The following is a 66769-nucleotide window of genomic DNA, read 5'->3' as shown; positions in this document are numbered from 1 at the left end:
GTACATACTGACACAATCGATGGCCTTTCCTATTGCTTTGCAGATTAATTTACCTAACCACCTAACGATCCATGGGTAACTGCTTACACACTTAAGGTAAACTTTCATCTTGTTCGTTAGACACTGAATCAGAATATTACTACCAAGTTCTTGACACACGTTGAAGTTTTTGAATACAAATTTCTTCTTCATCTTGGTTTTTTCTTTGTGACCGCCTCTGCTCTCCTTTCTCACCTTTGCAAAACGTTGTACTTCATACTCTCTGTCTACTGCGCGGTTCTTCTTCTCAGAAACCTTCTGTTCGCCGAGCTTTTCTCCCACGGCGTCGTTGAGCGTAGTATCAGCTTTGAGCTTCATGGCTTCCTGGGCCATTTTCATGTCCCTCTCCTTGACCAGCATCACTTCAGCATAATCAGACTGTTTCTTAGTAACAGGATTGAGATAGGCCAACATTGATTCGCGAAACATGCTAACGTGAATCTGCGACACACACTGCACCTGCAGCCCCACCTGTACGAGGTTGGCGGTCACAGCGTAGGAGGCGTTTACCACCACTTCAGTGGTCGAGACGGCCAGGAGAAATATACCCATGTTGCTCAGCATGCCCAAGACCGTCATCCAAACCGCGGCCCGCACCCTCGTGTGGCTTCCGTACATGTACGAGACGAGAGTGACGAACAAAACCATGAACAGAACCTGAAGCAGTCGAAGAAACTGCCCTTGTATATTAAAGTAGGCCATCAAGGCGAGACTGATGCACAGCCCAACCAGCATCTGGAAGACGCGGTTCAGTGTTCTGAGCGGTAGCCACATGGTAACTCGGTAGTATATCACAATGTCCCACTGTTCCCTGGCTATTCTGGCCACTTTGTTGTACACCCTGTTCATCGCGTGGATTACAAACATGGCCACGTACATGAGCACTACCAGGCCCAGGCTCTTGGTGACGGCGTTCGCTAATTGTCTCTGCGACGCCACAGAAAACATGTTCACCGCCACACTGATGGGCAACACTTTTTGCTGCAGTTTGTTCCGTGCAATCAGCTTCAGACCGTCCTGCGCCATCTTAAGAGTCACCTGCCGCAGCTGTAGCTCGTACACAGATTGCGTGGGCGTGATGCTCGTTTCGTTAAGAGCCTCGTAGTGATTTCCTAAAGACTCGCCAGGATTAATGTCGGTCTTCTTCACTCTCCATATAATCCTGGGTTTGGGATTGCCTTCCACTCTCACTCTGACAGACACAGACTCGCCCATGTCCCACCCTAGCAGTGGGGACATGCTTTTGCCCGTGATGAGCTCTTTTTGCCTCTGAATCAGTAAGTACATGAAATAAGCAAACAGGCTTCGTCCCTGGTAAGGCAGAGTCGTCAGCATTGTGATTCTTGGCGGGAAGTCTATCTCCACAAGTTTTGTCAGGAAGATCTCCTGTTCCAGAGTGGCCAAGTGAACATGCAACTTCTCACCTTGGCGGGCAAGTTGCGCGCTGCCAGACTTCCACACTGTACCGGCAGAGCCAGCTGGAATCAACTGTTGGCTTTTACCTCTCTCCTTTGACTGCACCGTCAGCGTGATGTCATCCTCGCAGTTCCCCACCACCTCGACTCTCATCGTGACCGCCTCGCCCTCCTCCAGCCTCCATACGCTGTCCCGCGGCCACAAGTGCAACTTGCACCTCCCCACCACAACTTCCTTCGGCTGTTCCCGTTCAGCATATTCTGCGTCGGAGAGGTAGTGGAGTCCATGAATCCTTCCCGTCTCCGACAGCGGCACCGGAAGGGCGGCGGTGCTTATTACTTCCAACACAAGGTAAACAGCCGCCAACATCACAGCACCTCCACGCTTCACTAAGCGAACTCGGATAACTTGAAGCATTGTGGAACTCACGGTTGAGGTACTTGCATACTGACTGATGGATATGTAGAACATACGTAACCTCAATATTTCGCATGATTTGAAGAGAACTGAGTCCTGCTCCGGTGAGCTTGGAGTTACTACTGTAAGGGAACGCGATCCTGACCAATCATGAGGAGGTTCATCTTGAGTATAAAATCAACACACGCAGATCAATTCCGAATGCTCGAGAAACTGTAACTGAACCTACGAATGTGCAAACATTTTGATTCTACTGAGAGTGACTACAGACCAAAGCGACCCCTTCTCCCATCGCCTCTCTCTCTCTCTCTCTCTCTCTCTCTCTCTCTCTCTCTCTCTCTCTCTCTCTCTCTCTCTCTCTCTCTTCTTTTGCTGATTTCTTCCAAAAGTTTATTAACGATATTTTCTATGTGTGAAGTTCTTCAAATACTCTTGTAACAAGTAGTTCGAATCCATCTTGCCAGACGTCCAGTCGCGCGAGTTGACCAGGCAAGGAGAGTCCCTAGGAATGAAGGATTCTTATACGTTCCATGGCCAATCACCGATAACCTATTACCACTCTCACCACTACCACAGCAGTATTGTTATAGTCATATGAATACCTCCGATATTATCACCATCATAATTGCTACTGATATTATCATCATCACAATCAGGGCCGGCCCAAGCCTCCATGGGGCCCTAAGCGAATTTGTATTTGGGGGCCCCTAAGTAAATAAAACGGTAGACAATGTTCTTACTGTAAATGTGTCATGTTTAATTATTTTTGGTTTGAAAAAAAGGTCAACGGCAATGTGGAACAATAAATTGTAATGCAAGATCAATAAAAACAAATAACACTTCCAAATTTCAACTTTATTAGCTCACAAAAATAATTATAAATTCAATTGTACAAAGACATAAAGAATAAAATAAAATAATGAATAAATACCACACAAATATTTAATGATATAAATGAACAGAGCTACTGTACTGTACCTAAAACAAAGTAACACAAATGGTTTATTTCACTCACTCTTAGTGTCCTTAGTGGTCACGCGGATTAAGGCGCCGCATTCTGCCACGATGGTGGTAGATTGCGGGGCATCGATTCGAATCCCACTAATGACATCTAGCAGCTATATGGCCTTTGTTGCCTAGCAGCAGGACAAATTACTTCATTGGAGAGGGGCTCCCATGGTCCCATGGAAGAATATTAGAGGGTGGTGCCCGGTCTGCAATACCCATGAAAAAAATGGCCGCCCGAAGAGCATTTATGATCCCATATAAATACTACTTGATTGGATTTAAGGGTGATTTAGCACAATCTATGGGTGATTTAAGTACAAAGAACTACATAACATTACTTATAATATATTTTTACAACTCCATATTGTCTCCATATCTTTGATCATATAGAAATAACTATTTATACATGGGCGAAAAATAACAAATAGGCTACAATATATTTTTTATTGCTCTTGGGGCCCTCCTTGTGGCCTCGAGCCCCTAAGCCACCGCTTACTTCGCTTATGCGTCGGGCCGGCCCTGATCACAATTACTATTTACATCATTATCATCACCCTATCAATACCATGATTATATCACCATCATCACCACACAACTACTGCCAATAACACCACCGTAACTACCAGTAACAATATTAACATCATCACCACTACCACCACCACCACTACTATCACTGCAGACACTCTCCTCATTCTTCTTCGCACTCTATTGTCGCTTCGCCAAATCACGCCGTTAGTCAAGGTAATAGCAATATATTTCAACATTCTTACAACCCCAGGGAAGAGAGTTGAAGCTCTCGCCACAAACACCGCCGAATTAGTGACACCATCGTCTCTCCGCACGCCTTATACTCTCCTACTTCCTCCTTTTCTCCTCTGAACATGAAAATCAGGTAAACTGTTGCAAGAGGAAACACTCAAGTGTGGGAAGATAATAAGAGAAGGAGAGATAAAATGGAGGAAAGTTGTATCTATTCATATTTACCTTATTTTTTAGGACTATTCCCGTTAAGGGTCATATGTCTTGCCTTACCGCATTAGGGGAGAGCAGTTAGGGGATGAAAAACAGGGCAAAAGAAAGCCTCGCTCTGAATGCTTCTATTGAAACCGTTCAGATCGAAAGACATCCGGAAATTGAAAGTGTTCCAGAATTTTACCAAGAAAAGGCTTGAAAGTCAAGATATTGGGTGACTTTTGAAATAGTGAGATGAACAGAACACGAATGACAGTAAGTAGACAGCCGTATTCCGTGAAACTGCTGAGGCGAGGAGAGAAGTAATTGCAATTTGCCAGGTTCGGAATAGCATAAAGAATAGTAATGGATGACACAGTGAGCAAGTCAAGACAGTCTGTTAGAGAAGAGGAATCGATGAATCACAAAGCTTTCAACTCCCCATACTTAAGAGGGCTGTGCGAGTTGGGTGTTCATTTATGTGGAGGCAGTAATGGGAGTTTTCAGAACTGACATGGCCGCCGGGTTGTCTCCTAGTGACATGAGCTAAAATATTGTTCTAGTAAATCCCAGCTGGGTACAGATGCATAGAACATTGATTATCATGATAGTATTGAAATGATGTATCGACTATTAAATATCATGTGTGGATAATGTAGGGAGAATATGGTCAAAACAGAAATATTTTTTTTGTGATTATCGAGTAAACTGCTAGCAATATCTTAAATAAGGGATACTACAAGTATAAAATCTATTGATTTGGACAATGGCAAAGATAAATAATCAGACTGCGCTATTTAATATGACACAGCATACTCAGTAAGATCATGATAAATGGATCTAGTTATTTTCGTGGGGATTTTAGCATCTCTTCTCACGAAGCGAGCGACACGGCAAAGTAATCGAGCAGCAGACGAGCTGTTGTAGTGTCCAGCTACCGTAATCCATTGCTCACGGCGTAGTGGAGATGGGCACCACATAAAAGAATCAACTTCTTGTATAACAACGTGTTTTCCAGGTTCAACCAGCATGGCTGAGTCAGGTGTTTGTTTTGGTTAGAGATACAGCATTACTATCGCCAGGACACTCGAGTTGCCTATTTTTAATTCATATTGCTGTTTTCATGTACTAGGAAGTAGATCTATGTAATTTTGGACTTTTAACTAGCACAGACACGTTATCTTTATGTCTCCTGTCGTCTGGATTATTACATTTCCGATCAAGGGTGTGCTGTTTTGGAAATCTGAGATGACCAAATAAATCTAAACTGCCGATTCACTAGAAAATCAACTTGTATACATTTGTTCATGAATAGAGTTTGGTTTTACATGTGTTACTACTTTGAAGGAATTATGTAGAAAAATATGTTATATAAGCTCATTGCATCTTTATGTATGTAGAATGACAGTGTAGGTATATCTGATATTGCTCTTATGAGCGACAAGGGGACAACCCTGGTATAAATAAAAACAAGAAACGTAGAACACAATAAAAAGAAAAAAAAGAAAAAGCCGAAAAAAGAAAAGAACGAAAGAAAAGGATATTAAAGAAAGCTCAAAGAATTAAAACAACAACAACAACAACAACAACAACAACAATACAAACAACGTCTTTATCTTTCCACTTTGACGCTCCTTGCCTCGCCAACCTACAAGCTGGAATTGTTCGTCTACACATACAAACGGCTTGTTACGCGCTGCCAACCGTGATTTACAGTAAGGCGACGTAAGTTAAAGTCTGGACAGATCTGATTAGTTCAGGTGAAGTGAGGTAAGATAAGGTCAGGTGAGGTGAGGTGAGGTGAGGTGAGGTGAGGTGAGGTGAGGTACGGTAAAGTAAGGTAAGGTAAGGTGAGGTGAGACGAGGTAAATCTAATAAGGTGAGGTGAGGTGAGGTAAAATAAGGTGGGGTGAGGTGAGATGAGGTAAGGTAAGGTAAGGTAAGGTAAGGTAAGATGAGGTGAGGTGAGGTGAGGTGAGGTGAGGTGAGGTGAGTTGAGGTGAGGTAAAGTAAGATGATTTGAGATAAAGTGAGGTGAGGTGAGGTAAAATAAATTAAGGTGAAGTGAGGTGAGGCTAGGTGAGGTGAGGCGAGGTGAGATAAGGTGAAATAAGGTGAGGTGAGGTGAGCTGAGATGAGGTAAGGTGAGGTGAGGTGAGGTGAGGCGAGGTGAGATAAGGTGAAATAAGGTGAGGTGAGGTGAGCTGAGATGAGGTAAGGTGAGGTAAGGTGAGGTGAGGTGAGGTGAGATAAGGCAAGATAAGGCAAGGTGAGGTGAGTGAAGTGAGGTGAAGTGAGGTGAGGTGGTAGGTAAGGTAAGGTAAGGTAAGATAAGGTGAGGTGAGATGAGGTGAGGTTAGGTAAGGTGAATTGAAGTGAGGTGAGGTAAACAAAAGTAACGTAAGGTAAGGTAATATCGGGTAAGATGAGTCGAGTCGAGTTGAGTTGAGGTGAGTTGAGGTGAGGTGAGATTAGGTAAAGCAAGGTAAGGTAAGATAAGATATGGTTAGATCAACGAAGCTTAGGCAAGATAATATTAGGTTAAGATACGTTAGCTTAGTTTGGTTAGGCTGGTGTGAGGTTAGGTTAGGTTAGGTTAGGTTAGGTTAGCTCAGGTTAGGTATAAAATGGTTAGGTAAAGCTAAGTTTGGAAAAATAATGTCTAATCTAGTTTAGGTGTGGCTAGGCTGTGTCAGGTTAGTTAAACATAGGTATGGCTAAATAAACTAAGATTAATTAAGGGATTATTGTTAGGTTTAAATTACAAGATTAGGTATGCGAATAGTTTGGTTTAATTTGGTATGATAAGACAATTTGAAACATGAAGGATGAGAAAGTAGATAACTCCAGAAACGATAAATATTCCCACTGAGATCAGAGAGTGAGTGCTGTGAACTTACCGATAACCCAGCTGAACAAAACACAATGGGACAGTCGCCGCCACCCCTCTAACACATCTATCTCCTTCATGCACCTAAACACACACACACACACACACACACACACACACACACATAGAGATAGATAGAGAGAGAGAGAGAGAGAGAGAGAGAGAGAGAGAGAGAGAGAGAGAGAGAGAGAGAGAGAGAGAGAGAGAGAGAGAGAGAGAGAGAGAGAGACAGACAGACAGACAGACAGACAGACAGACAGACAGACAGACAGACAGACAGACAGACAGACAGACAGACAGAGAGAGAGAGAGAGAGAGAGAGAGAGAGAGAGAGAGAGAGAGAGAGAGAGAGAGAGAGAGAGAGAGAGAGAGAGAGAGAGAGAGAGAGAGAGAGAGAGAGAGAGAGAGAGTGTGTGTGTGTGTGTGTGTGTGTGTGTGTGTGTGTGTGTGTGTGTGTGTGTGTGTGTGTGTGTGTGTGTGTGTGTGTGTGTGTGTGTGTGTGTGTGTGTGTGTGTGTGTGTGTGTGTGTGTGTGTGTGTGTGTCAGCATTTTTCACTTGTAAATTAAAAGTGTCAGGAGTTTAAGCCTTCCTAAGCGCCATAAATTGAGATGAACTTAAATTTGAGACTCGTACATTTTTCTATTACCAGTGAATGTATGACGCCATTTGTTCGGCACCATGCACTCCTACTTTTATGTACTGGCAAGTTTTATTTTCGGTCTACTTGTTACCCGTCATTTTTCGTTCTTCTCTGCATTTCTCCTATTATGTGACTTATCAAATTAATCGTTTTATCTACATACTCATACTTATCCATGAATCCGTAAAACTTCATCACAAACACTTTTTCTCGGCATTTCTTATTCTTTATGTAAGTTATTCAGAGAGAGAGAGAGAGAGAGAGAGAGAGAGAGAGAGAGAGAGAGAGAGAGAGAGAGAGAGAGACGAGGGGAGGGAGCAAACAAAATAGACAAACAAGCCAAACACACACACACACACACACACAGGGAAACAAACCAAGCAAACACACTCCAAACACCCGCACACACGCACACACGCGCGCTCACGCACGCACGTACACACACACACGCATGCACGCACGCAGGCACGCACGCAGGCACGCACACACACAATAATCTACAAGTAATCACTGAAGCCTTCCCTGCGAGAGTGAGGAGGGCTCAGCAACACGCACCTCTTGACGTACTGTTTACTGTCCTGAGGCGACACCATGACAACCTTGGAGCTCCTTACCTTAGCCTTTATTGGACACATCGAGTAAAGTGAGAAAGTGAGGAAAAAGAACAAAATAAACTTCATCATCTTACCCTCCTCTCTCTCTCTCTCTCTCTCTCTCTCTCTCTCTCTCTCTCTCTCTCTCTCTCTCTCTCTCTCTCTCTCTCTCTCTCTCTCTCTCTCTCTCTCTCTCTCTCTCTCTCTCTCTCTCTCTCTCTCTCTCTCTCTCTAGTATATGGAAATGAAAAAGGAAAATAATGTCATCAGTATTGAAAAAGATAAACAGAAAGAAGAAATAGATTTAGAGATAGAGTGACAGACAGACACAGACAGACAGACACAAGATGTGTGTGTAGGGTGAGGAAGTGCGCTCATGCGTATGAAATCCAGCTAACATTTTTAATACTTCTGTGCATACTTGAAACTCTGGAGAGAAAGCCCAAATACTTGACTTGAAAGCGAGATAAAGAAAGACAAGGAACGTGAAAGAACTTGAGCAAATAAGACGCTGATAAGACCTCGGGCACAACTTGAGAGGCGTATAGGAGAGGCGGTTTCGAAGTCTTGTGTCCTCTCCAGTGATTCCTGGAACGTCGTGACAAAGTTGTATGCAACTAGTTGCGGGGAAGTGTAGAAAGAAGAGAAACAAAGAGAGGGAGTTTCTTGACAGGAAGGCGTCGAGAATTTCTAATAACTGGATATCTTGAGGATAAACTATTTTGCTACCCTTTTCATTTTTTGTCTACAAAAGAGAAGTGCTTTCATCTCATTTTAACAAGAGGTGACACAGAAACAATAACGGAGGAGGTTATAGAATATATATATATATATATATATATATATATATATATATATATATATATATATATATATATATATATATATATATATATATATATATATATATATATATATATATATATATATATATATATATATATATATATATATATATATATATATATATATATATATATATATATATATATATATATATATATATATATAGTGTTTCGAACATTCAAATACTGATTTGAGACCATAATAATCAACTACTTGACTTTCCAATTCAATAATCATAACAAAAAGTAAAGTGTGTTTTCATGTGAGGCAGGACTATAACACGAAGTGACATTGGAGGTGATACTGGACCACGTAACAAAATTACACAGGTAAAGGCGAACAATCAAATACTTTCAGAGACAAAGCAGCAGTAAGCAAATGATGGCAGGTATACAAACGGCAGTGATGAGCAGGAGACAGGGTGCGTGTGAAGTCTTGCTCAAAGTAATGAATGTTTCGTTTGATTCGAGCAATTAGTGAGCTAAGCAGGTTAAGCAGGATGGAGTCAGGCTCCTGTGGACATTGTGAAAATCGTAATACTTCCAATATTTTTTAAGCTAAGATGATACAGCCTAGGCAGCGCTGCCGTCACGTAGGATGATTAAGGCGTGTTAGCTAAGGTTAGGTTAGAAGAGAGGTGAAGGTCAGGTCAGGGCAGGTCAGGGCAGGTCAGGTAAATCAAGGTAACGTAAAGTAAGATGACGTAAAGTTTCGTAAGTACAATTCGCTGGTGTATTTATTGTATTTCGTATAATAACATTAGTATTTATAAATAAAGAAAAGAAAAGAATTCTACCAAACATTAAACAAAAAATTAATCATACTCAAAACACCATCAATATTCTTGCAATTATCAGTACCATAATAACATCAATATATCTCGTGCATTAATTGATGATAACGTTGTTAAGTATAATCCTGCTAAAGTTGTTTGAATGGTTGTCTTAAATATGGAAAAATATATCTCGACTTTCCCGGAAGTCAGAAGTTAAAAGGAAATTTTTTTTTATTTTCAATGAATACACTAAGGAATCATAGACTTGTATGATAGACTGAGTGCATGTGATGGCTAGCGGAAACACTGAGAAGCGGCAACAAGATCCTTTCCACGAGTCGCCTCTGTCATGTTGGCACCACCAAAGGATTACACTCGGGCTTCCCAACTTTAAGGTGAGATATGGAACGTGGCAATCAATGTACGCCTTCCTACTGGAGACACTCTCCTTTATTATGTGCCTGGCAAAGATATGCTCCTGTAATGTGATAGTACTTAATTATATGCAATTATGGGCTTGTGTTTGAGCTGTCTCTTCTAAAGTTGACACGTTTGCTTTTTCATTAGTTTTCTTTTATCTTGATCATAGATATTCTTATGTCAAAACTGGAAAAAACTAAAATAAACCTTCAAACTATCATCAGATTGTGTAACAAACACCTCTGAAGTAATAGATCGAAAGACAGCACAGGAATGATAGGACATAAAATAAAAATAAAAACAAGAGAAAACCAGACGGAAAAAATTACGTTAACATGAACACAAAAGAAAGAACCTGAACCGAATCAACTCACTGGGAAATTAAATGTCAAGGCAACATAGTAATGATTAAGGCGGTCCATTGTACGAGCATGGCGGCTTTCTAAGTGTTCAAGGTGAGAGGACAGCCAGGCTTTAGTCTTGTCGCCACCTCAGGACAAGCGACACCTGGAGCTGCTGGAGAAGATGGAAATTTAGAGACTGAAATTTATGCATAGAGGAAAGGTGTGCCGTGACGATTTCTACTTCTCATGGGATTCAATGGAGTTAGGTGATGTTATGACTCCCTGATGTGAGCAAATAGCAGTCTCCGTGCTAGAATACGGTAAATTTGCTGAATATATTAATTACACTTCAACTTTCCCACTGGTCTCCTCGGTAATTCTCCTACTCACGTCCTTCAATACAATGATTATCTCCAATAAACGAGAAACTGATGCGGGTTACTCTAGCAAAACGCGGTCATGATGCGGAATACGGTTAATATAAACTCCCACTTCCCTATCGTCTTCTCGAAAATTACACTCTCGCCCTCTTAAACAACGGACTCATGCGGGAATAAAAACAAAAGAGACACTGTCCTAGTTATTATGACAAATACTCATCTTTGGATCACACTTGTATTTAGAAAAGGTTAGCCAGGGGAGCGCAATAAATTTATTCACTTGTGCATAGAGTAAATAATAGAAAAAATGACAAATGCATTGAACTGACTATAAAGAAAGAAAGTAAAGAGTGAAAGCTGCTTTTACCGGTGATAGAGAAAATAAGAAGGAAAAGAGAGAAATGCATTCACTTAGAAGAAAGAAGAGAAAAGAATAAGAGTTCAATTCAGCTGTGCATTGAGAAAGTAAGAGAAAGAATAAGAAATGTATTCACCGGTATAAATTGAAAGAAGAAAAATTACGTCAGTTATAAAGAAAAAAAATTAAAAAAAGAACTTGACCTGCATTTGCTTTTGTGTAGAAAAAATGAAATAGAAAAAATACAGATCTATAAAACAAACCATGCAGAAAAATATAGAGGATATGAATGAGAGCTTAATTCACAAGTGCATCGGCAAATTAAAACGAAAAACATAAAAAAATTCAGAAAAACGTTTATTTTTTCATAGGAGGAAGAAGAAAAGACTTGCAAGGTAAATAGCAGCGAGTCACAAAGTCCAAACTCGATCAAATTCCCTCCTTGATGTCTAAACCAATACAGGCGAAGGGGAAGGAAGCGTCATATTAGTGTGAGTCTTGCCTGGGGAGAATCTTCAAGCCAGAAACTTCACACATATCTGAGACGAGATTTCTTGACGTGTGTGTGTGTGTGTGTGTGTGTGTGTGTGTGTGTGTGTGTGTGTGTGTGTGTGTGTGTGTGTGTGTGTGTGAGAGAGAGAGAGAGAGAGAGAGAGAGAGAGAGAGAGAGAGAGAGAGAGAGAGAGAGAGAGAGAGAGAGAGAGAGAGAGAGAGAGAGAGAGAGAGAGAGAGATTGAGTTAAATAAATGGACAGACAGATAAACGGACAAGAAAATAAACATGCATGCATACATATATATACATACATACATACAAACAAACAAAAAGAAAGGAAGAAAGTGGAAAAGAGAGACGAACAGAGAAAGAGCCACAAACAGTCTGTAAGGAGAAGGTCTGACAGGTCTCCAGCATTACTACGAAAAACAACAAGTAAAAGCCCCTCTCCTCCCACCATAAACTATAAATACCTGCCCTGCTCCTCCTCGCTGCGTAGTTTCCGCCACCACATCCCTTGCGGCACAATAAGACCCAGGAGGCTGCACAGACAAAGCTGACAATTTCAACTTTGTCTTTGAAAATAGTTTACTCTATACTAAACCTGAACAATAGAAGCGTGACACGTGAAAAGAAAAAAAGGCAGAAAAAAAAGGAAAAAAGGAAGAAACAAAGGAAATAAAAATATACGAACACGAAACACAAGAGGAGGAGGAAACGAGAAAATAAGAAGTAACAAGAGAATAATAAAGAGTAAATGAACGGAAACGTGAAGAATACAGACAAAAAAAATGTCAGTATACAATGCTATACCAATTTTCCTGGTAAAACAAAATATCGTTGCTTGTTTTTCTTACCGTGAGACAAAGACACAAGTGCGAAATAATATCAGCTTTAATTAATTACCACTAGAAATATAAAGGATTGATTTACTTGCTTTTATGTTCTTTCCACAAGATCTCTAGTACTATTTCCCTTCAGTTCCGCAGCCAGCTACACTTAGGAGGTAATAACGAGATGTGTGTGTGTGTGTGTGTGTGTGTGTGTGTGTGTGTGTGTGTGTGTGTGTGTGTGTGTGTGTGTGTGTGTGTGTGTGTGTGTGCTATTAGTTCAGTGGTCTTTTCTTCAGTTAGATTACCATTATAATCATAGAAGCATCCTTGGCAATCACCTTGAATGCCAGTAGATTGATAACACTACTCAAGAAGAAACAAGATCCATTGCTGCACCAAGAATCAGCCTCCCGTTAGGCACTCCTACTACTACTACTACTACTACTACTACTACTACTACTACCACTGCTTCCACTTCTATTTCTACTACTACTACTACTACTACTACTACTACTACTACTACTACTACTACTACTACTACTACTACTACTACTACTACTACTACTACTACTACTACTACCACTGCTTCCACTTCTATTTCTACTACTACTACTACTACTACTACTACTACTACTACTACTACTACTACTACTGCTGCTATCCTTATTACAAAGAGAGACGGTATTATGAAGCAAATTCATTCCCGACTAGTTTCGCTCTTGGGTTCTTTAGGAGAACAATAAATATAACTCGCTTCATAACAGCTAGCTAGCTCTCTCTCTCTCTCTCTCTCTCTCTCTCTCTCTCTCTCTCTCTCTCTCTCTCTCTCTCTCTCTCTCTCTCTCTCTCTCTCTCTCTCTCTCTCTCTCTCTCTCTCTCCATCCCTAACAAGTTTGAATATCTAATCAATACAATTACTGTTGTTACTAATCTAACGCAGGTCGCGGATGAGGTGTGATGGCAATCACGATCATGCTAGAGACGCCTTGGCCAGACATGTGTGTTCCTTTGTGTCATCCAAACACACAGGTGGACCGATTCCTTAAAGGTGACCAGATGGCGTGGAGTTATCAATGATCTACATCAAAAATCCTTTGTCTACGGTTAGCAAACTTTGACTCGAGCCTAACAAGATGCTAAGAGCTAGCAAAGTCCTTGTGCAAGGTATATATATATATATATATATATATATATATATATATATATATATATATATATATATATATATATATATATATATAAGTACTGATTAGGAGGTAGAAACTAACATGAATTTAACTGTTCCTTACCAATGTCATCCTCCGTCTTACGCCTCCCTAAATATAAATATCAACTCCTCTTTGTTTAAGTAGAATAAAGCCTGCTGACTAAGAACACTATTCAACTTTTGAAATATTAATAGATCTTCTCATAACACATCCTGAACACACACAACAGAATGGTCCTCATACGTTATTAAATTCAATGGAGATTAATTGAGACTAGTTTCTATAAGATCTTAATATTATTTTTCAAAGTAACTGCTCCCACGCCAATCCTCAGAGCCGACAATGGAATACTCCTTAGACTCGTGCACATTCGTGGTAAAGAATTATGTCCAACTCTCTAATACAAGAGTTAACAAGTACTCTCAATCATCTATACCTTTTTTCTGGTAAACTCTGGAACTCCCTACCTGCTTCTGTATTTCCTTTTTCCTATGATCTGACTTCTTTTAAGAGGAAGATTTCAAGACATTTGTCCCAGACTTTTGGATATAACTCTTATGATCTTTAAGGAAATTGGTAAGACAGTGGGCCTTTTTTTCCCCATTTTTTGTTACCCTTGGCCAGCTTCCCCTCTTGCATAAAAGAAAAAAATAAGGAGCAGAAAGAGACCCTAGATCCGAATGATGAAGGCTCTTGCTGTGAAAGCTTAACATCCTCTTTGAACCATCTCCAAACAGAGTTAGCGCTTTAACGCCGTCTGTTTTCACAGCATATAATACGCAACAGCAGCAGAACTTGAAATAGAAAATTGAGCTGGAAGGAAATTATTCAAGCTAATGTGAAATTCATTCTGATCCTGGAAAGAGCAGCCGGAAATTGCAACCAGTGGAAGAATATGAAAGGCTTTCAGTGTTGCAAAAGAAATAATAATTATATACTTCACAGATATATTTTTTCACAGACAATCCGTGGCCAGTAATGGAATAACATACCACACTCTCTTTCTTTGCATTTTGCGTTTTCCTTAATCTTAATTATTCTGATCTGCTAAAAAGTATGAGAAAATAACGAATAAAAACATCAATTCTTAAGTTTTGCAAGGATGTAAGACCACCACGGAAATACAGCCTGAGGGAAAATTAAATGCACAGATAGAGCGAGTGCGACATGAAGACTTCTAACATGAGTGTATCATTGTAAACCTCTACATTCCCTTCCGACAGGCAACTTGATCCGGAAAGTTGCACACCAGATGGCAACAAGCAGAAAATAATCCAAACCAAGGACGACTTGTCGTCACCGCACACATCCGCTCCTTCAAAAAATAATCTCACTCAGCGACTTAATTTATGCGCCTTGTCCACAAGTGTTTACGACACGGTCCGTCCACCTCATGTGAAGCAACAAAAGAGAAACGGTTGGGAATGAGTGGCAAGAGCCACTTCCTAAACATCGTGCAGACAGTTTTACAAGCACGATAAGACTGACTACTGATTCATCACTGACAAATGTTTGAGACGCAGACAGTATATTTAAATCGTTTTTTCCCTTACCAGGAATATTTTCAAAGAAAACAGAGCTTATTAACTTTCTTTTTTCTTCTCTCTCTAATGGTGGTGTAAGGCTCTTGTTCGCCAGTTATAGAAATATTGAAAACATCCCTTGTAATTCTACCGCTTTCCACTAAAGCCAATTAAAAGAATATGAAACAAGACGCCGAGACCTTTCATATCACCAATGGACGCCATGAGGACGTGACCCACAAAACTTGCCAGTGTTTTCTTCGCCTAATCCACCAAGGCAGTAATTACAACTATTAATTGAACCCCAACAAACTCATGAGCATTTATAATTTGCAGGAAGGAAATTACAATCCCAGAAGAGGGTGAGCTTCCTTTCCCACAGATGCATCCCTCATGCCAGCAAAGCATCCTGATTACTGCTGAGGGTAAAAAAAAAAATGAAAAAAACTCCACATTGTACCTTGAGTAATTCCTGCACTTTCCTTCCCTGACTTCTGAAGACCTTCCCTAGATAAGCTATCAATACATCTCTCTTGGAAGTAATTTCGCAACATTCTTGCGTTCATTAACCGAAACTTTCATTGTGAATTTACAATAAAGTTACTTCATTATAGTTTATCTATATATCCACCTAAGCTTCATTCACATATTGTTCAATTCATGCTAAGGTTTCACCTGAAATAATCTCGTTTCGATAATGGGTATACAGTATAGCGAGGAGAGCATATTCGTCAGCAATCAGTCGCTTAACGGCTTGACTGGTATTAATCTTGCACTACGGACTTATTTGGATCAAGTAACGTACGTACGTACACACGCACGCACACAGCAGCTGCAGCACCTGCAGCAGCAGCAGCAATAGTAACAGCAGCTGCAGCAACAGCAGCAGGAGCAGCAGCAGCAGCCGCAGCAGCCGCAGCAGCAACAGCAGTAGAAGCAGCAGCAGCCGCAGCAGCAGTAGCAGTAGCAGCAGCCGTAGCAGCAGTAGCAGTAGCAGCAGCTGTAGCCGATGCTGTAGCAGCGGCAGAAGCAGCAGCAGCTGTAGCACCCGATGCAGCTGCCGCCGCCGCCGCCGTTGTTGCTCCTACGGCAGCATTATTGTTAGTAGTAGTAGTAGTAGTAGTAGTAGTAGTAGTAGTAGTAGTAGTAGTAGCAGTAGCAGTAGCAGTAGCAGTAGCAGTAGCAGTAGCAGTAGCAGTAACAGTCACAGTAGCAGTAGCAGTAGCAGCACCAGTAGTAGTAGAGAGTTGAAAAAAACAAAAACAATTTTGAGCATTTTTTTTTCTGTTATGATTCTTGTGTTAATCAAAGTAAGGCTACTATGATGGTAGTGATCACCAAGGCCGACTAACTAAGCCTCCACAAATTAAGAAGCTGATTATCTAAGCCTCAAAGAAGAGTTGCAACAGAATTGCCTACCGAAACTGTACAAGACAAAAATTAATAACAAATTGATAATGATCAAGAAGACAACAACAACAACAACAACAACAACAATAACAATAACAATAACAATAACAACAACGACGACGACGACGACGACGACAACAAGAACTTCTATTCAAGGTCAAGGCCAAGTTCAGGTTAAGCTAAAATGAAAAAAATGTCGAGGAATTTCTTCGCAAACAGAGTGGTAAACGACAGCAATAGACTCAGTGATCGTGTCATTAGTGCAGAGTCAATAGCAAACTTTTTAAAGAAAACTGTACAAATGTAAGAATAAGAATGATAGGCAAGCATATATATTTCTTTTTATAGGATTTACTACCTGTAGGCCTAGTGTTCTTTCTCTTTTCTTTTTTCTTTCTTTTTCTGCAAATTCCCCTATGCTAACAATGTTCTTGAAAATCAACTCTCATCGAGAAACTAAAATCCTTTAAAAAAGAAAAAAAACGTCCAGCTAAAAAGCAGCAATGAGAAGACAAAATTAGTTACAACATAATTACAGAGTTTTGAGAGTCTGCCTCAACACAACGCATTTTCGATCAGCACAGTTCACTTTACCATTGACCCAGACCATGCACTCCCCATTTCGCCTGATCACTTTGAAAACTCTCCTTCACTCTTTTCCTTTCCTGCAGCAAAGGACGTTTCTACATCATTTACTTTTCTGTTAATGTTCAAATTCACGCATTTTAGGGTTTGTGTGTGTGTGTGTGTGTGTGTGTGTGTGTGTGTGTGTGTGTGTGTGTGTGTGTGTGTGTGTGTGTGTGTGTGTGTGTGTGTGTGTGTGTGTGTGTGTGTGTGCACCTTGTGTGTTTTCATATTTGTTCTACATAATCAAAAATGCGTATGTTCCACTATAATCAGTTAGAAAATATTTCCGAAATTATTATGTGCAATGTAAAATTGTCGGCAATAAACATTATAATGTAATCAAATGTGTGTGTGTGTGTGTGTTTCACTGTTTGATCTGCTGCAGTCTCTGACGAGACAGCCAGACGTTACCCTACGGAACGAGCTCAGAGCTCATCATTTCCGATCTTCGGATAGGCCTGAGACCAGGCACACACCACACACCGTGTGTGTGTGTGTGTGTGTGTGTGTGTGTGTGTGTGTGTGTGTGTGTGTGTTATTTACATCGTACAGAATAAATATGCTGTTCTACTTTTTGCTGATTCGCGAAAAATGCAGAATTTCCCATTATTTTATTTACAACCAAGAAATTTGTAATGGAAGTTTTAATAGCTAACTTGCCTCATCAATTTGTTTATGACTCTCTCTCTCTCTCTCTCTCTCTCTCTCTCTCTCTCTCTCTCTCTCTCTCTCTCTCTCTCTCTCTCTCTCTCTCTCTCTCTCTGTTCTCTCTCTCTCTTTGTTCCTTCTATCTATGCATATCATTTCTATTTCCACCACATCGTAAAGCAATGCACAAAACTATCCCTCATCCAAATCACTTGTCCTTCTCACTCACCCACTTCACTCAAACCAGAAACTAAGTTGAGCTTCATCTAATTATTTCGACCTCTCTCTCTCTTCCCGAAGAAATGTATCTGTGAAGTTCCTGCTGGTGAAGTTTTCTCTTTCCTCTTACTTAATTTTCAATCAGTGTTTTGTTTCTCGCCTGAAAAAGACTTTATAATGAATGCAGGTGGGGCAGGTATTTCTTGAGATAAATTGACGCCAACATGGAACTGAAGTTGATATGAGAATAGAGTGATTTTAATTCTCAGACCCATCAATCAGGATAGAATAAGAAATAGAAGGTTAGAGAGAGAGAGAGAGAGAGAGAGAGAGAGAGAGAGAGAGAGAGAGAGAGAGAGAGAGAGAGAGAGAGAGAGAGAGAGAGAGAGAGAGAGAGAGAGAGAGAGAGAGAGAGAGAGAGAGAGAGAGAGAGAGAGCCTGATACGAACTCAAATACGTCATTAGATTAATCGGGATTGAAATGCCGAGTCAATAAGAAATTTCAAAAAGATGAGCCAAAATAACAGATGTGGATGATTCGTGGAAATTTGAAAATGCCTTAATTCACATACAGAGACTCGACTTTCACGTGCAGACCTTCTTGCAGTATTCCTTATTTTCTTATCTTCTTACCGTCCTTATAGATTAAATCCTCGAATACCTAAGTGGCAGGAAAACACTCAGTACACGACTTTACAAGGAATTCCATGGAGAGCGTAAGTAAGAAAAATTAATAAAAAAATAAAAACTTAAAAATCATCAGAAAAAATGCATTATCAGGTTTTTCGTGGTTTGTGGTTTGACTTTTCTTGAACTGTGTGTTACGTATAAACTGTGTCTTGTTGTGTAGACTGTGTTGTCGTGTATTAACTGTGTATTGTCATGTTCTGCTTACTCTTTTAACCATCCACTGTCACGTTCGTCCTTTATCAGCATTCAGAGCGCAATAAAGAATGCTTTCAATTGACTCATGTTTAACGGACTGAATAGGAACTTCATTCTTTTCCTCTCAATGCAACAGAAATATTAATCAAACCTAACGACGGTACAAAGACAGTAAAAAACCTCTCAATTAGAAAATAAATGTTGCGTTTTACATATTTTCATTTGTCTATTCATGTATCTATTAATCATTTACTTTTGTTTATTTTATTTACGTACATGTTCATCTTTTACAGTTTATTTATCTGCTTGTTTATTTATTCAATTTTCCTTCGCCACTCCTCATGAAACGTACAAAACAAGTAAACAAATAAATAAAAATAATGGTTCCTATGAAGAACGAGACATACTTCGTCACCAAGAAAAATAGTGGAGTTGCCAGCCAGTTTGTTTGATGCATTCATGAAAACAGGGATGGAGGGAAGGAGGGCGGTAATTCTTAAAACCAGTAAAACTTTTCCGATAAGAACCTCGCGGGACTGAACAAAGAGAGAAGACGATGATGGACAGCACCAACACTCGGTTTGCGTCTCTTTTGCCACATTTGTGTTATCTGAACCGTTTTAAGAGAGGCGTTTCGGAACATTTCTCTTAATAAATCTATTTCTATTTCAGATTCGTTTTTTCTATCGGGAACTGAACAGAATACACTCTCTCTCTCTCTCTCTCTCTCTCTCTCTCTCTCTCTCTCTCTCTCTCTCTCTCTCTCTCTCTCCCCAAGTGCGACAACAAAAAATCATCTGCTTTGCAATTTTTTTTTTTTTTTTTTTTTTGAGAACAGTAAGAGACGTGAAAAAAAATTCAATAATCAAAATGTTACTAACCTTTGTTTCCTACCAAGTGTGAGAACAAAAAATATAATTGCTTTGTACTTTCATTTTTAGAATATTATTGCAAGAGACGTGAAAAAAATTCAATACGCAAAATATTACTAGCGTTTCTGCTTCCTAGGTACTTAAAATAGAAAACAAAGTTTCTGGAAGAGAGAGAGAGAGAGAGAGAGAGAGAGAGAGAGAGAGAGAGAGAGAATCTTCAATCCTGTTATGACACGGCAGTGACGCACACACGCAGTTAGTCCCCAGCGCACCTCAAGGAAACAAATTTACTAAGAAATCGGTGAAAAACAAAAACTCAAATACGGCAAGTTCTTGAAAGCTGAGGAGATGAAAGAGACAGAGGAAGAACGCATCAAGCACCGTCGTGAAGGAAGAGAACAATGCATGACACATTTTTCTAATACCAGTAGAATTTTTCCTTTTTTTTTTTTTGTGACCTCTAACCAACCTTGCCCATGCGTAAAGAAAAAGAAAATAGAAAATTAAAATACTGGAGCTGGAGTGAGCAAAACAAGCAATAGCTGGACAGAACAAACGAAGAGCGGAAAGCATAGGAGAGGGAACTATCTGTTTGGTGAAAGGCAGGGACTTGACAAGACTCGGTGGAAAGGATGAAAGAAGGCCGTTTTCCAGATACGTTACAAAGATAGACGTACGAGAAAGGGATAAAAACCGCGCATGAGGGAAAAAAAAGAGGGACAATCAATAGGACAGTATTTAGACAATGAAGGGAAAAAGAAAGAAGAAATAAGAAGTAAACCGAGCAGAGAATCGAACAGCTGGAAAGGGAAAAGGGGACAGATATCAGAGGTGAGTTATACAAGGGTCCTTACGCTGGAAGAGTAGACACACACTTTCAAAAACAAGGTAATGACAAGAACCAGAAGGAAAATACAATGACAACAGATTGAAAATTTAGAAAACCTAACATTTATAATGGTGGAGACTTCTTTTCCACGATAACCTAGAACTTTTAAGAGATTTCCGTAATACAATCTAATTTAACAGTTCTGTAGTACAAAAAATTACATGCTACTTCCTCTCTTTCTTTGTGTTTATCCAGTCCTAAATGTTGACAAAGGATGATCATAGTAATTAAATGGTTAAACACAGGCAGGAAGTAAGGAAGGCAGTGGGAGGCGGGATCAATACCGCAGCCTTGACAGAGGAAGACTTTGCTGGTATACGAAATGAAGACACGAAAACAATTTGTGGGAACTGACGGATGCTCTCAAATAGGTAAAGAAAAAAATTAACTACCTGACATCCGCAACGCAAGAGAAAAGTTTAAAGGAAGATGTTGAACTACGCAGACCTTTAAAGACAACACCTGGATTCTGAAACGCTTTGTCATCTCACCATGACTATTTATAAAGGCTACAAAGATGATTAGCAGAATTCCCAAGAATATTCATCCGATTAGTGATGGGTAATATTTTACTTCAGCATGAACAGCAAGTTGGCTTTCGTTACCCTTCTCATCTTAAAGACCTTGTTCAATTTGAACCCACACAGACCCGTCGCAAATTGTTATTTATTATTTTTTTTCAAGGTTAAACTCACTATGTCAATGGCGGGAGGCGACGCACCACCACGTGCGATGGACAGGCGGGCACTGAGGAACGCCGTTTTGGACTTTTGGTTTTGGTGTGTGCGTATGTTACATAATCTCCGCAAGCGCGATATATTATGACGGTGATTGGTTCTTTTGTTTCAACATGAAACCAGTAGCCAATAAATCTTTTTTCTTTGTTTCAACATGAAACCAGTGTGTTTGGTGTAGCGTGCATTATTTCCGTACTATTCACCGGTTCTTTGAAAAAAAAAAAAAAACATTGAGCGTCTGTGGCGAGACGTAAAGGAGTGGATGAAGCGGCCAGCGACAAGGAAGGACTGGACCACCAATAAGGGAATGACTTCCTATGCATATCTTACCCATTGTAGTTAGGTTGGGTTAGCTCAGATTAGGTTAGCTTAAGTTAGGTTAGGTTTAGGTTAGGTTAGATTAGGTTTAAGTTAGGTTAGGTTTAGGTTTAGGTTAGGTTAGGTTAGGTTAGGCTAGGTTAGGTTAGGTTAGTGTATATTCATTGAAAACCAGTAAAAATATACCAGGGAAAAAAAAAATTTTACTCGTGTATCCATCACATGGGGGTTAGGAGGGCAGTGATAAAAAAAAAAATACTGCTTTGCGTTGAAAATAAAGTGCATATTTCTTCAAAACAGGTAGAAATTTAACATAAGCAAGAAAGAGTTGGCTCGTTTTACCGCAAAATCATGTTTCCGTAAGAACGGGGGAGGGGGTAAAAAAAAAAACTACGAGTTTGCGACGGAAACGAAGTGCATATTCAATCAAAACAGGTCAAAATCTACCAGAAAAAAAAATTATTTTATCCCAAAGTGAGCTGTTCATATTATTGTAAAAATTTACCTAGTGATGTAGATACCTTGTCAGTGTGTCCCTAGAACCACAGAAACATCCTTAAAACTCGTGTCACTTTACCTTTTTTTTTTTTTTTTTTTTTCGTCTTCTTTTTAGCAGTTGGGTTGCTGCGGAGAAACATTTCAGAATTATGATACTAAGATATCCACAGCGGAATCTGGCGGAAACGTAAATGTTACATGAACAGATACATGACAAGTGCTAGAAATGTTACGTAGTGAAGAAGAGCTTACGAGGAATAGAGGATCAAGTGCAGACGATGTAATTCACCCAGAGTGCGAAGTGGGTTGTCATATACAGAGCGGTTGACTCGCGCGTTGCTTTCCTCATTTCCTGGTAGCTCATAAAGGCAACACAAAACGGACGAGATATGCACTGGCCTCAAAACAATATTATAAAATGCACCGCATGAGAAGTTACAAAAAACTTTAAGTGAAAGAAGATCTGCTTTGCGGTCAGTGAGGTTATAGCATGTAATATATGATTTCTTATCGAAAGTGTGTGTGTGTGTGTGTGTGTGTGTGTGTGTGTGTGTGTGTGTGTGTGTGTGTGTGTGTGTGTGTGTGTGTGTGTGTGTGTGTGTGTGTGTGTGTGTGACGTATGTACGAGTATTATGCTATCGTCCACTTCCTTGACTGCATTCCCACAATAGCAAACATTTTCGTAGTGATCTGAAGGTAGAGATTATAAGCATTGTTCAACGCAGTACATAATAATAATATTGAACAGCGACCGACACAAAAAATTTTCGGCTGGACAACCTGCCAGTACACACCAAGTACGTGTTAAGTACTGTTTCTAAAGGCTACAGAGACTATTTGCCAGCTTAGCAACGGTGTTTCTCCTCTTAGCAATAAAGAAGTCTTGTTAATCTATCTGTAAAACCATAAAAATATCTTGAAAGATTTATGTAACTTCAACTAGACACTAGAGTCATCAGAATGTACTGTAAATAAAGCGCAGAAGTGTCCTAATGTGCTCAAGAAGAACTGCAGCGATCACGAAGAACTGCAGCGATTTTCTCATGTTATGCTAACCTTCCCTATATAAAGACGGATTCACACACACACACACATACACACACACACACACACACACACACACACACACACACACACACACACACACACACACACACACACACACACACATGCACAAGCACACGCACGCACGCACACGCAGGCACGCACACGCACGCACGCGCACACATCCGCACACACACACACACACACACACACACACACACACACACACACACACACACACACACACACACTTGCCACGTTTCTGACTGATTCAAATTGCGGGACAAAACGTTTGACATTGACACATACGCGGAGGCATTCCACCAGCCATCCCCGTGCACTTTTTTGTGCCGGCGTCTGAGGGAAATATTGAAACGCAACGTGATACACAAGACCAAGGCCGGACAGAGCAGAATCTATTTACTGGGACGTTACACTTAGGATATTTGAGAATAGAGCCACACATTCAAAAGTAACTAGACAAACATACCTCATTTCACAGTAGTATCTTCATGCCAGTACAAGACGCTCCCATTCAGTGCCTTGCATCTCATTGACGGATTACGGGGCTCTATCGGAATCCATTCTGTCATAGTTTGTCGATCTTCCAGGCTCATCTTCTCACCAGTTATTAATCGCTCACGGACACTCTTCCTTTCTGGCCAACCAAGGATGAGTTCAGACGCGTGATGGTATGCCAGCTTTTCAAGTCCGTATGTAACAGCAAAAGTAGCAAATTTAATGGACTTCTAACTATTGAATCTTACTGATATCTAGAAAACCTTGATGTTTATCTTGCCTAGACTTTTTCTAGTTTTCTAGTACAATGTTGCGTGCATGTATGGACCATCCCTGAGGCTTCGGTTTGTATCGCGGAACACAAAACGCGGTAAATTTCCGCCTAAATGTTTATTAGTATAGACAAAGATGAACGAGTCAAAAGTCAGATTAGTTCAGTGAAATTTCATTAATTTACTTCTTTCTGTTTAAATTGTCGTCAGTAACTAGTAGGTATCGTTTCGCGTCCACCTTCTTCCCTTTGCGCAGCCTCATCATGCAGACCTTCACCTCACAAACTAAGAATCACAGCGTTCTTACCTTCTTCCCACGTGCACATACGATTCCTTCCTCTGCACTGGCCAGCATCTGCTCTCCGTACACCTGTGGAGGAAAAGATTTATACCATTATTTTGTTGCGACTGCTTTTTGTTAACATTGCACCCACTTCCGTAGGACAAAGGTAACACGAGGGCAAGCTGGTGACAGATGTTCATGGCGATTAAACATGGAAGCGATTTTTTTTCCCCTGAACCAAATGTAAAACTCGCTCGATGTATTGAATGAAACTTCGTCACGAGAAATCTTTAGTCCTGGAAAAAAATAATGAAATAACAAGAAAAAAATGCTCTGATGAAACAGTGCGCTAAAAATGTCACACACGTAACGCCTTCGTCCGCAAAACATTTTGACATATTCACACGTCGAATCACAGTATGTCAATAATTCCCATGTGGTGTCTAACGAACCATTCCCTGTTACTCCTCAGAATATTCACGTTAGCAACCTTCGATAAATTTAAATACGGCGTGTTGAAATGATAGCAATGTGATGCCTAACAAAATATTTCCTGCCTCTACTCACAATTCACTGACGTCAAGCTTTGATGAACACACAGCAGCAGCGAAAGCAAAACAATGAATAATTCATCAACGTAAAGGCACAATACTTCCTGACGACACCTGTTTATATCAATGACACTTAAAACCCTATGAAATAAAATAGGTATCTATGAGCTTCACTCTTTAAAAAAAAACACAAATAATGCATAAATAACAGTATTTCAGGCACTGCAGTAAAACAATATTCCAATCATTGCTGCATTTACATATCTGGGCAACCACTAAGAGACTCTCGCGACAGACGGAATAATCCCATTTTACGTCATTCAAGACTTTCTTTAAAATTTGGCAAAAGCAGTATTTCAAAGCTCGCTCGCTCTCTTTCTCTCTGCTGAATGTGACTTCCTACTTCTCGCTACACTTTATATATTAATTCCCACTGCTATGAGAGTTTTCTTTCTTCCTTTCAACTTGAAATGCAATAGCACTGTACACGATCTTTACGAGCTCCTACTTAAAATAAAAGTGAAAGGAATACGTGTTTGAGTATCGAGCCAGTGAAAGAAAGGAAATGTGTCAAGAGCGATTTGAAATAAAAGAACATGTCTCCAAATACAAAAGAAACACATAACAAGGCACTTCTTTGTCGCTTTTTCCCTGTTGTCGCAATACAAAATATAGTATCTGTCTGGTGGAAATGTTCAAACGTGGCCGTGTATGGAATGAGAGGAAATTGTTCATATTGGTTCGTAATGCAGGAACCAAAAGCATAATGGTATTGAAAGAATAATTAACAAAGGACATCTATCAACTGTCCCATCTGGCCACTATATAAAAAGTAACATGCATGGAATGGAAATGTTTACACACTGATCCTGGTCTTGAACGAAAGGAAGCGTGTCAGAATGGTTTGTGAGGAAGGAATGAGAACCAATAGCAAAGAAACGGTTAATTAACGGAGCACCACCTCGTCGACGCCTCCCTGTGATCATTATAATAAGAGGCAGTGTACTATATGGAGAAAACCAGTCGAGGGAAGAAGGTCGAGAGGAAGAGAGAGTGGGACGATAGAACTGCAAAAGATTAGAGTAGTAGAGGTGGATGCAAGAGGCAAAAACAGGTGGAGAAAAGATTCATAAACGGCGCCCATTCATGACTAGGCAAATGGTGAGAGAAATGTATATGAAGTGGCAATATATAAATCACAATGTATGCAGTCATATCTACCACTTGGCACCATAAACATCCAACACGGTCGCAGTTTATAGTCGATGATGAGCATGATTTCAGTAATTAATCACGCTACACTGCCTGTTGCACAAAATGCCATTAGTTTATCACCAATGCAATTACTCATGATATAAATGCAAATCTCAAATATTAGCTTATGGGGAAGAAGGGCTCACACAGTGCTCATCCACCGATTAACAGGCCAGTGCTTTCATACAGGGACTAATAAATGTGTGCTGCCTGCTATGCTGTCCTGATGTAAATCTTGCACGTGATGATGTTTGCTTATGGTCATGATGTAATTATCGATGTCTCTCTCTCTCTCTCTCTCTCTCTCTCTCTCTCTCTCTCTCTCTCTCTCTCTCTCTCTCTCTCTCTCTCTCTCTCTCTCTCTCTCTCTCTCTCTCTCTCTCTCTCTCTCTCTCTCTCTCTCTCTCTCTCTCTCTCTCACATCAGCAGAATATTTGCCTACATTAAGCTGGTTTTCTCTCTTCTGCTTTTCCATGAATGTAGCGTAACACTTTTTCCTCACATGGAAGCAAGGCAGCGAATGTTATGTACCGTACCTCTGCATGTTTTCGCACCATGTGGTGATGTGGGATTAACATGCCGCTTTTCTGAACCAGTACTTAGATATCGTGCCACGAGCATTACCGGCCTCCAGGAATATTTCTCTTCTCTTAAATAACAAGACAAATCGCTGCCAAAATTCAGTGTTCGCATATTACATTCATAACATTCTTGCCAACATCAAGCGCCTTTCGTATACCGTTGTGCTCAGTATGTGGATCAAGGTAAAGAGAATATTCTCTTTACCTTGATTTGGATAATGCTGTTTTAATCCTATCATTACCCTTTGTGTTTCCGGCCAAGGGGTACAAAACCGCAGAAAAAAAAATGTTCATTAAATAACGACCAATGGAAAAGAATCCCTGGAAAAAAAAAAAGGAAGGCCTATTAATTCAGTCCCTATCTATTCTTAACAAAACACTGTGATGCAGATTTAAAGTAGGATTCCCATAGATATAACTATCAGCAATAGAGGTGAGGAGGCAGTTCTTTATATTTATTTATTAATATTTTTTGTGAGTTTACAGTTTTATTACAGCTTAGTACAATCATATATAGGATTACTAAAAACAAGCACGTGACACATTCCAATCAACAGCCAAAGGTCAATCTTTGTTACGTCAAAAAGAATGTTGGTAGGAGTTTGATGATATTACACTACTCTCTCTCTCTCTCTCTCTCTCTCTCTCTCTCTCTCTCTCTCTCTCTCTCTCTCTCTCTCTCTCTCTCCGCCTAACATCCCTACTCCACATATAGACCACATGAAGATAATCTATACACGCACTACTACATTTCCCTCAAAACTTCCACCTCCATCTCTTTTTTTACTTTTCTCGCCCCTTACACTCATATTCTCGTCATATTCCACGCTACTGACTTTCTCTTACTTATCATTTTTATTCATTCATTTCACTGTATTTTTTCATGCCAGGAAGGTTAGCCAAGGGCAAAATAAAATGTGAATGAAAAGATATTCAACTTGCCCCTCTCCCCCAAAGATCAGAATCAGAAATGGTGACAACTTTAGCTCTAGGAGAGTCTTGGCACTCCTCTCTCCGAACAGTTCAGGCTGTAGGAAGAAAGACAAATATTCCGGTAGAGTTATTGAATTCATTAAATGTATAACCTCGTGAGCTGCCAAGTTAGCTGCCAATTATGAAGGAGAGAAGGGTGAGTGAGAAAAGTGCTCTAACTACGAGTATCCACCCCTTCGCCTCCCAGCCCTGTTTTCATCAACAGAAAATCTTGCCATACTAATTAAAGGGAGGAGGGTGTTGACAAATAAGAATGACACTGCCACTGTACTACAGCGTTGTTCAGATTGTGTGTGTGTGTGTGTTTCAGTGTTTGATCTGCTGCAGTCTCTAACGAGACAGCCAGACGTTACCCCACGGAACAAGCTCAGAGCTCATTATTTCCGATCTTCGGATAGGCCTGAGACCAGGCACACACCACACACCGGGACAACAAGGTCACAACTCCTCGATTTACATCCCGTACCTACTCACTGCTAGGTGAACAGGGGCTACACGTGAAATGAGACACACCCAAATATCTCCACCAGGCCGGGGAATCGAACCCCGGTCTTCTGGCTTGTGTCTGTGTGTGTGTGTGTGTGTGTGTGTGTGTGTGTATGTTTGCGTTTTTAAGTGTGTGTGTGTGTGTGTGTGTGTGTGTGTGTGTGTTTCACTGTTTGATCTGCTGCAGTCTCTGACGAGACAGCCAGACGTTACCCTACAGAACGAACTCAGAGCTCATTATTTCCGATCTTCGGATAGGCCTGAGACCAGGCACACACCACACACCGGGACAACAAGGTCACAACTCCTCGATTTACATCCCGTATCTACTCACGGCTAGGTGAACAGGAGCTACACGTGAAAGGAGACACACCCAAATATCTCCACCCGGCCGGGGAATCGAACCCCGGTCCTCTGGCTTGTGAAGCCAGTGCTCTAACCACTGAGCTACCGGGTGTGTGTGTGTGTGTGTGTCTTTGAATGCGTGTGTGTGTGTGTTTTGAATGCGTGTGTGTGTGTGTTTTGAATGTGTGTGTGTGTGTGTGTGTGTGTGTGTGTGTGTGTGTGTGTGTGTGTGTGTGTGTGTGTGTGTGTGTGTGTGTGTGTGTGTGTGTGTGTGTGTGTGTGTGTGTGTGTGTGTGTGTTTGAGTATGTGTGGGTTTGTATATGTGTGTGTGTGTGTGTGTGTGTGTGTGTGTGTGTGTGTGTGTGTGTGTGTGTGTGTGTGTGTGTGTGTGTGTGTGTGTGTGTGTGTGTGTGTGTCTTTGAATACGTGTGTGTGTCTTTAGAATACGTGTGTGTGTTTTGAATGTGTGTGTGTGTGTGTGTGTGTGTGTGTGTGTGTGTGTGTGTGTGTGTGTGTGTGTGTGTGTGTGTGTGTGTGTGTGTGTGTGTGTGTGTGTGTGTGTGTGTGTGTGTGTGTGTGTGTGTGTGTGTGTGTGTGTGTGTGTGTGTGTGTGTGTGTGTGTGTGTGTGTGTGTGTGTGTGTGTGTGTGTGTGTGTGTGTGTGCGTAATTCACCAAGGCCTCATCACAAGCGGACCAGCAACCACCAGCTGTTTTACTTTAACAGTCCGAGATCATTACCGATCTTCGGGTAAGACTGTGACCTTACACACTGCACACCCATCCTGCTGGTCAGGGGAGGCAGCAGCTCTCCAGCTTGTCACCTGAAAAATCTCATAAATGTCAGCCCCTAGCAGGGTTCGAACCTATGCCAACCATGGCAGGCCAAGACAGACTCGGTTGTATGTATTCAGTGTTCTTATCGTGTTGGTCGTTGGCGTCGCAATCACTGCATTTCACCGTGTTTTAAAAGTGATAAAGAACAATAGTCATAATATTCAAGGCCATCACGAAAATCTGAAAACTGCCAAAGAAAATATATATCAGTAAAATACTGACTTGTATCCTCGCTGTTGGTGTCAAGCACCGGGGTTAAGCAACGCGAGAGGCATTCACTGGTGTATCTCGTGATTAGTGGTTTTACTTGTCCTTCATAAATAATGGACGACAATGATAATCACGCCAAAACTAATATGTGAAATAAAAGATTTGAAAAGAAAATATATTAAGAGTGCATAGCTACCACTGGCGCCAAGTAAGGTTGACTGTGGCGTGTACGTACCATTACTCCCCTCCAGCAGCCTACAAAATAAGAAGAATTATGTAACAATATCGCCATACCACCATTGAGAAGAGAAGGTACTATTGTTTCACTCGGTACTATTGTTTCACTCTTGGTCATCACACAATCTGACAACAAATACACACATCGACCATGTATCCCTGCAGCACTTCATTCATTCATTCATTCATTCATTCATTCATTCATTCATTCATTTACTAATTTTGTAAGATTAATTAAATGTAGTTTCCTCTCCCTCCTCAGTGATTTATCAGAATTCTCAGTAAGGTATAGAATAAGACGTTTCCTGGATTTCCAAAAACATTTAAATAACTTTTTTTTTGTCAATCTAATTATTTTTAGAATTTTTCAGCACATTTCCGTCTAAACAATTTCCCCAATGAAAGAAATCCCCTATTCCTGCTACATCAACAAGTGACTAACAAATAAAGAATAAACTTCAAAATACAGATATCATACTTCTTTTGTTCTCCTGCTATTATATTTCTGCGTTGCACAGAAACACTGCAAAACTTTTTCACTTTTTTTTCTATTCCAGTGCCCTTTATTTCATGCATACATTTCTCCCCTCAAGCCAATACCTTCAGATCAAAACCGAATGAAACGAGAAATATTCATACATTTTTGTTTGTTTGTTTTTTTTTTTCTTCTTTTTACGCTTTGGACTCCCTGAATGCAATTTATTAATACATGCATCTCCATTCCCCTCAAAAAAGATAGACAAAATTAACAAATAAAATAAAATCAATAACTCAATCGAATAAACCTTAGTGCGGCACATACTAAAGTAAAATCATAATAGAAATTAAAATAATACGCCTCACGGACCACGGTACAGATATTCGTGAAGAGCACTCAGCCCTCATGACTCTGAGCTGTTACTCCTACTGCGAGTCTCTTTATGTATTCCTACGCAATGAGTATTTGACTATTCACGTGGGAAATTATTCTGGTGAGAGGCAGGAAAAAATATAACGTTGCAGTGCTCAATCTGTGGAGAATACATGCAGTATTCACGAGCCTAGTTGAGCAAAACTTTGAGAACACCTGAACATTTACAAGGCAATATAAAACGTAATGCGGCGAACATTGAAGTTGAGCGGGATTTGTTTTTCAGATCGTTTTTTTTTTTTTTTACGGAAATAATTTTTGCTTTCTAATTTGGAGTAACTATTTCTGGGCATCGTTATTATTATTTTTCAAGTCGTAATCTAAACTAAGTAGGAATCAGCTGAGTAATTAATGAACTCATTCAATCTAATCGAGACCTAACATAAGTAACCTCACCTGCATCTACATAATTGTATCCCTCAGATGAAAACACTGATATTTTCTTTTCACAATATACACAAGCAGCATGATATACAAGACAGAAGTGAGGCAGTGAGGCATGTCATGTAGTCTGAAAAAAATGGACAAAAAAAAAAAAAAGGCGCTGCTACTTTCTGTAGTAATCACAAGGTTGGGCGAAATGAGGAACGAATGCATCAGAGACACAACACATGTAAGTCGGTGTGAGGGAGAGGCTCGAGGCGAGACTGAGATTGAGTTATGTGAGGAAAGGAGACGATAGTCAAGTGGGGACTGGGGAGGAGGATGGTGGAGGTGGACATACATAGTCGCAGAAAGACAGACCTAAAATAATGTTCATGGATGCAGAGAAAGTGGAGTAAGACTCCGAACTCCAAGCGCGTGCATACAAGTTGATCCACTGTGGTGACTCTCACGGGAGCAACTTATTTAACCCCTTCAGTACTGGGCCATATTCTTACCTTGAGTTCTGGGTAGGATTAGATAATTTCATTGACATTAAGAAGGGCCTATGAAGGTCAGAAGATTGATAGCCAGAGTTATCACTATTTTAATCTCTACAAGTTTCTGAAACTGTATAAAATTACAAAGTAGTAAGCAAAGAGAATATGAAAACGCGTCATGGTACTGAAGGGAAGATAAAGTGGGAAGGTTCACGAACGATCACTAAATCCATCCTCGGGGCATACAAGCCAATAGGGAAAGAACCCACGGCCTACCAAATTCTGTCGTGGGGGAGGAGTTTGTGCCTACAGCGATTGTGATTAAAGTGTAGTAGTAGTAGTAGTAGTAGTAGTAGTAGTAGTAGTAGTAGTAGAAGAAGAAGAAGAAGAAGAAGAAGAAGAAGAAGAAGAAGAAGAAGAAGAAGAAGAAGAAGAAGAAGAAGAAGAAGAAGAAGAAGAAGAAGAAGAAGAAGAAGAAGAAGAAGAAGAAGTGGTGGTGGTGGTGGTGGTGGTGGTGGTGGTGGTGGTGTGGTGGTGGTGGTGGTAGGTGTAGTGGTAGTAGTAGTAGTAGCAGTAGTAGTAGTAGGTAGTAGTAGTAGTAGGTGGTAGTGTAGTAGTAGTGGTAGTAGTAGTAGTAGTAGTAGTAGTAGTAGTAGTAACAGCAGCAGCAGCAGTAGTGGTAGTAGTAACAGCAGCAGTAACTTAGTAGTAGTAGTAGCAGCAGTAGTAGTAACAACTTCACATATAACGATATATATAGAGAGAGAGAGAGAGAGAGAGAGAGAGAGAGAGAGAGAGAGAGAGAGAGAGAGAGAGAGAGAGAGATACTTAACATGTAATGATAATAATGTTAAAAATATTAATAATGATAATGATAATGATCTCTCTCTCTCTCTCTCTCTCTCTCTCTCTCTCTCTCTCTCTCTCTCTCTCTCTAACATGAACATTCAAGACAGATATAACATCAGAGCAGATAACACACACACACACACACACACACACACACACACACACACACACACACACACACACACACAGCTTGAAGCACGGGAAAGTGCTGATGAAAGGCTACCTTTCCTTTGGATTGACGGACTAGTTATTGGAGAGCGAAGGAAAGCTGTCCTGCCATTACAACCTTAGAAAGTAATCGTAAATATTTATTCCCAAGACATCCAAATTGCCAGAGAGAGAACGGGGGGAGAGAGGGGGAGAGAGAGAGGGAGGGGAAGAGGTTGTTAAAGCTTAGATGGGGAGATAGGCATGAGGGTATTAGAAATAGAGAAACAAGAGAGTGTGAATGATAGTCGGACATGGAGTTGGGTTGGGTGGTAATTCACACATCATGACCTGTCTTTGATGTTTACCTATTAAAATCCCTCGACGTGTCGCTTTAGCTAAGATTAAAGACAAGGAGGCTGTTTCATCATGGTGTGAGTCATTAGTACACCAATAGCTTGAAATGCGAGGCATTTTTAGTACTACGGCGAAGAGATAAACAAGTCTTGTGTTCTTTCGGCCGCTCTAGTGAGGGAACCTCAGCATAATCATCAGCCTTCACCAACCTACTCTGCCTTTGGCTCCTTCCTCTGTCTGTCAGTCACATCTATTACAAACATGTTAACCAATCAACTTAATTTTATAGATTTTTAAACCTAATACATTTTGTTTTTATATAAAAAAGTGGACATTAAATGAAAAGTAAGAGAGTCAAAATTACTAAAAATAGCTCTGACAGGCTGCCCTTCTATTGTGACGTAGTAATAATCACCGACCCAACTGCTAGTTATGTATTCTCTGTCTTCCTCATCGCTGGCAAGGTCAATAATGATGCGTCCCACATCGTCGTGGATATCTGTGTCCAGGATCTGACTTTGAGGTTTGGTTAGGTTAGGTTGAAGTCTCGACATCATTGGACAGCAGTTACCTACACCTCCTTTGTGCCACACGGCCGGACTTCTGCCAGTCTGACACGAGGCATTGAATCTGAAGTAGCTTACATAAAGACAGAATTGCCAGTTGAGTAATTGATTGCTACTGCGTCATATTTAAATATCAAACCACTGGCTCAGCCATAGTGGGTGGGGCATGTACCGTGACAACAACCTACCTCCGAAGATTCTAGCTTCGTTTATCCTACACATATTTTAATAAATACTTTATCATCCACATCTGGCATCAAAGCAATTAGGAGGGGATCTCAAACATCCACTGCCAAAACTACATCTTTGCCTGACGCTTTGTTGAGACCCTGAATAAAAGTTGGAAGCTTCTGAAATTTTTAATAGTTATCTTACGCTGTGCTTAGTAGTCACGCACATGTTGCCCTCCACAATGAACCTAGATCTATGTAGATTGTAGCGGCTTGTGACGAATGGTAATTGAGAACAAAGCATAGTACGTAATGTTTTCCACAATGAACAGTGATCACGCATTGTTGTTAGTTTACTTGCCATCTATGTACAGTGAATGGTGTTTACCATGTTAAGGCTAGTCACCACCATAGCTCAAGCCTGATTCATTAGCCCGTCAACCTTTTTTTTTATGTGATGCTTTATTTGAAATCGATAATAAAGCCAACCCTGTGTATCGTCATTATCTTCACGGAGACGGCAAGACAATTGTGTACGAGTACTTCACCAATATAGCTACACCTTACCCCAACAATTAGAAATTTGTCTCTGGCGCTAATCCAAGACCTCTTCAAAATATCTAGCGCTGAAATATTCATTCCTAACGATGAATTTTACTTCAGCGTGAAATATCTCGTGTTTATTCATGCTTGAACAAATTGAAGTCTTGTCCAGTCCTGCCAGATAATCTGAACCGGCAACACTGCACGGCCCGCTTCGTTAACCACCCAACCACTCCACGCTCACCTAATTACACCGCTACACTAACGTTAATAAACTAAACATTAAAGGCAGCATTTATCTATTTTGCTTTAACCCAAGAGAGAGAGAGAGAGAGAGAGAGAGAGAGAGAGAGAGAGAGAGAGAGAACCTTTTAACAATCATTATCTTCACTTCCTCTTTATTCCATCAATTCTAAAAAAAATAATACATAACATAACGCCTCAGGGCACATACCTTTATTTTCTTTTCATATTTTGTCGGCCACGCAGGAAAAAAAAAACACGCACACCAGTATTTATGAACACTAAGCAGGATCGAGACACCCTCACTGCGTGAAACAAAGCCTCACTCACTCGGTGCTCACCACGGATTCTAGGGAGGATATACGGGTTCAATGGGCAGGCTGGAAGAATTGATTAGGGAACCTCGCTTCTAACAGATGGCGCGCGGGTCGTAGGTAGTAAGGGGGTGAGGGATGGGGGGATCCATCAGCGGGGGAGGATGAGCGCCATTACAAGATTCAAAGAGTCAGTCACACGTCACGGGGAGGAGCGCAAGGCACATGAACCATTGCCAGTGCTTCCACTTTCAAGGAAATTTCCTTATTTTAGGGAAATGTTGATGTCACAAGGAAATTACTAAATCTAAGGAAATTGGCTTATTTCATTAAAATATACAAATTTTCTAGCAGCAACTAGTACTGTACAGAGCATAGCCAGAGAACTTGGATATGATCATCCTGATCGTTTTATTCCCACTGCAGAGATTTTCTAAGAGAATGTGTAGGGCAGATTCTCTCTAGATTTGATAACATTAGAGATTTTGATTTTTTATCTTGCCTATCTCCTGAAGTAGCCCAAAATCTAACTCTTCCTTCACTGGCCCCTATTTTTGAAAGGTTGCCATACTTGAAGGATGTTGTTGACCTACAGCAAACAAACCTTGAATGGAGACAGACAACTATATATCTGAGTTCTAGTGTGTCAAAAAGTTTAGATCACAGTGTGTTTTGGCAGTCAGTTTTTGAAGCTAAAAATATAGCAGGGAATATACAAAATCCACAGCTCAGCAGGATGGTTTCACTATTGTTCTCACTCCCTTACTCAAATGCAGCTGTAGAAAGATTGTTTAGTCAGCTGAAACTGATTAAGAATGACCATCGAGCATCACTTAAGAATGAAAGCGTACTTGGTCTAATTACAGCAAAGACAGCTTTCCAGAAGAAAGTTCAACATCAGGCTGCAGTCATAGATCCACCACATAGTATGCTTAGACTCCACAGTAAAATGAAAGCCAGTGCAGATAATGATCAATGTTCAAATATCAGAAAACTATTCCTAAGCGGTTTCAAGGAAAAATAATGTTTACAATTTAGTATCACTGTTGGTATGCCATATAAGGAAAGAGATGGGGAGAGCCAGACTCTGCCAGAGAGGAAAGTTGTGTTGTGTTACCTTTGTGACAGGAGTATAAATTTTATATTTGTAGTTTTGTTTATTGCAACAATGCCCAAAGAGAAGAAAATGTATTTTTTTGGCATGTAGGATACAGTATATTTATTCATACCACAGAATATAGATTTTCATAGTCTTATTAATTGCACCAAAGAGAAGATTGTGTATTTTAAGTTGGCATGTAGGATATACCCTGTACCATGGACCTCTGTAACACTGGAGTCCAGTGTTACAGAGGTCTATGGAATCTGTGTAATTTATGTGAAAGGAACATATATTGTTATAGTCTTATTGTACCAAAGAGAAAGAATACTTATTTCAGTTGGCATGTAGGATTTATTTATTAACATTAAACAAGATGTGAATTGTTTTTATGAATTATGAATGATTTTTGATTTTATGAATTTTTGTGAATTAATAAGTAATTGTTAAACAATTAATTAAACTATTAAAAAGACAAATAGTACTTTTATATGACAACCTCTGTTTAGCTTGAATGAAAAGAATGCAAAAAATTATACCTACGAAAGTTAGGGAAAATATAAAGAAATGTTGGATTGAGGTCAAGGAAATCTAAGGAAATTTTACGAGAGGTTAAAGGAATTTAAGATTTTGGGTGTGGAAACACTGACCATTGCCCGTCTCCGCCTGGGCCACACCACGCTCAGTGAGCGGCTCAGTGCTCACTTGCATCGCCTACGTCTGTCTTGTGACCCCTTCTGCCCTTGGTGTAGGACTACCCCTGAGGCCATGGAACATTTCCTGCTTCAATGCCCACGCCTCCTCTCTCAACATACTGCATTACGCTCCTGGCTCTCCACCCTGGCCATCACAATACTCGACCTGCCCACCCTCTTGGCGGCCTCAGGCGTCCACCCCTCTTGGCAACCTGCTGTCCTTCGGCTTACTTGTGCCTTCTTGAGGAAGACCGGCCAGCTACCACGCCTGTGATACCCACACAGGAGTACCCCAGGGCTCATAAGGATCCATAGATTTTCGCGGCCTCTTTTGAATCCTTATGAGCCCTGGGGTAGTCCTGTGTGTATCACAGGCGTGGTAGCTGGCCGGTCTTCCTCAAGAAGGCACAAGTAAGGCGAAGGACAGCAGGTTGCCAAGAGGGGTGGACGCCTGAGGCCGCCAAGAGGGTGGGCAGGTCGAGTGTTGTGATGGCCAGGCAGAGCCCTGCCATCATATATATATATATATATATATATATATATATATATATATATATATATATATATATATATATATATATATATATATATATAAACATGTTTTATTTGCCTTATAAGTTCATAACCACGAGAGAATGCAGGGAAAAATAAGGGGTGGGACGGAGGAACCATGGGAGAAATTTTAAGTTACTCCTAACAACGTTTTCTATGAAAGTACTCGCTTCTAACAGATGGCAGCACCGTCGCTGTCCTCCAAATTTTAACCCACACCAAAACTTCCCTTCTGTATATTCCTTGGTGCTCACCATCCTTGACTGCGCGTTTACTTGGCTGACGGCTCTTTTCGAAGGATTTATTCATGGTCTGTGAATAGTTGATTTTATACGTAACCTTTCTTACTCATGTTTTTTTTTTTTTTTTCTTTTTGCCCCATGTTCATTGTAGGTATCAGTGACAATGACTTTTTTTTTCTTGTTACGTATTTCTAATGTTTTCTTAAGTTTCTCCTTCAATTGTGCCTAGCTTTGATGTTTCTTTTATGTATTCATTGTGTTACTAAATTTCAGATATTCAAGGAACTTTAGAAACACGTAGCCTACTGGTACTTACCGTACATTCCAAGGAAATTATAGACCACAATTTGCTGGTATCCTTTCTGTTCATGTCTAATGCATGTGTAACCTACTATAGAAAATTGTATGCAGAAAAGATTGTGTAGGTAGGCGTCATGAATAATATGAAACAAGCTATTATGAGGGACATTCAGTGAATCAGGAAGGATTAAGGCAGAGTTTATGGTGAGTGATGATAGTGAGGGGGAAGTGAAAGGAGAACTAAAATCATACATACGTACATGGATAATGTGATGAAAATGCATCTTAAAGCCTCGGTCACACTGCCCATAAATATCTGTGGGATCCCATCCGTATTGATGGAGTGGACGCGACCCATCCACAGGTTCTAATCAGACTGCAGTGACTGCACGTGTTCACCAAGGAACCAGCGGGAACTTGAGTGTTACCCTTCCTTGAAGAAAATTTCTGCATTTTCGGCCTTAAATATGAGTATAAAGCTAATTTGATATCCCCAATGTATTTTTTTATCATTGCAAAAATGTTATAACTATGGAAACATCGGGTAAAATAATGTGAGACAGTCCTGAAGGGGTTAGTCAAAATAGCGTCTACACCTAAGCAGTTATTAGCCATATGTGGATCAGATTTAGATTAGATAAGGCGTTTTTCTCACCTCATATGACTATATATATGTCTTCTTGATTTATGATGAGAAAGGTGAAAGTTTTACACCAGGCAAAACACTTGGAAACCGCTACCTACTGTCGGCACATTGTCATCATTCATAATTTTTTTTTTTTTTTTTTTTTCATACACTGCAGCAGCATATTTAAGTTAGGTTGGGTTAGATTAGGCTTGAACTCCAGGAGTCAAATGACTGTTGTAACATCATTATTGAGACGTGTATATATTTTTTAGTTTTGGTTGATTGTATTCTTATTAATTCTAGATTATATACCATTTGGTAATAACTACATTTTAGTATTTAAGGCATTTTTTTTTTTGTGTGTGTTGAAAAAAAGGAACGATTAACTCTCAATACCAAAGTTATTAGTTTCTGTTAGACGTGAAATATTAATTAATGAGGAAGGAGTGAAAAGAAATTATTATAAAAAAAAAAAAAAAAGTAATGATAAGCGTGTGAGAGGAGCTACCGTCGATCCTGTGCTGTACCAAGAACAGAAACAATCATCTAGTGCAGTGACCCCCATAAACGGAAAGAATGCAGTCAGTCTAGCTGACAGATTTTCAGAGGCTGAACGTAGTGTAGTGTCCAAATGAAAGCCGGATTCAAGAGCTATCTTGTTTTTTTAATAATATTAATTAAAAGAGAAACGTAATTTCTTTATATAAAAAGTAAAGATCGACAAGACTCCAAGATGACAGTAATCCCGTAAAGTTACACTTCAAGACGACAATTTTTTTTCTTTTCTTGTTCCCTAAATTCCCACATTAATTAAAAGCAAGGAAGCACCAAACAGTGAAGGTTATTTGCCGCTATGGAACTGTTAAGGGCAAATGTGAAAAATTAGCAAAGTTAAAGAAAAAAAAATGGCAAACAAGACGACGATGAAATCAAATTGAGAATTTAGTATGACATGGATCCTCAATGCCCAGTGAAATGCCCTTTGCAGAAATATTCACTTGTCACCATGCCAGCACCTTGGAATTAAGCTGTAGCTAATCCTTACTAAACTCCGCTTCCATTTGAAAAATGCCTAATGCAGCCATTTCATCAAGGCAAACACACGCTGCTTAATTTCATACACTTTAATAACATAAAGTCATACACAACTGCAGCCAACTTGTGATACCAGATCAAGGAAGGGCAAGTGTGAGGCTTCTCATTGAGACTGCCCTACCAGGAGCTGGACACAGATGGGTATGGAGCACATACTTCCTCAACCCAGTTCTTACATGACAACTGCTGCTCTATGTCTTACACTGACTGGCAAAGTCAAAATACCCTGCAAAATTGTTCAAACCTTTAGTGTAGTTATCTTTTCTACTGGCACTCTTAGGAAGAATGCATTTCTTAACCTACACTTTACCTGACAGCTTTTGACATGATAGTATCTGGCAAAGTGCTGAAATGGCTCTATAATGCCACAGAGTGCTTAGCTTAATGCAAGACAAGTCTGTTGTGAGAAGTTGGAAATTTCATACCATCACACTCAAGGGTCAGTCTCTTGCTGGTCCTCAAGGGCTGTGGTGAGAAAATATATAAGCCTCCTACGTGGATATCATCAGTGTATCAATTACATATTTTTCAATATACTATAGTAAATGTATAATGTTTAAGATATTCCATTGAAGGCCATCAAGACTATCTGCAGATCTAACAAATTTCTTATCTACCACGTAAAAACTGCGCCTATGGTTGTCTTTGGTGTGGTTCAAATGGAGGTTAGGCAAAGGGAAGTTGAATTACAAAAGGCCCAACCTACCTGTTACTTTACTAAGATAGCAAAAACCCACCACATTCACACACTTTGTTCAAATACTTAATAAATACATAAGCAGCTCAATGAAATATCAATATAAATTCAAAGAGAAAAAAATATTTTAAATACAATCTAGGATTAAGAAATAAATTTCATTATATATTTCTTCCACAGGAGAGGATTACTTGCAAAGAAAATCTTGTGTACAAGGAAAACTAAATGAGGGTGCTGGTCCTGGGAATGTTTTATACCACCAATAAAAAGATTAGGCATGTGATGAACTCCATTACTGGCCGTAAGATTAATTTTATGTTACCTTTAAAGCATCATGTGTAGTTGGTTCCACAAGTTCAAGTATATATCAAACAACCATGCAGACACCTGGTAACTATTCCCTTGTAAACTCCTTCCTCCTAATAATGAATAGCAACTCATAATGCAGGTGTGAGTTTTGACTACGGTCACCTCTCAATCCTGACAGTATGAGTGTATATTCACTTAGAAAATCAGTATTATGTACAACTATAGTGTTGTTACCAGACACTGTCTTTGGTTACTTTGTATACAAGAACTGTGTCATCAACTGTGCCTTCTCAATCTAAAGCCAGCAATCAAGAAAATATGTGCACACATTCACGCATAAACACACTGTATCACACTGCAAAACCCCTCACAAGCCATGTCAAAAAATGCTCCCCTCCAACACCACAATGATGCTATACCTGATCACTTACAAAAGTTATATGCTGTGGAATATTCAAACGGTCAATCTAAGTTAGGATGATACCAAAGCACATCAAATTCCTGTGTATGAATTACTACTAAGTACAGACCACAGCCAGCCACTGTTGTTCAGTTGAGCAGTGGATTGGTTACAGTTGCATCATATGACCAAGATCATGAGATCAATTCAGCACTGTACCTAATAACTATTTTTCAATGCTTTTCTTTAGCTTAGTATGATGTATAATGATGCAATTGTCTGGTGAACGATAATACATAAATTATACATCATTTATAGATTTTTTTTTCAATGCTGTGTGATCCATCCATCAACATTGAGGTCTCTTAATCACCAGGCAGCAGGGGAAGTTACTGCCATGATTATCATGTCAAACACACACACACACACACACACACACACACACACACACACACACACACACACACACACACACACACACACACACACACACACACACACACACACACACACACACACACACACACACACACATCTTTTATCTTTAACTACTTTTACTTAGCTCTCAATTTATATTTTTAATTCAATAGTTTTAAAGTTTATATATATATATATATATATATATATATATATATATATATATATATATATATATATATATATATATATATATATATATATATATATATATATCAAACAAGCAAGCACACTTACTAACCAAACACACACACACACACACACACACACACACACACACACACACACACACACACACACACACTTGTTGCCGTACAAGACAGTCCTGACGAGCAGTTCCTACCAGTGCGACACACTCCCACGAAGAACAAAATCCTAGTCTTTAACAAAGCCTTGTCACAACTCAAGTAAAAAATGAGGTTAAATGTAGGAAATTTATCCAAGGACAGAGATAATGGAAACATACATATTTCCATGGAGCAGCACTGGATAAGTGCTGCTGTTTGAGTGTCAGCTGAACTGCCCAGTATGGGAGCTACAAGGGGCACAAGTTAACAAGCCACTGGGCCACACATGCAGGAGTCACTACTGTGGGAGCCTCGACATACTATGGGAGGTGACTATACATTAGCTAATTGCTGGCAAGGTAAAGATAAAGCAAGTATAAAGATAAACCAGAGTGAGGCATGTGGAAGAACTAATATCTCTTTACATCTGACTCCGTGTATAAAAAAATATTCCAAGGGTAATTTTGCTCCCACTTTTGATGACCTTGTTTTGTCACACTTAGGTGATACACATGCAACTGGTCAGCCTCTGGTGTGGACAATGTTGCTTCCTGTGCTGTGTTGAAAGGGTGACAGTGGTCCAAAACTAACTTATATATGCAGTTTCCTAAGCATCAGCAGATCTAAAATCTAATGTTAAATATTGTATCATTAAAATATCTGCATTCAATAACAAAAAATCAATAAGAATCAAACACACTCACTTCAATCAAAATATACATCAATATACACATCTCTACACATAATTCTATAGTTCTGACAGCAAATGAGCTATATGAAAATAGAAAAAAATCCATAAATTCCACCACATCCCTACAGCAAAAATTTTGAGCTGTCGCAACAGACCTGGAGTCATCACACCCTGCCCTCACTCCCTCCACAGTGCCTCAGGTAGGGCGCACTCTCTGCATCACTAGACTGATATAGTTGCCAAGGGAGCTGATAAGGTGGAGCAGGGCAGCTTCTGTAATCTATATATCCACACAGTGGGAGAGCTCCAGACCACTGACCACAGCAAGCCACCTATCCACCCCTTCAGCTTTCTCTGGCCAGCCGCACCTTCCACCTCTCAGTAGCATGGGGAAGGTGGAGATTAGCAGCAACCTCCACCTTGCCCACCTGCTGCTCCCTGGTTGCTAGTGAGGCCTGCACCACCTGGAGAGTGCTGAGGTCCAATCTTGATGCCATTTGCCTGAAAAAACAAGAGTGATTTTGAGATGATGAAGATGCTGCATGTGAGTGGGACAACCCTCAGGCAACATTCCAAAAAACACCAGATCCCAAAATATAACACCAATTTGGATTCTTGTGGAGGGTACAAAGTTAAATTGCTCCGCATGGAAATATCCAGAATATACAAAATTGTGTTACTCCTTAGTTAGTCTCACATTCATTGTCATAATTAAGAATTTCATACTGGTGAAGCCAAGGAGTAAATTCTCTTTCAGACAGATGAGGTTCAATGTATATGAAATTGCAGCATTGTTCAGCTTCTGATCTTTTGGATTTGTCTAATCAATTCTTTTTAGTGGTCCCAAGGACCTTTCCAAAAGTAGGATGGTCGGTTGCAACGTTTCGATCTTCCTCTGGGAATATCCTTGGGTAAAGTGAGGCAAACGGTGAATGCGCGTCCATATAGAGAAATTTGATGGAAGTGATTGATTACCAGTTCCTCTGGTATCTGAATAGCTGGTAGCTCTTCTTATTAGTGGACAGTATCAATACTTCTCTGTGCTCTCTTCTTTTGCATGGGGAGAACTTGTAAATCTTGGGCTTAGATATTCATAGATGGCTCTAAATCAGTGATGTAGAGCACTTCAAGGAACAGTAGTCGGTGTGGGTTATTTTTACAGTCTAGGATCTTGATTTCTTCTTTTAAGTGATGTGACTTCCATGATGTTATGTACTGTGTGCCATTAAACCAACACAGGTGCCACTAAAAAAGAATTGACAAGATGAATTGAAAAGATACAGCAGAAGCTGAATTATGCAAGAATTGTCTATGCATTCAATTTCATCTCTCTGAAGGAGAATAATAAGTAATATGAATGTAAAATCAAAATCAAAACTAGCTGCACCTATATTGTATTTATGTTCAAATATTGCTTGAGGAGTCTACATAAATGGAGTTGTCATAGTTTTTCAATAGTCAACACATGTGTTTTAGAAAATTGACACACTACACACATGAATACAGGAAACTCAAACCAAACACTTAACAGGTCAGCTTGAAATTATATATATCATTCTATTTTTTTTTCTGTGAAGCAATGGTTCTTCATATACATGTTGAACTTAAATTAATTTATACAAGAAAATTAATAAATAATTATACTGCAGCAGCCACACAGGTGGTCTCAGCCAAGGCAATAACATATCAATGAGATGTTTAGTGCAATGCATTTACCAGCATTTTTTTTACAATTCAAATAAAACATTTTCAACCATTGCTAACAAAGCTAAGCTACACACATCATATGCAGCTATGGTCACCAAAGTCTAGGTGGCCATCATCTCCATTCTGTGACTAGATTATATCAATGGTTCACATAACATTCAGCCAGAACTAGGTGGGGAAATTGTAAGAACTAATGGAGTTTATGATGTGCACTGATCTGCACTAGTGACCTGGACAGCTTGACTAAGTTTAATGATTAGGATTGCAGCAATACAGGATGGGTAAGTTGCTTGAGAGAGAGGAAAGTGATGGTACACTCATAATCATGAGTTTTCTTTGCAAATTAACTTAAATTCAAAGCATTTAATATAAATGCTTTGAATTTAAGTTAATGGTCACACACACTCTAGAACACCCCCTACATTCTAATGAACAAAATGAAACCTCACTGAAGGCAGGAGAGAAAAGTGTGTATGTTCTGCCAGTCACTTAACAATCCATCAGCATCTTAATGACTCAAAATCCTCCAAGTGTGGATTGTAATATTTAATGAAAGAAATAAACAGGATTGGTCTTCCCATACCCTTAACCCATAAGAGGTCAACCATGCACGTGTATGGGAAGTCTACTTACTATCTGTGGTCAATCATTTACAAGTATGTTTAACCCTTTCTCACTTTCTACATGTTTGAAATTCCCTCCAGCTTCAGTATTTGTGTTCTTTGAAGTGTCTAGCATATATCAGCACAGTTTCCTGCCATTCTGACATGGGTTAGTCACCCCCCTTCCCCCACCCATCCCTGCCGCCCCGCCTTGATGCACCGCCTACATGGGCACCTCAGTTGCCTCTGGCTCTCAGTCACCATGACACATAGGCATCTCCACTCTCTAACTTCCACTGAAATTGAAGACCAATTATCTTTAGAGGAAGATATTTTTTATTAGAACAGTGGTATCAGCTTTGATGATAATGATGCTGATCCTGATTATGTATTTTATCAGCAAACGGAGGAGGAAGATGAGGAATTTGAGACAGAATACTCTGGTGTGTTCCCGCCACCTCCACACCACTATACATGTCTCATAAGAGAAAAATATCGATAAAACAATAAAAAAAAAAGCCTTGCTTGGAAGTCGTACATCTGGCAGCATCACTGAGATAACTAAATTCAAAGCTCCAGTGGGACATTTAAACATGGCAATTTCGAACTTTAACTCTTATTTTTACTTTTCTATGCCCACTTTGAGTTATATGGAATCAAAAAAAGAAAATGGAATTTTGGTGACCTGGACGAGTATTGGGGAGGTAAATCAATGCTGACCTCTTACAGGTTAACCACCATCTCCTTTGGCTTATCCATTCTTCTTTTACTTCTCTAAATTAAAATTGACTCAAAAGTTATTTTGATCATTTTATAACATTTGAAGAGATTATCAGAACAAAAATATGACAAAACTGACTAAATACAGTTTCTGCATTTTTTCAGACTCTTTTCCTTTTGATGTGATGTATAACTCCATAGCACTTGAAACTTTATTTTTCCTCTTTTATTCCTTTTAAAGGGAGATATCACAAAACTTATGTTTTCAGTGTTCACCAGCTGGTTTAATTCTGAAGTTTGTCAGCATTGACTCGAACTAAACAGTAATCATCTCACAATACAGTGCTTACCCCTAATATACATCTTTATGGGTGATAAAAACCCAAGCTTATTGCAAAATTGCATATTGTGACCTGAAGAATCAATGGGAAAAATGGTATGGTATAAGGTCAGGCAGACCCTGAGATTAGGTTACTGTATTACAACTTATTTGTAAGTGTGGGTGGAGGAGGTCAGCAGAGGAGATGTGAGAATTTTTTATCGTTTTGTGCCTTTTCAGTGACTTGATAACGTTCTTCTTTTCTAAACTGATCTTTCAATTCCTGGAAATTCTGGGTGGAGCCATGATGATTTCTGGTTAGTGAAAATCACAATGCAGTGGTTAGGCAGAGTGGACAGTGAAGCAGGAGTGTGTGTGTTGGGTGAGGAAAAGGAACACATGTTCACCAGCTAGAGTCTGGTGATGAACTAACTTATGAGTAATAGTACAAAAGTTTGGTGGCACCAATGTGTGTGAGTCAGACACTCACACATATTGGATGCACATATTGAAGGTAAACAACATTTTTTGCTTTATATTGATAAATCAGATTTGCATAATAGAAATAATTAATAATCAATATTCAGTAAATAAGGCACATATAGTAAGAAACGCATATTGCAAACACACATATTATGGGTAACTACTGTACTACATTATGGTATACCTTTTGATTTCTTATGTTTTTATTTCATCCAGTATTTTTCTCTTGTTATTTTACTGTTATCTCTTGTTATTTGCCTACTGAGTTTATAAGACTAACACATTTTTATAAAAGAGGATATAGTTGCCTGATATGCCAAGCTCTCATTTTTTTTTTTTTTTTTTTTTTTTTTTTTTTTTTTTTTTAGATAAATTTCTGGATTGCTATGTTGCCAGAATATCCTGTTCTCACCAATAAAGCTATGAGCCAACTACTTCCATTCACCATTACATATTGATGCAAAGCAGGCTTCTCCTCACTCTTAGTAGGCAAAACAAAGCAGCGCAACAGGCTGTGGAGAGGATAAACTTCGTTGTGCTCTAACAAACTCATTGACAAGGATTAAAGACCTCGTGGCCAAGATGCAGTCACAAGCTTCCCATTAATTTCTTCATATGATGATATGATTCATATGATAATGCAAATTTAGTATATGAATGTGTGATTTAATTTTGCAATGTAAATAATGTTAAAGCCATTGTTCATTTGCTAGTCTCATTATTTTCATTATATTTACTAGTGACTTAAAAGTGAAAATAATGACTATCTTCAGTATTCAGTTCTATTATTTTTCTAGAAGGTATATAAGTAAGCAGAGTACCAGTATGAATATGTATATACTGTACTTATTGTTTTCATTTGCAATTCAGTTCAATAAAAAGTTCAAGTATTTACTTATAAACACATGTAAAAACTGAGATTATACAAACAAATATAAGTCTTCAGTATGCTTCTTAATAACCCTTACCTATTTATTTTATCACAAATATATGCAAGTGTACATACACTTGATGATGTGGGTAACACAAACATGAAGAAGTCAGTAAACAGCTAATGTAATGAAAAAGGTTGGGAACCACTGCTTTAGAGAGAGAGAGAGAGAGAGAGAGAGAGAGAGAGAGAGAGAGAGAGAGAGAGAGAGAGAGAGAGAGAGAGAGAGAGAGAGAGAGAGAGAGGATGGCCACTGTCCATTTGGTAATACTGTATCATTAGGTCTCCATGATCCTGAAAACATCTACTCTTAGGATCAGTTTGTTATTGTCTGGGTGGCAAGAGACAATCTCATTATCAGACTTTGATATCTAAGTATGAAAATATATTCTTATAGGGGCATTATATGTCCATAGATTCTTGTAGTGAACTACCTAGAAGAAAAATTATCATACTGACTTTCAGTTTCATAAACTGAGGATCAAAATAATTTCTGTTCCTGAAATTCAGATGAGTAGTATCAAAGACACCCTGCATATATATAATGTTAATAATAGTATCAAAGCTTTTATGTCATAGATACATGTTTAAAATACTTTAGTTATTTTATCATCTAGGTGGGCAATAGTAAAATATCCAGAAATATATATTAGCTATGCAATAAACCAACTTTTCAGTGAAACATTACATCTGGAGAATCTGACAATCACAACTGGACTTGTGATATCTCCCATTCATGTCTCAAACCTAATCCACTCTTATAATATAAGAATATCATCAAAAAGTCAATGTCACACTATCCCCAATCTCACCTCATTATGGACATCAAATACTCCCTCTTGGATCTTCTCATATATTTCCCTGGCAGTGTTGATGAAAGCCTCCTCTACATTGGCAGCAGTCTTGGCAGAGGTCTCCATGAACACCAACCCATGCTCCCGTGCAAATGCCTCTCCCTCTTCCCGCTTCACCTCTCGCCGAGAGTCAAGATCACTGTGGATGAAAGTGCAAAGTAAAATGCTGGAGGAAGTGTGCACATGAAGGAAGGCATTCTATGCATATCAATTCAAAGCAGTGGAGATGATAAATAAGAAAAATGTCAAATTTTAGATTAACACTTATATTTACCAGCACATAAGATGTATTTCTCATAAAAATTTAAAGGAATTAAAAAATTACTCCACATTTGGTGTGGCCATACTACCAAATGAGAGGTTAGGCACAGAATGCAAACCTCTTACTACCAAGACAGTGTACATCCCTAAAGAGTTTTTATACATAATACCACAACATGGTGTTCAGGAAACCTCACCTCTTGTTCCCTATGAGCATGATGACCATGTTGGAGTTAGAGTGCTGGCGTGCATCCTCTAGCCACTGTGTGAGATGGTTGAAGGTTTCTCGCCGGGTGATGTCATACACCAGAAGGGCACCAGCAGCACCTCGATAGTATGACCTGGTGATGGACCTAAATGCCTCCTGCCCAGCCTGACAGAAGAAGAAAAGCATTATACATACAAGTACAAAAAATAACACCAGCTACAGTGGAAGTATCACTACCAGAGGGATCAAAAGGCTGCATAAATAATAGCATGGCCCCTTGATCTTCAATATCTCCTTTAAAGTATTATTGCCTTGCCAGCCAGCAACACAATATTACCAATTCCTTCCCAGAGAAAGAACCCAATATCATTAATGAATCTTAAAGCTTGACTGTTCCAAAACTGTCAGAGTACCCAAGATCATTATCCTTACTCTCATATACATTACATATAACTTCTGTTTCAGGTAAATGTACAAGCAGCTGAATTCATCAAATCATGCATCGAGATCCTGCCCACTCAAGATGTCTAGTTAAAGCTGAAGTCTCAATAATAAAGATTTTCAAGCTACATCCAGACTTCTCCAAAAGTTGCTTTGGAAATATAATCTTCATCCAGTTTCTATGGTTGTCTTCATATTGATCAACAGGCAAAATAAATTAACTCTGCAACTTGATTTTGGCAGTGAAGGTGCTTCCTTGGAACACTGTAATAGATATGAAGCTACAGATACAAAGAAGTCAATTAAGTCTTTTTTTTTTACTTTGGAGCTAGACAAATGCAGAATGGTGCCTACTTCTATGAGTAGCATGGCATAACTACCTTCCAAACAAAAATTACCTATATTAAACTCTAATGTTGCCCAAGTATATATAATGATAATTACTTCATTGTGCATGTTCAACATAAGTACAGACAAAATATGATAAACAACAAAGTATGACAGGCATATCTTCAGTCTGTGGATAAGTATGACAGATGATCAAATTAGTAGTCCCACTCATCACCTCTCAATATCAAAAGGTACTTTTGAGTTACATTTCTATACAAGGCATTGTGCTTGTCATAACCTCAGAGTTTTGAAAATATTAAAGTAATGACTGAAAAGTTCCACAACAAATAATATAAAACACAGGTGTACTGTGCGTGGAAGTACTGAGCGCGGAAAGTACCATGCACAGCGATTGCAAAAAAGTCAGGTGGTACATAGCGTGCCTTGAATAGGTACACAAGACGGCACACGCAAGGCAACAGTCAGTTGTGACGTAGCATAGCACCGCCCACACCCCCCCACTCACTGGGTATCTACTAACTGCGCTATGAACTGCAACTGTGTATTCTAAATTTCACAAAATCAACATAATACAAAACCTAAGCTTTATTGTATATGACTTTTTTCCAAAAGTATACCACAACCTCAGAAAATGTACTAGCCTATCCAAATCAACTTAAGCCATGAATGAATCATCCATATGAATAGCTTTTTTTTTTTTTACATAAGGAAGAGGGCCAGCCAAGGGCAAAAAAAAGAAAGTTAGAAAAAAGCCCACTTGAGCGCTGGCTCTCCAAAGAGTAGAAAAAGTGCCAAAACCGTCAGCCAGAATTAGGGAAGCAAATGCCTTGATACCTCCCTCTTAAAAGAAGACAAGTTGTAGGAATTTGGAAATACAGATGCAGGGAGGGAGTTCCAGAGTTTACCAGTGAAAGGGATGAATGATTGAGCGTACTGGTTAACTCTTGCATTAGAGAGTTGGACAGAATAGGGATGAGAGGAAGAAGAAAGCCTTGTGCAGCGTGGCCGCAGGAGGAGGGGAGGCATGCAGTTAGCAAGATCAGTAGAACAGTTACCATGAAAATAGCGATAAAATATAGAAAGGGATGCAACATTTCGGCGGTGAGAAAGAGACTGAAGACAGTTAGTCAGAGGAGGGAGTTGATGAGACGAAGAGCTTTCGATTCCACCCTATCAAGCAAAGCTGTGTGACTGGAACCCCCAAACATGCGAAGAGTACTCCATACAGGGACGGATAAGGCCCTTATACAGAGTAAGCAGTTGGAGGGCGAGAAAAACTGGCGGAGACGCCTCAGAACACCTAACTTCATAGAAGCTGTTTTAGCAAGAGATGAGATGTGAAGTTTCCAGTTAAGATTATGAGCAAAGGACAGACCGAGGATATTCATTGTGGAAGAGGAGACAGTTGAGTGTCATTGAAGAAGAGGGATAGTTGTCTGGAAGGTTGTGTCGAGTTGATAGATGGAGGAATTGAGTTTTGAGGCATTGAAAACTACTAGATTTTCTCTGCCCCAATCGGAAATTTTAGAAAGATCGGAAGTCAGGCGTTCCGTGGCGTCCCCGCGTGATCTGTTAATTTCCTGAAGGGTTGGACGTCTCTGAAAGAACGTGGAAAGATGTAGGGTGGTATCATCAGCGTAGGAGTGGATAGGGCAAGAAGTTTGGTTAAGAAGGTCATTAATGAATAATAGAAAGAGAGTGGGTGACAGGACAGAACCCTGAGGAACACCACTATTAATAGGTTTAGGAGAAGAACAGTAGCCGTCTACCACAGCAGCAATAGAGCGGTCGGAAAGGAAACTTGAGATAAAGTTGCAGAGAGAAGGATAGAAGCCGTAAGAGGGCAGTTTTGAAATCAAAGCTTTATGCCAGACTCTATCAAAAGCTTTTGATATGTCTAACGCAACAGCAAAAGTTTCACCGAAATCTCTAAAAGAGGATGACCAAGACTCAGTAAGGAAAGCCAGAAGATCACCAGTAGAGCGACCTTGACGGAAGCCATACTGGCGATCAGACAGAAGATTGTGAAGTGACAGATGTTTGAGAATCTTCCTATTCAGGATAGATTCAAAACTTTAGACAAGCAAGAGATTAAAGCTATAGGACGGTAGTTTGAGGGGTTAGAACGGTCACCCTTTTAGGAACAGGCTGAATGTAGGCGAACTTCCAGCAGGAAGGAAAGGTAGAAGTCGATAGACAAAGTTGGAAGAGTTTGGCCAGGCAAGGTGCAAGCACAGAAGCACAGTTTTTGAGAACAATAGGAGGGACCCCATCAGGTCCATAAGCCTTCCGAGGGTTTAGGCCAGCAAGGGCATGGAAAACATCATTACGAAGAATTTTGATTGTAGACATGAAATAGTCAGAGGGAGGAGGAGAGGAGGACAAGCCCAGAATCGTCCAAGGTGGAGTTGTGAGCAAAGGTTTGAGAAAAGAGTTCAGCTTTAGAGACAGAAGAGATGGCAGTGGTGCCATCAGGATGAAATAAAGGAGGAAAGATGAAGAAGTGAAGTTATTTGAGATGTTTTTGGCTAGATGCCAGAAGTCACGAGGAGAGTTTGAGTTTGAAAGATTTTGACATTTCCTATTTATGAAAGAGTGTTTGGCAAGTTGAAGAACAGACTTGGCATGATTCCGGGCAGAGATATAAAGTGCATGAGATTCAGGAGATGGAAGGCTCAAGTACCTTTTGTGGGCAACCTCTCTATCATGTATAGCACGAGAACAGGCTGAGTTAAACCAAGGTTTAGAAGGTTTAGGTTGAGAAAAAGAATGAGGAATGTATGCCTCCATGCCAGCACAAAGAGATGGGTCTCTGACACGGAAGCAATAATCATTCCAGGGAAAATCAGCATAATACCTCCTCAGGTCCCCCCAACTGGCAGAGGCAAAACGCCAGAGGCACCTTCGCTTTGGGGGATCCTGCAGAGGGATTGGAAAAATAGAACAAGATACAGAAATGAGATTGTGATCGGAGGAGCCCAACGGAGATGAAAGGGTGACAGCATAAGCAGAAGGGTTAGAGGTGAGGAAGAGATCAAGAATGTTGGGCGTGTCTCCAAGACGGTCAGGAATACGAGTAGGGTGTTGCACCAGTTGCTCTAGGTCATGGAGGATAGCAAAGTTGAAGGCTAGTTCACCAGGGTGGTCAGTGAAGGAGAGGAAAGCCAAAGCTGGTGGTGAACATTGAAATCTCCAAGAATGGAAATCTCAGCGAAAGGGTAGAGGGACAGAATGTGCTCCACTTTAGAAGTTAAGTAGTCGAAGAAATTACTATAGTCAGAAGAGTTAGGGAGAGATAAACAGCACAGATGAATTTAGTTTGAGAGTGACTGTTAAGTCGTAGCCAGATGGTGGAAAATTCGGAAGACTCAAGAGCGTGGGCACGAGAGCAAGTTAAGTCGTTGCGTACATAGACGCAACATCCAGCTTTGGAATGAAAATGAGAATAGAGAAAGTAGGAGGGAACAGAGAAGGGCTACTGTCAGTTGCCTCAGACAGCTGTGTTTCGGTGAGGAAAAGAAGATGAGGTTTAGTAGAGGAGAGGTGGTGTTCCACAGATTGAAAATTAGATCTAAAACCGCGAATGTTGCAGAAGTTAATGTAGAAAAAGTTGAGGGAGGTGTCAAGGCATTTGTGGTCTTCAACAGGAGAGGTGTCCAACCTGGGGACATTTTGGTCCCCTCCCAGAGGGGACTCCGAGGCGTTGTTTATTTTGGGTCCCATTTTTCTTTTAAATTTTGATTTGGAGTGAAGGGTGTATGTGTGGTAAGTGCATGTAGTTTTGTGTGAAGAAGGAGAGCTGTCTTTAGAGGATAGGCTGTGACTACCCCCTTGAGTTATGAGACACAAAGGGAAACATTCAACGAGATGACAACTAGCTTTAATGGAAGGTTCACAGCACCTCCTAAACTAGTGCTATTAGATCTCACTGGGAGTAAGTTATTGTTTCGGTAGGTGTCTACTACCTCCTCCTCAATCCTAAATATGAAAAGTTCTACATTCACAGTAAACCAAAACTAGTTCACACAGAAGTAAGGTAATTGTAGTACTCACTGTATCCCAGATCTGGAGTTTGATCTGCTTATTGTCAATGGTGATCATGCGGGCACCAAACTCCACCCCAATGGTCAGGTCGTGCACCGGCTGGAACCTCTTGTCTGTGAACTGCAGCAGGAGACATGATTTCCCAACACCTGGAAGTGAAGACAGTTATGTAGACCCAACAAAAAATGGATGGTGTGCACAGTCTACTCTGATATTTGTGTAACAACCCAAACAGTATGTAAGGTTCCATGAAGCCTTTTGAACCCCACTTGGATTTCTTTTCAAACTCCGCATATGCATGACTTGTGGGTAGCAGTCAGTTGGTTCTTAATCAAGAAGGCAGGGATCTTAACACCTGTCCACAATACCACAGCTGATTCCAACTGATATTACAGATATTTTCTGGTCAGTTACCAAATTAGTATCATTCCTCTCACCATGTACAGTGCTTTAGCAATCTTTGTGCATACTACTTAGGGCAAAACTTTAAAACAAATATGGAGCCACAAAACTCTGGTGTAATGTGTAAAACCATAACATATGTGTGTTTGTTCTCAGAGAAGTTCCAGTACCAGTGGGTTCAATACCCTGTAGTACCCATGGTCTAAACTAGGACCAAGTTAGCTTTCTCTCTGTAGAGTATGAGTAGAAGTCAATTTGCCCCTCTCCAGGACACAGGTAAGGTAAGGGAGTGCCATGGCTTGTGTGGCACTGAATAGCTAGAACAGAATACTGTGTGTGTGTGTGTAGGTGCTGAGGGCCCCATGTGAGGTTAGCTGAGAGAAGTGTATTTTGGTTTAGTTAACATATGTGATAACACTGTTGTATATGGTAATCAACTCAAACTGAAAATGTTTCCAGTTTAACAGAAGCGAGACAAATGAGTGTAAAGGTAGTGTGGAAACCTGGGCTGAATCAGGAACACTTTTTATTCACTGAAGTTTCAACACGAGTCTTCTTCAGAGAGTGAAAACTAAAGACACTGAAGAGAAGTCATTGAAACATTAGCAGATAAACAGTGTTTCTGATTCAGCCTTGGTTATCATACCACCTTTAAGACAGGTTCACATGCCAATTTGCAACTGAAATTGCAATGCACTAGAAGTACTGACTGAGCCCTTCTAGTAAGAAAACGTCACGCATAGCAACATTAAGGGAAACAGTTTATGGAGTTCTATTTTGTCAAATGACGATTTGCGCAAGCTTTTTTTACTGTAGTATAATTCATTTCTGGGGTCCCAGATGTGTTTTTTTTCCCTCACCAACTCTAACATCATCTTCTCTGAACCTGAAAACCACATTTTCAAAGCTTACTCCATGACGTCATATAGTAAATAAAGTCACAAATCGACTGAACAAGACCAACATGTTGGTCTCATTTTGTGACTGGTTTCTCCAGTTGCTAGGCACCGATATTCAGTCAGAAACTCTACCAACTTGCAATTTCAGTCACAAATTGGCACATGTGAACTTGCCTTTACATTTATTCCAGTTGAAGCTGATAATGTATGAAGAAGTCTGGATTAAGGAAATGTTGGTAATTTCAATACAGGCAACCCTGCTTAACGAATGTTCACACAACGAAATTTCGCTACAACGAACGTTTCCTTTTACTACCATCTGCTCGTATAACGAACTCCAAACTCGCTTTAACGAAATTTTATCCAGGTAATTTTTTCCAAGTTTGAAAGCCTCGCCATATCACACAAGCCGACAGGCTTTTGAATATACCAGCGCCTCTCATGGACAAAACACGCACACCTCACTCCCCTACCCTTGCCCGCTTTTACTTCAAAACAATAACAGCGTCAGCAGCAACTCGTCTTCCCTCGCTCAACATGCCACCAAAATGCCCTGCAACCAGACTTGCAATGTCACCTAGCATTGCTAAGAAGACCAGGAAGTCTCTTACTCACGAAGTGAAGCTGGATATTATTGACGGACACGTGAGAGGCGAGAAAACTAATAGCATTGCTCGTCACCATGGCTTGACTCCATCTACTGTTTCTATTTTCAAGTCAGCAGACTCTATTAAGAAGGCTGGTGAGACCATATCTTCCTTGCAAGTTAGAAGAACCACCTGAACTCGTGACTCTGCAATGGATAAAATGGAAAGCCTTATGGAAATGTGGTACATAAGTTTAGTATGCAGTACAATGATGCGCCTTTTGTTTACATTCCATAGGTTGCCGGCTAGCGTCTTTCCCGCTCCACTCTCGCTCCCTTCATAAATTTAAGATCACCAACATTATAAAGTTACTTACATACATACATTAGTGTACATTATAATGACTTAGTCTTAAGTTAAACTGCTTAAATGTTCAACTTCATAATTTTTACTTTCATTAAACCTTTTACAGTACTATGATGCACTCTCGCTTTGTTTATTCTCAATGGAAGTTCAGTCAGGGGTCAAACTTGTTATAAATGGTTCACCTAACGAAAATTTACGCAACGAACGTTTTCTTAGGAACATAACCCGTTCATTAAGGGGGCGTTACTTGTACATAAATACAAATATATAAATATAAATAAATAAATAAATAAATAAATAATAATATATATATATATATATATATATATATATATATATATATATATATATATATATATATATATATATATATATATATATATATACTGTTCATTTAATGTGGTGTATTTCATGTCATGAATCAACCAATCAGTGCCACAGACCAAGACAACTGACAGCAATGATGCACCCCACAGTCTATATTGTGGCTGAAATGTGGCTGGCTGTGTTAGTGTTAGTACAGTAGCTCAATGACAGTTTTAGCCACTATCTACAAGCTCATGGCATCGAGCAATTTCGCTCACAGACAATCTGCGCTGATATCAAAGACACAACAAAATGCCACAATACAGGACAAACATCCAGACATTACTCTCACTGGGTGATGATGTGGGTTAGTATTAGACTATGGTATGTAATTGCTTCATCCACTACCAGTTTCTAAGCTTCCTCCAGCATCATGTTTCTCAGCTTATATATTAAGAGAATGTTATGAAAATACAGGCAACCAACGCTTAACAAATGTTCACACAACTAAATTTCGCTACAACGAAGGTTTCATTTTACTACCATCTGCTTGTTTAATGAACACCAAACTCGCTTTAACGAAGTTTTATCCAGGCCTTTTTATCCAAGTTTGAAAGCCCCGCCGTATCACGCAAACCAACAGGCTTTTGAATACACCAGCGCCTCTCGTGGACAACACGCGCACCACTCACCCTGTTGAAAACAATAACAGCGTCAGCAGCAGCTCATCTTCCTCGCTCAACTTACCACCAAAACGCCCTGCAATGTTGCTAAGAAGACCAGGAAGTCTCTTACTCTCGAAGTGAAGCTGGATATTATTCACAGACACAAGGCGAGAAAACTAATAGCATTGCTCGCCACCATCTTGACTCCATTTACTGTCTCTACTATTTTCAAGTCAGCAGACACTATTAAGAAGGCTGGTGAGACTGTATCTTCCTTGCAAGCTAAAAGAACCACCTGAACTTGTGGCTCTACAGTGGATAAAATGGAAAGCCTTGTGGAAATGCGGTACACAAGTTTTGTATGTGATACAATGATGCACCCTTTGTTTACATTCCACAGGTTGCCAGTTAGTGTCTTTCCCATCTCACTTTCCCTCCCTTCATAAATTTAAGATCATCAACATTATAAAATTATGTACAAACATACATTAGTGTACATTATAATGACTTAAATTAAACTGCTTAAATGTTTAACTTCATAATTTTTACTTTCATTAAACCTTTTACTGTACTATGATACACTCTCGCTTTGTTTACTCTCAATGGAAGTTCAAGTCAGGGATTAAACTTATTATAATCGATTCACTTCACGAAAGTTTTTTTAGGAACGTAACCCCTTCGTTAAGCAGGGGTTGCCTGTATGTTCAATATAATGGTGTTCAACCAAATACAGTATTTCTAAAGTAACTACTCAGACAGAAACATCTGATGTCCCTAATATTAACCTAGGAATGATTTTAATGACAATCAAGACAGCCATCAAATAATATACATAATTAACATTAAAACTGGCACATCTGTCAGGTTCAAAGATCACATCTGAGTCTTTCGCTTTGTTTGACCCAGCAAATTTCTGGCATAACCCAATATGTATCATTAGCACAGTAGATTTCTCAATTTCAATTAAATCAAGCTATTTTCTGACAATGCAAGAGTGAAAGCCCCTGCTTAAATTTACAGAGGCACATTATACCGTTTCTTCTATAATTACACCATATACTACCTATATCACCAGTGTCACCCCTTCAGCTATCCACTATAACAAAAATTAATCTGAAGACAGGATATATCTTGTCCCCGAGAGATTTTTACTGGTTACATTTTGTTTAAAAATCCATCTCACTAACATAGATTTTTTACATTGACAATTAAAAGATTGTCAGGTGGCAGATGCATTTTTGCCCCAGATGAAAACTGTTATTTACACAAGTTCACAAGTTTGTTTGGGGAAGAAAGAGAATACATACATTTAATTAAGATCAATTATAAAATTTATAAAAATGAGTCAGAAAATCTAGAAAAAAATTTTCATAACAGGAAAACCACATTTTAATCGTACAGTGGTACCTCGCTATAACAGACACTTTGGGGATGATGGTGTGTCTGTTGGTACGAACTATCCATTACAGAGAGACATTTGTCCGCAAGACCCTTAACCACCTATCACTTCCCTTTTTTCAGTAATTTATTCTCTTTTTAATAACATAAAAACATATTTTGAACATTTAAACCAATTTACTATTGTACAGTAATAAAAATCTTGCATGCACAAAAATAACCAGAGAGAATTATATCACTTTATAAACACATGCAAGAACAACCAACTTGACGCAAGGACAAATGCAATCCGGCTGTTCAGCCCTGGCCTTCACCAGGATTCCCCCACTATTGCCATCTCTCTATGAATCACAGGCTCACCTTCTTTCTCTAACTCTACTTCACCTTACATTCTGTCCTTTCTCTCCCCGTTTCTATATAAATTGACGTGTTTCTGAAATGTTTTCAAAATCATTCTCAGTTTTGTACCACATTACCATTGAGGTAAAAATCAAGACATATTTTCTGTAGAAAAGTCTTTCACCATCCTAAACATGGCATATGAGCGAGAGAGTATCACCTTGCCAATAACTACCACCTGATTAGACTTGCCAGTCAGTCCTGACCTCCTCTCACACACACAGTCTGGCTATGGATCATTCTCCTGCTGCAAGCTCGCCATACAGTCACCTTCACAATCAATCTAAGGCAGTATTCTATAATGTGAACAAGTGCTTCTTAGAAGAAGTACTTGAGAGAGAGAGAGAGAGAGAGAGAGAGAGAGAGAGAGAGAGAGAGAGAGAGAGAGAGAGAGAGAGAGAGAGAGAGAGAGAGGGGGGGGAATGTGGGGTTGGAGAAGTAGCTGTGTTGTTGATAAGTGTCATTTCCTCTCATTTCTCTTCTCTATTCACTTCTTAATTTTTCTTTTGAGTTTTTTTGGTTTGTTCATGGTGTCATACATGTGTTCAGCCATGTGGCCAGGCGGAACCATGGGTTTCTGGAAAAAATTTGCCCTTTCCCCTCTTTTGCCATTATGGTCCAAAATATTTGGCCAGTATCTGATCAGTCCATTATTTAGTGAAATTCATTACTGCAAAATCCATTATGGCAAGGGACCACTGTAATAAGCATTAGTGCACAAAAATTAAACTACTTATCGGTGATCAGTGTCGACAAATGTTCACTCATTATTTTTGAAAGCCCTGCATCTGATGCCACAGTCATAACATAACATATAACATAAATAATAGGATAACAAAGGGCCACCAGGGCCCATCTAGGTTATCCTGTATCAGTCGCACAGCGACCTCGTCATCAGTACTTAAAGTCTCAGCCTGTAAACAGCCAGCATGGAGGGAACACATGGGTATATATGATAACTGTGCAATTTAGATACAGGAAACACATCTGAAGATGTAACCATTAATGAAGTGTAGTTTTTAAATACTTTTAACTGTTACCTATGCAGTTAATTTGAATTGTACAGAGTACAGATTAAAGATTGGCAGACAAATGTTAATCACAAGACTGAACAAGGAATACAAAATCTATATGACAGTCTTGTGTAACAAGTACTTGTTTTCATTATCCTGAAACCATGCTATGCCCACTGACCACACACTTGTTAGTGGGATGGAGGGTGCAGTCCTCTTCAGAACAACCACTAGCATCCACCATCACCAGCACCTCCTACTAATGGAATGATCTTCACTTAGAATATTTGGCAGGATGAGCCCAGCTCCAAGCAGTGCCAGCTGTATTTCCAATTCCAACAAAAGACTGGAAAATTCCATTCAATGGACAAAAATAATAACTCAAGTTATCAATTACTCCTGATAGAAATCTCTGCCATATTAAGCAGCAGCATGCTGGCATCATTCTCTTACTTCTAAATTAGTAAGTACATCATGTGTCACACAGAACTGTTAAGAGAAGCCACACGCACTGCTCACTGGTGTAGCTTGTCAGTGGCCATCAACAGTGATGGCTAACAATGAGTGCAGTATAGACTGAGGTCAACATGGGCATGCAATTAAAATAATTAATATATTTTATACTAACATCTGTTCCATATTGGTGTTTTAAATAGTTTTATAAAATATACAATATACTCATTCTTATCAGTGACCTTAAACATTTCCCCTAATGCATCCTGAAAAGGATCCAAACAGGGCATTGTGTGTACACTGCCTGAGTCATTGGGATAATCTGGCGAGCCTACACAGTGGCTGCACCCTCCATCACACCACCAGTCTTGTCACCACCAAAACACAACCAAACTTAAAAATAAGACTAATAACGGGAAAAAAAAAAAAAAAACTAGACTACGATTCCCTTATCAGACGGAAAGGTTGAATGTAGTGTCAATATTTAATGTACAAGGTCGAAGATGTGCGTTGTCTACATCTTTCCAGATACACCAACCTTAGTCACTCCCAAACACAGTTCCATGAAATGGTAGCACCCCTGGACAGTTACGTATATGAGACACTATAGGAAAACTGAGGAAAACAGAGGAAAACACCATCAATATGAGTTACTGAAGCAAATCGATTTTCGCCATATTGGTGGAGTACAGGTAACACAGCTGACCCTGTACATTTGCAGCTACTCACATTCCAACTACACTCACAATACACTCCAGGCACATTTGCTGTACTAACCAGTGTCCCCGATGATGATATACTTGAATAAATAAGCGTAAGACATGGCGATGGTTGGGCGAGACTGTGACGTGACAACACAACCAGCTGAGAGCTGACACGCCCACTGGTGCCACCTCCGCGAACTTCCCCTGCCTCCAGCCCTAGCCCAAACCAGCCCAATCTCAATTTCTGATTTATCTACAACAAAAATGGCTGATATCTTAATACATTCAGCTATACTCATACATGCAATATTCAGAATATATTTTATCGTATAGATAATCGTTTGTATAGTATGCAAAAGGAGCTTTCCTTTTGTGAGATGTGAAATAAGAGATGTTGTGGCTCATGATAAGCATCGTACGTGTACCTGGTACGCAGCCACACACCTGAAGATGTGAGTATCATAGCTAGGAGGAGCTTCAGCCAGACATGAATGAGAAGTAATAGAAATGTACCTACTGCAGTAAGCATATAAATGTTCTTAATAATATGCTGCTGTGATCGAGACGTACATGCGTAACAGACAAAATGGATCTCGTCCAGAATAGATAACATTTTAATAGATGTTTTTTTTTAACGAGATAATATTTTTTATCAATATGGATCTGTAAAAATGCATTATTAATGAGATGACATCATGAGATGAAATGATATTGGAATTTTTTTACAAAAGTAAGCTGGCCATTTATATATGCTGAAAAAAAAATCTGTATTTCATATTAATAAATTATAATCAATGAGCAGCAGACGTGTATTGATGTAATTGGTTGAATTAATGTGTTAGGATAATAGCACAGCACCAGCATGCGCACCTCACCTTGACTTGGCAATAGTGGTGGCGAACATATACTGCGTTAATAGAAAACAAAGAAACTTTAGAAATTCTTCATCATTATAGCTAGACTTCTGATATGACATAAATACATCAGTTTAGTTTAGATTCAGTTGTATGCATCTGTAATCTAGGTACCTACATCTACTGCGGAAGGCAAAACTTCTCGACATATTACATACACTATGTATACGTAGGATACATAGACTAGGAGCTAATTTATATCACACTACCAGTTTAATTGATCTTAGATTTAGCTTAATTTGCCATCATACGATTACTATCAGAATATATGATTGACAAAGTCTAATAAAATTATGTAAGAGCGTAATGAATGATTCGCTGTAGGTGTGCTGTAAGGAACGTAGTTTTGGCAGAGTCGATGCACGTAAGGCCTTGCTGCTGCTGCTGCTGCTACGCTCCTGCTGCGGTGGTGACCATAGGTTGTGACTCACTTACTCGTGAGCGTCACATGATGTCCTCTGATCTGCTCTTACGAGTCACGTACGATGCTTCACGAACTGTCACGATCTTTGTTGTTCTGACACTATAATCAAGCTAGAGAAAATAAAATAACACTATAATATACTACAAATACGAAATATGAATAAATATATACAGTGGATATTCTGTAGATTTAATGTTGTATGTAAAACTACAAAAAAAGGCAAGAATCTACTTACATGTTTCCCACTAGATACAGAATTAATAAAATATTTACAAAAATGCACGTATAAAAATATTAAAGAAGAATAGTTAAAAGTAAATAAAACTCACAGAAATATAGGTGTCGTTTAATTTAGAGCAGTGTGTCAATCAGGCAAGTGTTCACAGTCAAATGGTTTCAATGGCCCTGATGAGGTACGCCAAATTAAATATTTTCACTATCATATCGCTAATCTCGATATATGACAGATAAGCGAGGTGGAGACGGCTCAGCGCCTCACTGCTACGCTAGAAATAGTGTGTAGCGTTGTGATGGCGTACTGTAGGTATAGGTAACGCAGTATAAGTTTGTGCGTTTTCGATGTTATGAATATTTAAGAGCTCTGGTACAAAAGATTGATTTATATAAATCCAGTAACGAAGAATGACTAGCATAACTAATTTTCACCTATGCATACTATGTTATTACAAGTACATATACCCTTATTTTGAAATTAATAGAACTATCGTAAGAATTGTTTTTGAAAATCACAGGTCATGTTTTTTTTTCTTTTTCTTTTTTTCTTTATAGATTGACAATGCAGAATCTTGGTTAAACTATCACCAGCGTCATGGAAACACTCTTGAACAAAAAACTTCCTTCAGACAAAAAGAAAAGAAAAAAATAATTTGGGACACCTTGCAATTTAATGTTAGAGAATGAGATCCTTATATAATATTCCTCTGTGACAAGAAATGCATCACAGCTAGCTGTTCTGACATTTCCACACAATAAGACATGGACACACTCAGGATAACTCTAACTTATCATGAGATCATACCACTCCCTTGAACAAGACGTATGCGTGCTGCTAATAATAACGGACACGAACTAGCACGACCTTGGCATCGAGTGAAAGCTAGACAGGGGAAAAATGTTGACCTTAACGCACTTGGTTTCATGTTATGCCGCTCAGTAAGTCTGCAGGAAGCAGCTGATAATAAGATGGTATTATTGATCTCTTTCCAGCTGGACATTCCGGCGTCAGCGTGGTGGTCATGGTGGTGGTGGTGGTGTATGGTGGTGTTTTGCTGGGAAGTGTGAAGGAAACTGGCACTGACGCTGATAAGAGAAAATGAATGCTAAAGTGAATGAGTGAATTAATTAACTAATGGAGAGAGAGAGAGAGAGAGAGAGAGAGAGAGAGAGAGAGAGAGAGAGAGAATCTCTCTCTCTTTCTCACATCGACCTCTACAGGGGACAGGGACGGACAGAGGCAGACAGAGAGAGAGAGAGACAGGCAGACAGACCCTAGCCCTTACTTGGAAACACTTCATATTGTTGACACGAACGCCTGCATAAATTATTCAGTTATATCTGCAAATTGTTCCTTGATTATACTCGAACTGGCGGATACGGCGCGCAAAAATCGGCGTTTTGTGAATGTGTGAAAAAAGAGTTAAAGGAATAAAAATTGAATTGTAAATTACATGAAAGTTAGAGGGAAAGAGAAAGAGAGAAAAGAAAAGAAGAATAGAGTAAAAATCGTGTTAGGGAAATGAGAAGAGTAAAAAATATGCATATTTAACAACAACAACAACAACAACAACAACAACAGCAACAACAACAACAATGGCGACTATGATAAGTACTACCATAATCACGATTGCGTTCTCACAATCTTTGAAACAAATATTTTTAGACAAAAACAGACAAAAAAGTTCAGTGATGATATATATATATATATATATATATATATATATATATATATATATATATATATATATATATATATATATATATATATATATGACAAGAAAGACATCGAGGAACATGGAAGCCTCTCTCTCTCTCTCTCTCTCTCTCTCTCTCTCTTTAGAAACGCCTCCACTCCCCACTCACGTAACTTGACGCCAGACTTCCTCGCTAAAATAATCAATGAGCGCGTCCACTATGAATGAAGGGTGAGAAAAAAGAAGAGAAGAAAGAGGAGGAGGATGACGAAGATGGAGGTGGACTGAAAAAGGAGGGGAGAGGAGGAAGAGCCGGGAGGGATGGGGCAATGGAGAAGACACACCTACATACACACACGTATATATAATTTGACAGGATATTCTCAATATTTACATCCTAGATGGCTGATATTTCCAATCGAACAAGCATTATTTCCTCGCAAAGAAGATCTCTCTCTCTCTCTCTCTCTCTCTCTCTCTCTCTCTCGTCCTTCATGCAAGCACTCCCATCATATATTTTTATTCACTACGGACGGAGTGGGAAGAACAAGTATGCAAATAAACGAGGCAGTGATATATATACGGTGATATACATCCGGCACTACACACACACACACACACACACACACACACACACACACACACACACACACACACACACACACACACACACACACATACACAGGAGAGCAAGCAATGGAAGGGCGTGTACAGGATAATATTAGGAGAGTTTACCCTAATAAGTCCCGTCTCTGTGATGTCCATTTTCGTACGTCCGGTCCCTGCCTTGCCTCGTGCCAGCGGGGACTTGATTATATCGTCTTCCAGGCCCGGGTATAATCAGAAGACGTTTAGCATGGGGGCAAAACACGGATTATTGAACACTTGGACTTCTTAATTATCGAGGAACGTGTGCAGACATCCCATTCCCTCCTTTTCTTATTTTCCTTCCTCCATGGACACCTCCCTTTGTTCCATCTTCTTCTCTTCTTCCTCCTTCTCCCACTCGTCCCTCTGTCGCCGCTCCGCCTCCTAGAAAACTCGGGGGAAGAGGAGGAGTAAAGAAGATATTGATTTAGAATTGCACGTTGCGTCTTGGAAGGGGGACTTGCATTATTGATTATGTATAAGTAAGCTGCGGCCACCTTTAGCGAGAAGGGTTTGTGGCGAGGCAGAAAATGTGAAGATGACGTGTTTTTTTTACGATGCCTAAAAAAGTATAGGGAGGAAGAGACTCGTATTATAAGGGTTAGACAATGCACCGCGCAAATATAATATGATGATGTCGCTTTTGTCAGATAGAACGATAAGGCTGTCTTCATTAAGTCAGTCTTGGAGTCTTTTTACGAATATCAATGTGAGTGTCGGGTCTCTCTCTCTCTCTCTCTCTCTCTCTCTCTCTCTCTCTCTCTCTCTCTCTCTCTGTGTGTGTGTGTGTGTGTGTGTGTGTGTGTGTGATGAAGCTTCATATGGAGAGAAAACTTATTCACTGCTGTAAGACTTTCAACAACTAGCGGTGTGGTTAGGTCTTATCACCGTCCCAGGTATGGTTAACTGTAAGTATTTTGGCTCTGAAATAGGTAGCGACTTAAACAACAGACCGAATATTTACCGAAACAGAGCTAGATTTGTATATCCTTCCTTGCCTTGGTTCCTGGTATTGTCTGGAGGGTTAGAAACGGCCCTGGTATTATTCTGCCATACACAACCATTCATCCTGCATCTCAGTAGGCATTTTTGCTAATCATTTTTGTCTTAGCTAGCTTTCCTGTAATACATAAAAATTAATAAATAAACAGATAAAATAAGCACTATATCACGGGACTGTATTCTGAAACGCTGTGTTCAAATGCCACAGAGATGATTAGCCGAGCTCTTCAGATCGTTTCTATTGCTGATATTCAATAAATCTTGCTAATTTTCCTCTAGAACCATGCAAACGTGTAACTTCAAATAGAACATTTTGAAAGTAGTAAAGATGTGGGGAAAATTGTCTCAGAATAAGATTTTCAGATCCACATTTAACCCTTTTATATTGTAAAAATAGTTTGCAAGGGCAGTCTTCAAAATAATGAAAGAAAAAGCGCGTCAGAAGCTGTTGCTGTCTTTTTAGGTTACAGTATTATTTATAAGACTAGTTAAAAAAAGTAAATGTTTCAAAATGCAAGTGACTACGTGTGGTAAAGAACATTCATTTGTAAAAGATTTACAAAAATGATATTCCTCCATAGAGTAACGTTTCTCACCTTTTTAGTTAGTTAGTTTTTTTTTTTTTTTTTCTCAGGCTTTAGTTACCTCCGCTCCCTAACCATTTATTATCACGTGATCCAAATAATCCACTTAATGATCCATGGTAGTTCTCATTTGAGCCTCTTCCTTTACCTCATCATACCTTCTTACACGCAGTTGTCAGCTCACCCATGGCTACAGGGAATCAGGTATCAATAGACTTCATAAGAAAAAGAAAATGAAAAAAGCTGCAGGAAGCCAGTTGGCCAACACGAGGCAACCCTTGTAGATATCACGTGTCTATATCGTTCTATCACCCTTCTACTGATCTAATGTTGTAACACTTCCTCTTTTTTCCACACGTGTCACCATGACCTCTTATCTCATCTCTCATTTCACGACTCTTAGCACATCGCACGTTTCTGTCACTGATATTTCCTTTTTACTTGTTTATCTATTCTTCTTACACATCAAGAATATTTGATAATAAAAAGAGGAAAAAAATACAAAAAAGAAGAGAAGGATAAAAACGCTTAATCTGCCTCTCTCGAAAAGTGAAAGAAAGAACGGAAACGAAAAGAAAGAGAGAAAAAAAAGCTGTCAAATTGAGTTTCAGTAGTGTCTTGATACTCCTCTTTTAAAACACTTTATTTTATTTACCACCCATAAACCAGAAGAGTTTCCTTACTTACATATCCCACGCTTACCACTCTCGCTTCACACCACCACCCGGCGCTCATGGTAAACCAGCGAGTGAAGCAACATGACTAATGCAGCAGAGGCGTGTGTAGTGTCCCCCCTGCAAGAAATGCAAACTTACATCACACTGTTAACACACACACACACACACACACACACACACACACACACACA

At 39.6% G+C, this 66769-nt stretch overlaps 1 protein-coding gene and 1 long non-coding RNA gene across 2 annotated transcripts; both read right to left on the bottom strand.

The window, feature by feature from the left end:
• Positions 1–23792: 23792 nt before the first annotated feature.
• LOC123520523 lies at positions 23793–41431 on the bottom strand. The gene is made up of 3 exons (XR_006679287.1): positions 37962–41431; positions 24383–24445; positions 23793–23942 (listed from the first exon to the last, which is right to left on the bottom strand). It is a non-coding gene; the product is annotated as an uncharacterized LOC123520523 (long non-coding RNA).
• A 269-nt stretch (positions 41432–41700) lies between these two features.
• LOC123520522 (ras-related protein Rab-2) lies at positions 41701–60712 on the bottom strand. The gene is made up of 5 exons (XM_045282846.1): positions 60472–60712; positions 53216–53355; positions 48360–48535; positions 47860–48040; positions 41701–42786 (listed from the first exon to the last, which is right to left on the bottom strand). Exons 1-5 carry the CDS (start codon positions 60695–60697, stop codon positions 42688–42690), a joined length of 822 nt encoding a protein of 273 aa, XP_045138781.1. The 5' UTR covers positions 60698–60712; the 3' UTR covers positions 41701–42687.
• Positions 60713–66769: the final 6057 nt, after the last annotated feature.

This window comes from Portunus trituberculatus, chromosome 47 (genome assembly GCF_017591435.1).
Source record: "Portunus trituberculatus isolate SZX2019 chromosome 47, ASM1759143v1, whole genome shotgun sequence".
Classification (NCBI taxonomy): domain Eukaryota; kingdom Metazoa; phylum Arthropoda; class Malacostraca; order Decapoda; family Portunidae; genus Portunus; species Portunus trituberculatus.
This window is presented reverse-complemented; position numbering and strand designations above follow the sequence as displayed.

What these genes read in the sequence shown, in the direction of transcription:
- LOC123520522 (XM_045282846.1), bottom strand. Translation starts at nt 60,697, where the DNA reads ATGAGTATAGCTGAATGTATTAAGATATCAGCCATTTTTGTTGTAGAT. An exon ending in TATCATCATCGGGGACACTG is followed by an intron (nt 53,356 to 60,471) that starts GTTAGTACAGCA and finishes CTTCACTTCCAG; the next exon opens with GTGTTGGGAAATCATGTCTC. An exon ending in AACTCCAGATCTGGGATACA is followed by an intron (nt 48,536 to 53,215) that starts GTGAGTACTACA and finishes TTCTTCTGTCAG; the next exon opens with GCTGGGCAGGAGGCATTTAG.